This window comes from Phaseolus vulgaris, chromosome 2 (assembly GCF_051622355.1).
Source record: "Phaseolus vulgaris cultivar YP4 chromosome 2, ASM5162235v1, whole genome shotgun sequence".
Lineage (NCBI taxonomy): Eukaryota > Viridiplantae > Streptophyta > Magnoliopsida > Fabales > Fabaceae > Phaseolus > Phaseolus vulgaris.
In genome coordinates this window covers 27,852,935-27,924,672 of record NC_143499.1, presented here as the reverse complement: position 1 = coordinate 27,924,672, position 71,738 = coordinate 27,852,935, and the positions used below count along the sequence as shown (strand labels likewise).

At 35.5% G+C, this 71,738-nt stretch overlaps 5 protein-coding genes and 1 pseudogene across 10 annotated transcripts; 3 read left to right on the top strand and 3 right to left on the bottom strand.

Annotated features, from left to right (window-relative positions):
• Positions 1-12,615: 12,615 nt before the first annotated feature.
• Positions 12,616-13,560, bottom strand: LOC137809309 (uncharacterized; annotated as a pseudogene).
• A 7,166-nt stretch (positions 13,561-20,726) lies between these two features.
• On the bottom strand, positions 20,727-28,592 carry AE7 (MIP18 family protein (DUF59)). Its single transcript, XM_068612863.1, has 6 exons — positions 28,308-28,592; positions 26,015-26,285; positions 25,811-25,916; positions 25,545-25,644; positions 21,573-21,618; positions 20,727-21,101 (listed from the first exon to the last, which is right to left on the bottom strand). The coding sequence occupies exons 2-6, from the start codon at positions 26,139-26,141 to the stop codon at positions 21,001-21,003; spliced, it is 480 nt and encodes a 159-aa protein (XP_068468964.1). The 5' UTR covers positions 26,142-26,285; positions 28,308-28,592; the 3' UTR covers positions 20,727-21,000.
• An 851-nt stretch (positions 28,593-29,443) lies between these two features.
• On the top strand, positions 29,444-33,753 carry LOC137811214 (beta-casein (DUF760)). Of its 3 annotated transcripts, none has more exons than XM_068612862.1 (4): positions 29,444-29,621; positions 29,930-30,104; positions 31,221-31,495; positions 32,733-33,753. In XM_068612862.1, exons 2-4 carry the CDS (start codon positions 29,967-29,969, stop codon positions 33,544-33,546), a joined length of 1,227 nt encoding a protein of 408 aa, XP_068468963.1. In that variant the 5' UTR covers positions 29,444-29,621; positions 29,930-29,966; the 3' UTR covers positions 33,547-33,753. The 3 variants fall into 3 exon arrangements, with proteins under 3 accessions (XP_068468963.1, XP_090154614.1, XP_090154613.1); XM_090298488.1 differs by having other exon boundaries at positions 29,450-29,621; positions 29,930-30,346; XM_090298487.1 differs by lacking the exons at positions 29,444-29,621; positions 29,930-30,104 and adding an exon at positions 30,397-30,739.
• An 8,701-nt stretch (positions 33,754-42,454) lies between these two features.
• On the top strand, positions 42,455-45,868 carry LOC137811213 (protein IWS1 homolog 1). Its single transcript, XM_068612860.2, has 11 exons — positions 42,455-42,713; positions 42,808-43,294; positions 43,752-43,865; positions 44,080-44,300; positions 44,382-44,511; positions 44,597-44,659; positions 44,770-44,847; positions 44,982-45,073; positions 45,154-45,213; positions 45,301-45,451; positions 45,568-45,868. Exons 1-11 carry the CDS (start codon positions 42,694-42,696, stop codon positions 45,664-45,666), a joined length of 1,515 nt encoding a protein of 504 aa, XP_068468961.2. The 5' UTR covers positions 42,455-42,693; the 3' UTR covers positions 45,667-45,868.
• Positions 45,869-59,322: 13,454 nt separating this feature from the next.
• LOC137811211 (uncharacterized) lies at positions 59,323-71,343 on the top strand. Of its 4 annotated transcripts, XM_068612854.2 has the most exons (13): positions 59,323-59,559; positions 59,800-59,926; positions 60,025-60,108; positions 60,196-60,250; positions 60,316-60,388; positions 65,848-66,199; positions 67,543-68,037; positions 68,123-68,272; positions 68,731-68,901; positions 69,480-69,527; positions 69,610-69,672; positions 69,861-70,291; positions 70,437-71,343. In XM_068612854.2, exons 6-13 carry the CDS (start codon positions 65,869-65,871, stop codon positions 71,022-71,024), a joined length of 2,277 nt encoding a protein of 758 aa, XP_068468955.1. In that variant the 5' UTR covers positions 59,323-59,559; positions 59,800-59,926; positions 60,025-60,108; positions 60,196-60,250; positions 60,316-60,388; positions 65,848-65,868; the 3' UTR covers positions 71,025-71,343. The 4 variants fall into 4 exon arrangements, 3 of the variants coding, with proteins under 3 accessions (XP_068468955.1, XP_068468954.1, XP_068468959.1); XM_068612858.2 differs by lacking the exons at positions 59,323-59,559; positions 59,800-59,926; positions 60,025-60,108; positions 60,196-60,250; positions 60,316-60,388 and adding an exon at positions 65,605-65,765 and having other exon boundaries at positions 70,437-70,658; positions 70,782-71,343; XM_068612853.2 differs by lacking the exons at positions 59,323-59,559; positions 59,800-59,926; positions 60,025-60,108; positions 60,196-60,250; positions 60,316-60,388 and adding an exon at positions 65,604-65,765.
• Positions 61,060-65,034, bottom strand: LOC137811210 (putative disease resistance protein RGA4). Its single transcript, XM_090298485.1, has one exon. The coding sequence runs from the start codon at positions 64,747-64,749 to the stop codon at positions 61,444-61,446; it is 3,306 nt and encodes a 1,101-aa protein (XP_090154611.1). The 5' UTR covers positions 64,750-65,034; the 3' UTR covers positions 61,060-61,443.
• Positions 71,344-71,738: the final 395 nt, after the last annotated feature.

Sequence of the window (71,738 nt, the reverse complement as noted above, 5' to 3'; positions counted from 1 at the left end):
CGGCTATTTGTGAGCTTATTTGGCTTAAATAGTTACTTAAAGAATTGCAATTTGGAGAGGTTACTCAAATGACACTGATATGTGATAATCAGGCTGCTCTTCATATTAGCTCAAATCCAGTTTTTCATGAAAGGACAAAACATATTGAGATTGATTGTCATTTCATTCGAGAAAAGATTATATCAGGAGATATCAAGACTGAGTTTGTTAATTCAAATAATCAATTAGCAGATATTTTTACTAAACCCTTACGAGGACCTAGGATTGATTACATTTGTAACAAGCTGGGTACATATGATCTATATGCACCAGCTTGAGGGGGAGTGTTAGATATTATTAGATATAATTAGATATTATTTGATATTATGAGATATTATAGATATTGTTAGATATCTCATATTTATGTAATGGGCTTAGCCCATATGTTTCTTTTTCCTATATAAACATAACCCTATGTGTTCAATATACACAAGGGATTTATCGTATTCTTTCTTTTCCTTTAATAGATCATATATTACACCGGTTGGTTGGCTTAACCGATATAATATGGGTCATATATTAATTTCATGACAGAACTGGACATCCACCCTACCAAACTAGTTACCCAACCACAGGTTCCTCCACATGTTCTGGCACACACAAAACTGGTTACCCGTATGTCTGTAAGTAGTTACTTTCGTGGCATTTATGACTATCCACTCTTAATGATAAAAAAATCAAAAAGTTTTTGAATATGAACCTCTAAAGGGATAATATATCTCACTGCTTTTTAGTTTTTTCTGTTGTAACCACATATTGGTTATAACTCTTTTATATACACTTGTAATTATAATCTTTGATATGAATATTTGATATACATTTTCCTTTTCTCAAACTCTCACTCTGATTTTACTTTTTTACCCTTTACCTTCCTCTCTCTTCACATGGTATACAGAGCTATTTTTTTTTCATCATGTCTTCCCCTTCTTCTTCTTCTTCGGCTACCAATCTTGAAAATTTTTCTGGTGTTTCCTCCTTTACACCTCATACTTTCTCTACTCCAATTTCATTGAAATTGGATGATGATAACTTTCTTCTTTGGCAGCAACAAGTTACTGCCATTGTACATGATCTCAATCTTTCACGATTCTTGGAGGAGTCTTCATCACCTCCAGAATTTCTCACTGTTGAAAATTCAAAATCGCCCACTCTTAATTCTCTTTTTCTTCGGCATCAGCAACATGATCACCTTCTTGTTGCCTGGCTTCTCGCGTCCATGACAACACCAATCTTGACGAAAATGGTGGGTCTTCACACAGCGTATCAAATCTGGAATAAACTGCATACATATTATGCAACTCAGTCTCGAGCCAAAATTAAGAAACTCAAGGTACAATTACGCAATCCTAAGAAAGATTGCTCTATTTCCACCTATCTTCTTGATCAAAAGAAAATCGTGGATACCCTTGCCGCTGTCGGTGCCCCAATCTCGATCGATGATCAAATTGAAGCTATTCTGGACAGCTTACCTGACGAATATGACGGTTTCATTACTTTTGTCACCTCTCGCATCGATCCATACACAGTGGAAGACATTGAGGCTCTTCTGCTTGCTCAAGAGGAGCGTTTTGACAAACATCGATTGTTGGATTCTGGTATTGTTCAAGCACATATTTCAACAGCTTATTGGCAACCGTTAAACCCCACATACACCAAACCATGGATGAATCAAACTCACAGAGGTGGTCGTCGTGGTGGACGACCCCCAAATCACTTCTCTGGAGCGTCAAATCAAATTTCTGGAATGTCAAACAGAAACCCTAATTTCAAGATCCAGTGCCAAATATGTGGAAAGATGGGTCACACAGCTCTCCGTTGTTGGCAAAGGTATGACACCGATTCAAATACCTCTATCAATGCTAATGCTACTGAATTTTTTGCTTCAGCGAATGAATCTGCTGAACCATCTATTTTGGGAGCACCATCTACGGTCACCGATCCCCTCTGGTATCCTGACAGCGGTGCTACACATCATCTCACAAATGACTTCAATGCTTTTACCACTAAATCCAATTATAATGGCACTAAGGATGTAAAGTTAGGTAATGGTTCAGGTACTCCCATTACTCACATTGGTTCTGCCACTTATATTACTCCTTACCATAACATTGTCGTTCATCTTCATCAACTTCTTCATGTTCCAAACATCACCAAAAATCTTATAAGTGTTTCTAAGTTTGCTAAAGACAATAATGTCTTCTTTGAATTCTATTCAGATTACTGCCTTGTCAAACAACAGGATACAAAGTGGATCATTCTACAAGGAAAACTTAAAGATGGTCTTTATGTGTTTCCTCCGTTTACTCACAAACTCAAACCTTATGTATGCAATATTAGTGTTAATTCTGTGTGTTCTAAGTTTCAACTATGGCATAATCGCCTTGGTCATGCTTCCTATAACACTGTGACCAGAGTAATGAAATTGTGCAACATACCATGTATTAAACACTCTGTTTTTTGTGAAAATTGTACTATTGCTAAACATTACCAATTACCTTTTCATGATTCTGAAACTGTTTATACTTGTCCTCTTGAACTTGTTTTTGCTGATATATGGGGTCCTTCTCCATATTATTCTTCTAATGGATCTCGGTATTACTTAGCCTTTCATGATGCTTATTCGCGCTTTACATGGCTTTATCTCATATCCTCTAAATCTCAAGTTTTTTCAGTTTTCCAGCGTTTTAAAATTTCTGTTGAAAAACAAACTGGATGTATATTAAAAAGCTTACAAACGGATAATGCTAAGGAATTTCTTGCTCTTACACCTTACCTGCATAATAATGGGATACAACATAGGCTAACTTGTCCTCACACACATGAGCAAAATGGCTCAACTGAAAGAAAACATAGACATGTTGTTGAAACAGGTTTAGCCTTATTATCAACTGCCTCTTTACCTTATAAGTTTTAGGGAGAAGCTTTTCTTACTGCAACTATTATTATTAATCACTTACCATCTTCTGTGCTTAACAATCGTACACCTTATGAAGTTCTTTTTAACAAGAAACCCACTTACGAATTCTTTAAAGTCTTTGGTTGTGCTTGTTATCCTTTGCTTAGACCGTATAATCATTATAAGTTTGAATATCATGCTTCTATATGTCTGTTTTTGGGATATGATTCCAATCATAAAGGGTACCTTTGCTTGTTGCCTTCTGGTAAGACCATCATCTTTAATGAAATTTTTTTCCTTTTTCTCTTGCAAATAATCCTTTCTCTATTGATTCTGATTTGTCATCTTCTACTCATTCTAATGTGTCTCTCACTGTTATTCCTTCACCCACCTCTTTACCATCTGCTCCTAATAATAATAATTTTGTTGCTCTTGCTTGCACCTATATCTTATGAATCTATGGAGTCTTTTTCTTCTCCACCTGTTTCAGCTTCTATCGTCAACAATCATCCCATGGTGACTCGTTCCAAAGCTGGTGTGTTCAAACCCAAAATATATCAGGTTAGTACATCATTTGTTGAACCTCTTGGTTATAAACAGGCTTTATCTAATTCAAACTAGTTTAAAGCAATGCAATATGAATATAATGCACTTATAACTAATAACACTCGGACTCTAATGCCTCTTCCTCTTGGTGCGAGTGTCGTTGGGTGCAAGTGGATTTTCAAACGCAAGTTGCATGCTGACGGGACTTTTCATCGCAACAAAGCACGCCTTGTAGCAAAAGGCTTTACTCAGGTTCCTGGCCTGGATTATAGTGACACATTCAGCCCTGTTGTTCGACCTACAACAATTCGAATTGTTCTTGTTTTAGTTGTTTCCCACAATTAGCCACTACATCAAATAGACATTGACAATGCTTTTTTGCATGGAGACTTACAAAAACATGTATACATGGCTCAACACCTGGTTTTGTTTCATCTGCGCATCCTGAACATGTATGCAAACTGAACAAAGCTATATATGGTCTAAAACAAGCTCCTCGGTCCTGGTTTCAGAAGCTTCATCACACTCTTACACAAATGGGTTTTCAATCTTCTAAAAGTGATTATTCTCTGTTCATAAAGTTCTGGATGGTAATGTCTTACTCATTCTTGTCTATGTTGATGACATTCTTATTACTGGTAACTTATCTACTGCAATTCAAAAGTTTATTTCTGCCCTACAAACTATTTTTCCTTTAAAAGATCTTGGCATATTGCATTATTTTCTTTGTGTTCAGGTCTCATCACTACCAGATGGTAGTTTATTCTTGTCTTAGGAAAAATATGAAAATGATCTTCTGCTGCAAACTGATATGCTTCATGCCAAATCCCAGCCCACACCAATGATTTCTTCTTTGCGGTTAACTAAAGATGGTAGCACAACTGTTCCAGATCCCACTGTTTACAGATCTACTGTTGGAGCACTTCAATATCTCACTATCACACGTCCTGAACTTGTTTTTTCTGTGAACAAAGTTTGTCAGTTCATGCATGCTCCTCAAGAACACCACTGGAAAGCTGTGAAACGGATTCTAAGATATGTTGTTGGCACCACTGCGCACGGTCTCCATCTTCATCCCTGTTCTACATCATCCATAATGGGGTTCAGTGATGCTGATTGGGCAACTGATTTGGATGATAGACGCTCCACAACTGGCTAGAATGTCTACTTGGGAAAGAATCTTATCCCATGGTCTTCTCAAAAACAAAAGGTCGTCTCTCGAAGCACTACAGAAGCTGAGTATCGAAGTGTTGTTGTTGTTCTCGCCGAGCTGTTATGGATTCAATCCCTTCTAACATAACTCCAACAAGTTTTCTCTCCTCCTACAACATACTATGATAATCTAGGAGTTGTTCTTATGGCTGCCAATCCTGCATGCACTCTAGGACTAAGCATTTTGAATTAGATTTACACTTTGTCAGAGAGAAAGTTCAACAAAAACACATTCATCTGGTGCACATTCCTGGTCAATATCAAGTAGCTGACATTTTCACTAAACTTATTTCAGGGACATCCTTTTTTAATTTTAGGAGTAAACTTATGGTGGAACACATCCCCACCACAAGTTTAAGGAGGGATGTAAAGGGATAATATATCTCACTGCTTTTTAGTCTTGTCTGTTGTAACCACCTATTGGTTATAACTCTTTTATATACACTTGTGATTGTAATCTTTGATATGAATATTTGATATACATTTTCCTTTTCTCAAACTCTCACTTTGTTTTAACTCTTTTACCCTTTACCTTCCTCTCTCTTTACAGAACCATATATTATATTAGTTAAATGACTTAACCGGTGTAATATGGATCATTCTGAGTAAAAATACATATATATATATATATATTATTAAGAACCATTGTAATATATTTTTTAACCTTATTTTAAAGTTCACATCTCACTGCTCATTCGTGTTATTATCTTATTTTAAATTTGTCACATCAAAATACAATTTCACTGCTAAGTAGTTGTAAGTCCCATTAGAATCACTATCTCTTTCATACCCACATGTGATTCTCCTAGGATCCATATCTAAAGTTTTCCTTTACTTGCAATCACTATTACTAAATATCCTTGTATACCTTACCACCAATGTTTTCCTCGTTCCATTTATCTTCCCAAAACAGGAACCATGATCCATTGAAACAGGAATTTCTTTTCATTATCCTGTTTAGTCTTGCAATCGTCTCCATTTCTACTTTTCTTTGTCTACCGTATAGGATAACTTGTCTCACTACTGTTTAAATTTGTCGTATTAATTTTAAAAGGAACAAAAGTTAAAAAACATATGAATCAAACATGGTCGATAATCTTTGAATCTGAATTTTACTAATTTTGCTTGCCCTGTTTAGTTTATTATGTGTCAGGCCAAATTAATTTGGATCCTAATTTTATAGTCCAGATCTATTTTGAAACATGACATATTAAGGAGCTTTTGAATTTAATCGTTTTGCAATAAAGTTATTTTTATGTTAAGGATTATTTATTTACTTTTTAAAAAAACCTTTTCGTTTTTTTAATATGACGGATAATCTATATGTGATGCTAAATATTAGATAATTCAGATCACTTGTACGAATTGAATGAAGCCAAAAAAATTGCAATTTTTTAAATAACATAGTTTTGAGATTTTCATTAAATAGGAGACAGGCTGGAGGAACAACCTAGTACTTCTTTCATTAAATTATCAGAATTTAATTTTAATAAATATTTAAAAAAAGAACAAGTGTGGAGTTAAAGACAAACATGGTTTTACTATTGCAAGTGGTGCAACTGGCTCACACATGGTACGTATATATTATCAATCTCACTATTAATAATCTGATCAATTCAACTGTGCTATAAATTTTCTATCCACTCAGACATGGACCCAAAATATATAATTGAACTCTTCGAGTCAAGCTATGTATATTAAAATATAAATATGATTTCATATAATATTTTAGATTTTGAGTTGTAACATAATATTAGTTATCTTTAATTTTTATCTTTTATGTGCTATATAAATAAGACACTCAATAATAAAATGTAAGTGAGTACATTTTCTTTTTCTTTAATGAAATATACAAAACTAATAACACACAGTAAAGTTTTTCATTACAAAACCAATAAACCCAAAACTAGTGGATTATTTTGTAAGAGAAATTGGGCCTATAAAAAACAGGATTTATGTACTGAGTCTTGAGATAAAGCACTAATAATTGTTATTCTAATTTATAATTTATAATGACAAAGTAACATTCATTATTTTTAACTGTCCCGTGTTACTAACTTCTACTTTGTAAGTTATTATATAGTAAGCACTTTTTACTTTTGTCATCTAACTAAATATAAATAAACTACTTTTATTATAATTATTAAAAAGAACGTATTTAATATATATTTTTATGAATCTAACATTATAGAACTAATAAATATTATATAAATAAAACTCTACACTTTTAAATACTCAATAAGAAGTGTATGGGTATTAATCATCGTTAATTTATTAGTCACGCTTGTGTCGCACGCGTGGGTCAATGTTTAGGTAGAAATAAAGTTAAACCGAAGGTTTTTAAATTAACAACTTGTATAGCTCTTTTTTTTTTAATATACCTCTTAAACTGTGAAAGGATGAATTTTAAATTTTAAACTTAATGTTTATTAGGGAATCATAATAGTGTTTATCTACTAATCCTGCATCATTTCTCGAAATTTTCTCCTTTCATATGGTAACTTGTTTTCTATTCAATAAAACAATTAACATCGCGGACTTTTACCTGGGAAAAAACAAGTCTCGTGAACTGCAAATTAAATTATAATAATCCATTATTTTTAATTGAAATTACGAAGATTGTAATTATTTTATTATATTTTATTCTTACTCTGCTTTTGTCTTTTTGTTATTTATTAACTATAAAAAATGTAGTAAGTTTTTTAAATAAATATAATTATCCTTCTAATAAAATTCCTGTGTCATTTCACGTATTTTGTTTTCTATTTCAATAACATAAGTATTATCACCTGCCAGAAAAAACAAAGGTAAAGGCCTCCTAAACTTTTAAAATAAAATTTGTATTGGGAATGGAGTTTTATATTCAAAGAAAAAAGCACTAGTTATACCCTGTCACATATAATTTATGCATATTAATTACTCTCGAGATTCAATTTTGTCTTTAAAATAGAGCCTGGTTGGCCAAAAGAAAAATCTAACAGAAGTTAACTTACTCATTATTTAAATTTTTTGTTTAATTAAGGTTTAATTACTGAAGTTCCTGAATCGTTTTTTGTTCCTTAAGTTCTTGAATTATTCTCACACGTCCTGGAACTGTTTTTAATTGAAATCTTAGATAAAAATAATGAATCTTTGAAATTTATTTTAAAAATAATCACAATACAATTTGTGACGGCTCTAAATATTTTAATAAATCAATTAAAAAATTGCATAAATTTATATATGTATTATTTTCTTTTTGTTTGATTTCTTTTATGTAAGTAGTAAAATATGAAGTAAAAGAGTGGTGTGGTTAGATATGTAGCACAAACACTGACACGGACACTGATACGACACGAACACAAAGATACGTAAAATCTTTAAAATATAGGACACGAGGATATGAATCTATATGTTATATAAATTGACAATAAAGATTTATGTGCACAAGTATGTTCCAAATTATTTTTTAGAGTAGAAAGATGATTTTCATGACTAGTTAACAAGGATTTGTTTCTTATTTTTATAATCATAATAACAATTTATACAATAAAGTTTGAATTTTTAAAAAAATAATGTATTTTTCCTCTTTAAAATTGTGTTAAAACCGTATTAGAATTGTCAAAAATCTAACAAATACTTTTTGAATTGGACACTTCACGGATACATGTTCTACAGGTGTCATATAAGTGTCGGTGTCTGATACTCGTATCGAACACCGACACACCATTTCAGATAAATGTCCGATAGTTAGTAAAGCGGTTAGACGGTGAAAAGTAAAGTTTATTTGGATTATGATTGGTGGGTTGGAGTGAAAAAATAATAACAATAAATACACTAGAGCAGGAAAAATAAGGAAAACTAGAAAAAGTTATCAATTTCCTATTTTCTCTTTTTCTTCCTTCTTTCACTCCAAAAGTTTCTTTCTTTATTCATATATTTGTAGATTTAATAAGTTAAAAAAAATAATTTTTAGGATTTTTTTATTTGTAAATAAATAATAATATATTAATAGAGGAGTATGAGAAAGTATATGGGCTTAAAAATCGAATAAAAAATACACATTGATACTATACATAGCTGTATGGATGACAGAGATATTATTTTTGTATAATCTTTGCTGGAGGTCATGTCATATCAAAAAGAAAAGTAAATTATTTTGGAACCATGAATTTTTAAGTTTTTTTATTATATGGATAATGTAGATCTATAAGAGGAATTTTGTGCAGTGTTCAGATTTGTTTGGCTATTTATTATATGTAGCCTTTTCATAAAACTTATATATATATATATGCTAAAAAATACAAAACACCGAATATTCAGATACAAACATACTTTTGAAATGGATCTTTTCTGTCATTTTGTAAATTCACGTAACCTTCCCCATTTTTTTAATCAGAAAAAAAAAATATAAATGAATAGAAAACTATTTAAAGTACTTCTATTGATTTACAAATAGTTAACGGTAAGAAAATCAAAAAATTCTCATCCAAAATAATCATAAACCTCATATACTTTATTTAAAAAATGCTATTATATAATGGAATGTTATTGTTTCTGCCGGTTGACCAAATCGTTCTTTGTGTGTAGCTAAGACCTGGGTACCAAGGATTCATTCTTCTTCGTTCCAAACTTTCACCCTTCACCGTCGTGAATACCTGAAACAGAGAGAACAAAGGGCGCCCTCCCGGCCGTTTGCACTCCGACGCTTAAGTCAGTACTGGCAGAAAACACTGTGCACCTTCGTATCGGAACACCACAACTACAATGTTCAGGAGGTGCGTAACTGAATTCTAATTGATTTCTCTCTCGTTCTCAAGTCACTCGTGCGTACACTGTGTAAGCGTCAAATGATTAGAACGTACCTTAAACTCCTGACAATGAGAACTTTTATACCTTGTTAGTGCTTCTGCCACGTGTCTCCTAACTTAAGCGTAACTCTGTGCGGGAGGCCTTACAACGCTGTAACCTAACTTAGGGAAATCCCAGCGTGTAAGTCTCCCTTCACGAAGTACAACTGGCGCGCGATGATCCCTCAAGCGTCAACTCATACGCCCAATATCAGAGGGTTCATCCAGGCTGAGCGTATACTTCCCTCGCAAGTCCCATGCATGCCGATCGCCGCTAGAACGAGACTCTACCGAGTCATATTGGTTCCAGTTGTTCTCTAGCGGTGGGGCGTACTACCGCTTCCCTACACCTTTATGCATGGTCTTGGCGATATGGGCTTCTCTACACTGATAGCTGGGATATGGCTTTCAAGCCACCCTTCTGACTCATCTTCCTCTTCGGGTGTCGAGGAGTCCTCGACCCTTCTCCAAGCCGACACCTCCTCGGTCCTCTTCCACGTGAGCCCAACGAGACTCTTTCCTAACCAACTGAACCTCCAGCGTGGGCCCCTCCTTCGGGGGTCCCATGTCTTCTTTGGTCAGCGGTCAACCGACCCTCAGCCTATCTGCGATGTTGGACACTGCGATGAGGTCTTTTAGCTCCACCACAAAGTTGTGCCTAACCGGCCTGTACGCCCCCTCGCCTGGGGCTTCCACGCCTCGTAGGGGCGCTTCCTTTCCTGACCTCTCCTTCTTGTCGCGGCTTCATTCACCCTGGCGGGCTGTGCACGCGACTGTGCTCTAGGGCGTGCAGGTGCAACACTTGCACGTTTCTCGCACACCTCACCTTCCGTCGCAATGTGCTCCACTGCGCGACACCATATTTCCACGAAAGTTTTGGGGCGATTCCTGATGATCGACTCACAGAATGGCCCAGGACAGATCCCCTTCCTGAACGCGTCCACGATCATCGGCTCTTCCGTGGTGCCAACCTTCACCACTTGTGCCCCAAAACGATTGATGTACTCTTTCAACGTCTCCTTCTGATACTGCTTCACGTCGAAGAGGTCATACGGCACCGGCGGGGGAGCCTGGTTCGCGATATACTGCTCCCTAAACAGCTGTGAAAGTTGCGCAAAGGAGGTCACGTGACCATCTAGAAGGCTAATGAACCAGTCCATTGCCATACCTGTCAACGTGCTCATGAAGAGCTTGCACCTTACGGCGTCAGAACCGCCGACAAGCATCATATGCATATGGAACGCAGTGAGGTGCGCCTCTGGATCTTCCATTCCCGTGAACATCACCTTCGGACCTACGAACGTGTGAGGGATCACTACCTCCATGATAGACTGCGAGAATGGCATAGGAAACTCCCTAGGTTGTGTAAAACACTCGCGATCCTCTGTTTCACGATTCCTAGGGTGGTTGCGCAACCCGCGACGCAACTCTTCGTTCGCACGGCACAACTCTTCATTTCTCGTCTGCGACGCTGCAAGATCCACCTGAATGCGTTCTTGCTCCACTTTCAACGCCGTCATCGCCTCTTGAAGGCCTTGCATCATCTCCATGACCTGCTGCAAGGTCATGTCATCACTCTGCGCGCGTCGTTGAACTATGCCTCGTGGTCCTCATTCTTCACGGTTTCTTGGAAAATCTTAAACTGTTACTGTGAATCTTGGAACTTCCTTCGGTAGAACTGAACGAAACTTGAAGATTATCGGCGAATCTTGCAAGAATCTTGAAAAACCTCCACGAACCTCACTGTCGCTACCGAAACTCGAACTACTTGCTGTGGGATTGTTGTTTTAGATCAGCCCCACGGTGGGTTCCAAATGTTCCTGTCGGTTGACCAAATCGTTCTTCGTGCGTAGCTAAGACCTGCATATCAAGGACTCCTTCTTCTTCATTCCAAACCTTCACCCTTCACCGCCGTGAATACCTGAAACAGAAAGAACAAAGGACGCCCTCGCGACCGTTTGCACTCTGACGCTCAAGTCAATACTGGCAGAAAACACCGTGCACCTCTGTATCCGAACACCGCAACTACAATGTTCAGGAGGTGCGTAACTAAATTCTAACTGATTTCTCTCTCGTTCTCAAGTCACTCGTGCGTACACTGTGTAAGCGTCAAATGATTAGAACGTACCTTAAACTCCTGACAACGAGAGCTTTTATACCTTGTCAGTGCTTCTGCCACGTGACTCCTTCTAACTTAAGCGTAACTCTGTGCGGGAGGCCTTACAATGATGTAACCCAACTTAGGGAAATTCCAGCGTGTAAGTCTCCCTTCTAGAAGTGCAACTGGCGCGAGATGATCCCTCAGGCGTCAACTCATATGCCCAATATCAGAGGGTTCATCCAAGCTGAGCGTATACTGCCCTCGCAAGTCCCATGCATGCCGATCGCTGCTGGAACGAGACTTTACCGAGTCGTATCGGTTCTAGTGATTCTCTAGCGGTTGGGCGTACTGCCGCTTCCCTACACCTTTATGCATGGTCTTGGCGATCTGGGCTTCCTTACACTGATAGCTGGGATGTGGCGTTCAAGCCACCCTTCTGACTCATCTTCCTTTTCGAGTGCCGAGGGCCGAGGAGTCCTCGACCCTCCTCCAAGCCGACACCTCCTCGGTCCTCTTCCACGTGAGTCCAACGAGACTCTTTCCTAACCAACTGAACCTCCAGCGTGGACCCCTCCTTCGGGGTTCCCATGTCTTCTCTGGTCAACGGTAAACGATCAACCGAGACTCGGACGGTACAGTTATTAAAAGCAGTAAATGTTGTAGGTGGCATCCACTTACATAATAATCATTAATCTAATCAGTTTGCATATGTTCATCAGATGTTAACTCAAGACAAAGGTAAGAATGTTTGCGTTGAGATACTGGGAAAATGACAATGTTTTCTTATACAAAATAGGCAAGGTTTATATCTTAACTCATCAACACACTTACTACAAAAATAACTAATCATTCCACAACATCTTCCTAAACCTGGGTAACATCTCAAACAAAGCTATATGTCCACAAATCAAATACCAATCCTAATTGGATTATCAATTAGGTTATTCACGACTCTTCCGATTAAACCCTGGGGTGCTGAATTTTGGCGACTGTTAGATGGTAGAAATAAAATAAACGGAACACTTACCAATACAGCGACTGCTAAAATTGAAGCTCTGATACATTTTAGATTTTTGTAGAGTTATAGCAAGTGCAGCACAGAAAGCAACCATCATGGACACTAGGGACACAGAAAGGAACCCAAGACCTGACATTATCTTGGTGGGCAATCTTTCTAGGAAATCTATTTCAACGTAATGCCATATCTGAATGTCAACTTATATCAATACTGTAATAATAGCAGCAAACAGAGAGATTATATCAGCAACAATAAACACAATAAATGCTTTTTCATTTATGAAAATTGGTAACCTCCTGGGACAGTGAAGAGTGCAGTGACTAGAACACCTGCAAAGGTCTCAGCTGTTTCTTTTGCCCATTTCTTCCCATCTTTCATCAGCTCCTTGTGCATTTCAATAAATATCTCACTAGGCTTTTTACCCTCGTCATTTCTCGCCTCTCTACATTTGAGATGCACAACTTCCTGTACGCATTCATTTCATCAATGTTAATGAATGCATAGACTATTATTGTATTTCATACATTAATTGCACTAGTGAGAGAAAACTAATGAACATGAATGCACCTTAAACCATTGAATTTCTTTTTACATTTGCAGAGCAGCACCGGGTCTAAGATTCAGATCAGATAAAGGTCCTAATTGTGTTGCCAAGTGCAATAGGTTATTGCCAAACATGTCTGTGCTATAGTTAACTATATCTTTATTACCAGAGAGTGTATGCATGAATTGGAACACTCTGGGTTTGCGATGAAGAATTGCATACGAAAATATGTCTCTTCCATAATTGTCCATTGCCCTTAAGAGATCATGTTAACCTTCCTCATAGCATTTATAAAGTCAACATTTCCATGTTTTGTTGCATCCAACATGGCATCGTACACCGAAGCTTCCCGTAGCTGTGAATAGTTAAACTTCGCAACACCTATATTTATAGTACCTCAATATTTCTAGAATTTCATTCCCTTGATTATTATGACGTTTCAGTTCACATGTATTAATAATAGCCGATTCTGAAACAATGTGAGGAATTAAATTAAGTAAGTAGGAAAAAAAATTACACATAATTTGGTCGTACTTGGAGAAGATTTGAAAATTTGAACCAACACAACTTCATATCTATATCTATAGATAGGATTTACTGTCCCAATTTGGTTGAATTAATATATCCAAATAGTTACCATTATCTACTTTAAAATAAAGTTTAAGCAACTTCATATCTATATATCTATAGATAGGATTTACTGTCCCAATTTGGTTGAATTAATATATCCAAATAGTTACCATTATCTACTTTAAAATAAAGTTTAAGAAAAAATTATTATTAGTTCAAATTTTGGAAAAAATTTATAAATTCCAAATAAATGGGTGTTTTTCATCCTATAATTTTAGTCACTTAGTTAACTTTTCAAATGAATATATATGGATATTTAGGAGTTAAAATTGGTTAAAATCACTTATGGATATGTTTACATTTCGAAAATCCCTACTTGGAAATATGTCATAAACGCTAAAAGATGAATTGAAGAGACAAAGTAATACTTACCTTAAAGCTTTCCAACGAGATCGATTAAAGTACCTGGAAAAACCAGAAGTTTATGTCAGCCGCATATCTTTTGTACTTAATAGTGTTGTTATAAACTATTCTAAAAAATAATAATTGAGGGGCTAATTAATGTAAGTGAAGACATTAGGTAAAAAAAAAGAGTGATGTCTTGCCATTTGTGAAATTGTAAAATATTGTTTGTAAAGATTAAGAATCAGTGGCATTAAAATATGCAGAAGGCATTGTTGATTTTGACTTAATCCCAAGTCCCACATCGGTGGGTTCATTGTTTGGGAAGGAGGTTTGAGGGTTATAAATTAAACGTTCCTCCTTCACTGTTAGATATCCCAATTTGTAATATCTTCTCCCATAATAATAAAAGTGAGTTGTTTTTGTTGTGCTCAAAGATTAGGCTAAACATGTCGAACTCCGTTAACAATTTTCGGGTGTGTTTTTTTTCCTCTTTATCTCTTTTATTATTCCGCTTTATTTATTCAATATTATTTGTCGGGTAGCTCTGTTAGGGTTCTGTTTTAGTGGGAAAATCACCCGTTTTTCCCAACAAGTGGTATCAAGAGCTGAAGGTTCGCCCTTGGGTTGTTTGAAATTATTTGTAATATTGAATATTATATTTTGAGTTTGTAATGGCAAATCAAGAAGAAGAAGCGAAGGATGTATCCAGAGTGTTGGGCTCCTCTTCATCATGGTCGAGGTTCCCGGTGTCCACCTTGAAATTGGCGGTGGAAATATTTGATGGCACTGGACATTTTGGCATGTGGTAAGGAGAGGTCTTGGACTCTCTTTTTCAGCAGGGTCTTGATATTGCTATTGAAGGAGAGAAACCAAAAGAGTTAGAGGAGAAATATTGGAGCATCATTAACCGGTTGACATGCGGAACTATTTGATCCTGCCTGTCCAGAGAGCAGAAGTATGTTGTAAAAAACGAGACTTCTGCACACAAACTGTGGAAGGCATTTGAGGACAAGTTTCTGAAGAAGAGTGGTCAGAACAAGCTCCTGATGAAGAAAAGGTTGTTCCGATTTGACTACCAACAAGGTACTACTATGAATGCACCCATCACTATGTTTAATCAATTAGTAGCAGACCTGTTGAATTTAGATGTGAAGTTTGAGGATGAGGATTTGGCTTTGATGTTGTTATCATCTCTTCCTGATGAATTTGAACATTTGGAGACTACACTCCTTCACGGGAAGGAGAATGTGTCGTTAGATGTTGTTTGTTCTGCTTTATATAGTCATGAATTGAGAAAGCAGGATAAGATGAAAACCAAATCAACGACATCAGAAGAAGCATTGGTGGCAAGAGGTCGTCGGCAAAGCCAAACAAATGGGAGAAGAGGGAGGTATAAGTCTAAAAGTCGAGCCGTTGCCAAAGATGAGTGTGCTTTCTATCATGAGAAAGGACACTGGAAGAAAGACTGGCCAAAACTGCAGAAGAAAGGGAAGGCTCCACAAGATGCAAATGTTGCAGAATGCAAAAGTGATGTGGAATCAGATATCTCTTTAATTGTCTCGCTTTCAGCATCATCGTATCTAGATGAGTGGATATTGGATTCAGGTTGTACCTATCATATGTGTCCCATTCGGGATTGGTTCTTTGAATTTCAGGAACTCGGTGGCGGGGTTGTTTACATGGGTAATGATAATCCATGTAAGACAGCTGGAATAGGTTCAATCAAGTTGCGGAATCATGATGAATCCACCAGAATTTTGCGGGATGTACGGTACGTGCCAAAGTTGAAGAAGAATCTCATCTCATTGGGGGCTTTAGAATCTAAAGGTCTAGTTGTGACGAAGTGAGATGGAATTCTTAAAGCAACTTCTGGAGCACTGGTGATGTTGAAAGGCGTGAGGAAGAACAATTTGTATTACTATCAAGGTAGTACAGTGGTGGGGACAGTAGCGGTAGCAACTTCTAGCTCTAAGAAGGATGCTGAGGCAACGAAGTTGTGGCATATGAGGTTGGGACATGCTGGAGAGAAATCCTTGCAAATTCTTACCAAGCAGGGATTGTTGAAAGGTACGAAGGCTTGCAAACTTGAATTTTGTGAGCATTGTGTTCTGGGAAAACAACGAAGAGTGAAGTTTGGCACTGCAATTCACAATACCAAGGGTATTCTGGATTATGTGCATTCAGATGTGTGGGGACCTGCCAAGACTCCGTCAATCGGAGGTAGGCATTATTTTGTCACTTTTGTGGATGATTTTTCCAGGAGAGTTTGGGTGTTTACTATGAAGAACAAAAATGATGTGCTTGAAATTTTCCTTAAGTGGAAAGCTCAAATTGAAAACCAAACAGGAAGGAAGATTAAGGTTCTTCGAACAGACAATGGAGGAGAATACAAGAGTGATCTGTTCCTGAAGGTATGTCAAGATTGTGGCATAGTTCGGCACTTCACTGTTAGAAAAACACCACAACAGAATGGGGTGTCAGAGCGTATGAACAAGACACTTGTGGAGAAAGTTCGTTGTATGTTGTCCAATGCTGAGTTAGGCAGAGAGTTTTGGGTTGAGGCTGTGACATACGCTCAACATCTCGTCAATCGTTTGCCATCTTCTGCTATAGATGGCAAAACCCCGTTAGAGGTATGGTCTGGAAAACCTACAACTGATTATGATTCTTTGCATGTTTTTGGTTCTATTGCATATTATCATGTGATTGAATCAAAATTGGATCCACGGGCAAAGAAGGCTCTTTTCATGGGCTTTAGTCCTGGAGTGAAGGGATACCGTTTGTGGTGTCTAGAGGCAAAGAAGACGATTATCAGCAGGGATGTTACCTTTGATGAATCTGCCATGTTAAAGAAGGTAAATCCAGAAGGAGCTAATAGTACTCCACAACAGGTGGAGTGTGCCCGGAAGCAGGTGGAGTTTGAGCAGACAGTGGTAATCCCAACACGAAATACCACAAGTGACTCTCCTATGGTAGAAGAAGAGTCAGATGAGGAAGAGGTTCCTACCCAAGAATCTCAACAGCAATCAGCGCCAATTGCAGTTAGAAGACAGAGACGAGATATTCAGAAGCCTGCTCGTTTCATGGATATGGTTGCCTATGCACTTCCAGTTGTTGATGACATTCCATTCACTTACCCAGAAGCCATTCTGAGTTCAGAGAGTGGTAATTGGGCAGGTGTGATGGAAGAGGAGATGCAGTCTTTGAAGAAGAACAAGACGTGGAAGCTGGCACAATTACCAAAAGGTAAGAAGGCAATTGGGTGCAAATGGGTATTTGCAAAGAAAGAAGAATTTCCTAATAAAGAAGATGTTCGCTACAAGGCAAGGTTGGTTGCTAAAGGCTTTGCTCAGAGCGAGGGAATTGATTATAATGAGGTATTTTCTCCAGTTGTTAAACATTCCTCCATTCAAATTTTGTTGGCCTTGGTAGCACAGTTCAATTTGGAACTTGCTCAACTTGATGTAAAGACCGCGTTCCCACACGGTGATTTGAATGAGGAAATCTATATGACTCAACCAGAAGGATACAAGGTTGATGGTCAAGAAGATTGGGTTTGTAAACTTAGCAAATCGTTGTACGGACTGAAACAATCTCCAAGACAGTGGTACAAACGATTTGATAAGTTCATGAAGGATCAGAAGTACAAGAGAAGCAAATATGATCACTGTGTGTATTTGTGCAGACTTGAAGATGGTTCCTACATTTACTTACTCTTATATGTTGATGATATGCTGATTGCAGCAAAGAGCCAAGTTGAGATTGACAGGTTAAAGGCTCAGTTGAGTAAAGAGTTCGAGATGAAGGATTTGGGGGAAGCCAAGAAGATTCTCGGCATGGAGATAAACAGGGACAGGGAGAGGGGAAAACTTTGGCTGTCACAGAAGCAGTATTTGTAGAAGGTACTACAACGTTTTGGTATACACGAAGATACAAAACCTGTAAGTACCCCACTTGCTCCTCATTTGAAATTGAGTAGCCGTTTATCTCCAACGACTGATGAAGAACGAGAATACATGGTGAAAGTCCCATATGCAAATGCAGTTGGAAGCTTGATATATGCAATGGTGTGTACGAGACTAGATATTTCACAGGCTGTGAGTGTTGTTAGCAGGTACATGCATGATCCGGGCAAGGGTCATTGGCAAGCTGTGAGATGGATTCTACGGTACCTCCAAAATACCTTAGATGTTGGATTGACATTTGAGCAAGATGAATCACTTGGTCAATGCATAGTTGGATATTGTGATTCTGATTATGCAGGTGATTTGGATAAGCGACGGTCTACAACTGGCTATTTGTTCACTTTAGCAAAAGCGCCAGTTAGTTGGAAGTCTACCTTGCAGTCTACGGTGGCTTTGTCTACGACAGAGGCAGAGTATATGGCGATTACAGAGGCTGTGAAGGAAGCAATTTGGCTTCATGGGTTGCTTAAAGACTTGGGAGTTGGTCAGAAACAACTTGAGTTATATTCTGACAGTCAGAGTGCTATTCATTTAGCAAAGAATCAAGTCTTTCATGCACGGACGAAGCACATTGATGTTCGTTATCACTTTGTGCGTGAGATTCTCGAAGAAGAGGAGATTGTTCTCCAGAAGATTCACACTACGGAGAATCCTGCAGATATGCTCACCAAGGTGGTTACAAGGACCAAGTTTGAACATTGTTTAGACTTGGTTAATATCTTGCACATTTGAAGTTGGCGCCCGGAGGCGCAAATTTGAAGCACTGCAAAGTTTGTTTTTGTTATGTTTTGAGAAGATGATTTGTATTAGGTGAGACTTGAAATTAAGCCAAGGTGGAGATTTGTTGATTTTGGCTTAATCCCAAGTCCCACATCGGTGGGTTCATTTTTTGGGAAGGAGGTTTGAGGGTTATAAATTAAACGCTCCTCCTTCACTGTTAGATATCCCAATTTGTAATATCTTCTCCCATAATAATAAAAGTGAGTTGTTTTTGCTGTGCTCGGAGATTAGGCTAAACAGGCCGAACTCCGTTAACAATTTTCGGGTGTGTTTTTTTTCCTCTTTATCTCTTTTATTATTCCGCTTTATTTATTCAATATTATTTGTCGGGTAGCTCTGTTAGGGTTCTGTTTTAGTGAGAAAATTACCCATTTTTCCCAACAGGCATTCGAACTAATTTATGGAAGGCGTCAAAGTCATAAGGTAAAGATTCAACGGGTAGTTTTGGGTAAGAATTCAGCATTTTCAAAGCCACATCTGCATGTTCATTCCATCCAACCATTTCACAATTAACTTCTTTAACAATCTACCAAACTATTCCAATATATATGTTACATAAATCAAAATGTTAAGGGGAGAGCATTGAGGTGGGGAAGGAGGAAGATAGAGGTATGGATTAGATATAGTTTGGATACATTTTTGGATTATCCAAATTGCATTTTTGGTTGGATTTTGACTTAGCCCAATCCAGGTTGAGCCAAGACAATTCAGGTCTAGGTTGAGCAAAGTCGACCCAAGTCCACTTCAAGCTGAGTCGTCCGGGCCCAAGTCAAATTGAGTCGGTATGGGTCAAAGTCAAGCCAAGTCATTTCGGTCCAAAGTCGAGTCGAGTCAACCTTGGGCCAAGTCGAGCTGAGTGGTCGATATTGAGCCGAGCTGGCCCATGCCAATGTCTAGTCGAGTTGGTTCAGGCCCATGTCGGGCTTAGTCTTTCAGGTCTGATATTGAGTCGAGCGGACCCGTGCCGATATCCAGACGACCGGGCCAGGACTAATGTCGACCCGAGCAGGCCCAGCCCGATATCTGAGGCAGTAATGCTGCATCATTCACTTAGGAAAATATGCTTTTGACACTTCTTATTTCACCTACATTCAATTAATAATTACTTTTTATAATAAAATATTGTATTAAAATAAAAATAATAAATATGAATAAAATTTTATAATAAAATAATAATTTATTTAATTGTAATTTGAATGTAAAAGAAAAATGATTGGTGTTACATTATCATCCTTTCATGTACGAGAGACAACAAAGAGACTAAAAAACAAAGTCTCATCAACTTTAAAACTCCTGCATTATTTAATTGACAGAAATCACAAAATTAATTCTTCACTCCTCAAAATGTAAAATAAATGAAGTCAACTTTATCCTGTTGAATTTAAAATAATTAAATTTTAAAGAAATATGATCTTTATACAATATTTAATGGTAATAAGTTTTATTATAAGGAGATATAGTGTTTTCAAAACCATTCAACCATTATTTACACAATAAATATATATATATATATATATATATATATATATATATATATATATATATATTACGAATGTTAGGAATAGTGTCTTTTGCATGATTTTTTTTTTATTGACAAATATTCATATGCTGGATAGTGAGAAGAATAAGCTTTAGAAACAAATTATAATAATAGCCATTAATTAGGATGATTAAGTGAAAAATTTAACTAAATTTTTTATCGTTGTTATGTATTTTTTTTATTTTATCACAATTTTTAATCATTGACAGTGCCCTTATACACATCCTCAATTAAGAGGAACTAAATCCTCAGGTGTTAGATCTAAGAGATTCAACCCCTAATTTTAACGTAACAAGATAATGTATATTAAAAAAAATTGTTGTTAACCCCTTTTCAACCATATAAGATAAATGGCATATATCTAGTTAAATTTAATCTTACTATCAACTATCACATTTTGAACAACGTATTCCTATTCAAAGACAATTTCATGACCAATATGCCACCAACCAAAAATATCGTACATATAGATAAATCTAACCAACTTCTTACTATAGGTACAAAAGCACCTACAGTCTCGTTGGCTCGTTGCATTTGGAGGAGAAAAAAGCTGCTTCAATAGTATGATGGAGCAAGGCATTCATCAACCATATCCAGAAGGTTTGGGTTTTCCAGTGCAGCTGCTACGCGTTCTTTATCATTTAACTGTTTGTTAACTGCATATATATTCGTGACAAAAAAATTTAAAATGAAATAGTACATGTGTCCAGTCATGATCAATGATTTATAAAGAGAATTCTAAAAATATCAGGAAATTTCAACAAATTATTGACTTAAGCCTGTTCGTTCATTGGAAAGCCTGCAAACTGCCTTTGAAAAAGTGGGACGCGGAGCAGGATTGTTGTGTTTGAGTAAAACAGATAATCATCAAATAAAATGAAACAACACCTCAATTCTTTCACCCAAAAAAGTTTAAATACAAGTGCTGTAACAGGTCTGTCAATAGCATTCATTACTCCAAGAAAAAAATGGAATGGGCAATCATCTAAGTAGTAAGAAGTAGATCGATACTTGAAATACCGCAGAATGCTTCAGTAAACAGTTCAAGTAAAAAATATAGGTCCAGTACATAAAGTAACACATACTCACCCACAGGAAAAAAGAGGAAAAAAGGAAGTCAATTTTACCTGCAGCTTCAGTTGCATGAGATCCAGGTGCTACTCTGATATCCACCTGACCGGAATCAATAAGTCAAAATAAATAACATTGTCACAAAGGGTTCAAAGATCAGTAGAATCTTTGGTTTAATAAATAACTACTCTCAATTATATTCTCTCAACTGATACACACAGAGTACCATGGAAGCATAGATTATGCTTTAGAAACACCATCATACAACTAGGAAACAATATAAAAATGCTACAGACAGACAAGAAAAAAGAGTCTAGATTATGGTTAAGATGTCAAATAGCATTGCAGGTGCAAGATATAACGAAAGAAACAAATATACCAATGGCAGGAGCCAGCACGTGCTCCTTTTAAATTCTTGCGAAGTAGCACCAGTTAATCTTATTTAAGAGAGTATACCAAATCAAAAGGATGTTATGAATAGACATGGCATCAGTCAATGATAGAAGGTTTTACACTGCCCAACCCCACCAAGAATAGGTGTGGGTTTAGGGTAGAGTTTCAGGAAGCAGGCACAAAAAATTAAACCAAACCTCATTTCCATCAGATTTGAAGAAATACATGGAGAGCCCGTCCCATTATATTTTATTTCTTAATTAAATTCACTTATATATTTTTCAACTAAACCATATGAAGTACATTTTAATTCGAATAATACATCAAAAAGAGCCTTGGTGAATGGTTGGTCATGGACCCAAATCTGAAAACTGCCTCTTCGTATAGGCAAGGGGAAGGTAGCGTATAATGACCCTCTCCCGTACTTTCGTGAACCAAAGAACCTTTGACACTAGGTTACTCTAGTTTTTTTATTCAAATAATATACAAGAAAACATCAAGAATCTTGTAAAAGAAAAAAACTGGAAGTAAAAACTAAAACTTCTTTTTAGCAAAATGTGTGATTTCAACTTTATTATTTAAAAACTATTCTAATCATCTAAATTACTTACCTATTTTAATAGTTAGTTTCTATTTTCATTTATTATAAAAAATGTCAGAAGAGATAAAATCATAACCGATAACTCTATTTCTCTGGAGAACACAATCCCTGATGAGTATGCTACTATATCTGCTGCAGTATACAGAGAATTTTTAGGTACACATAATGTTGTCCTGCAGAGACAGGTGTTGTTGGCTGAGGGGAGTTTTGGAATAGAGGGGTGATATGTTGTCCAGTTTGAATTTTGCGGGGTGTTTTTTCTGTGCTTCAGTTGTGTATTTGATGGCAGCAGATGAAAGCAGTACAGTGGCAAAAAAAGGAAACCAAATGAAGAATGCTTCAATATGGTACAAGACTTTAAGGAGTATTATGTGAAGACCCAAGGAATGGACACATATATCAAATTAGGTACAAAATTCTGATTCTTGCAGTGCAGCTGGTAAATTTGGACTTGCTGTCATGGTGGGCTGATGATGGCTGAATGAGGTTGGGATGGATTGTGCTGAAGAACAAATTGTGAGAGGTGCCTGATGTTTGGAAGGTGCACAAATTGGGTCAAGCATTTTTGGTACAGTGCTATGTCCTTGGCTAGTGCTAGGCTTAGTCTGTAACCTCTTATGTATTTTGGCTCTAAACTTGGCATACTTATTTGTTTTTTTCTTGTATTAAGGTACTACTTGTACCTCTTTATTAATTTGATGGTCTTTTGCTAATTATAAAAAAAACTCCAAACTAGTCCCTGCCTTTACAAATTGAGAAGAACACACCCAATCAAAGCATTTTTTTCCATCAAAATTGTGTTGGAACCAGACAAGTACTCACGGACTCAAATTCAATTACCATTTCTTATGAATCAAGAAAAGATTGTGACAGACTAATCAAAGCCTAAACCTTAAATATTACATAAAGAACTAGCATAGATCAAGCTTAGGTTCCAGAATGTTTAGCAAGTGCTCTCTAATGGTTTATTAGATGTTTTGTGCCTTTCACTTTCAGCTCATGGGTTATGTTAAAGGGTCTACAACAAGTACATTATATCTGGTATGAAAAGGTGATCCTCTGACCAGAGTTATCTTGATTCTGCTCTAGGAGGATTTCTGATCCACCAGCTATTTATTATTTCCAAACAAAGGAAACTAAATTTTTAAACTGGATAAAAAAATGTGTGCTGCCACTATTGCAATGTGTCCCGCGTAATTAGTATTGATTATTTTGTAAGAAGCTAGAAATCATTCAAGAAAGAAGATGGGATCAAAGCAATTGCACATTGTGCAATATTGATAATTCACATTTACTTCACTAACAATTTTTTTGCATCATATCATAAATCATCATTGCAAATAAGTGATCCATTACTCCTTTTAATCTCTCTCTAGTTAGTAAAGTAAAAGAAGTATTTTCCTTAAAGTTGTTCTACTGAATGGTCCATGGGCACAGTACTAAATACACCATACGAATTATTTTAAATTACTTAAAAAATGATTAATAAAGGAGTTCCGCATTTTTCTCCTATACGTAATTTTACGGTGTGCTCATGAGCATGAGCGGTGTGCTCATGAGCATGAGCGGTGTGCTCATGAGCATGAGCGGTGTGCTCATGAGCATGAGCGGTGTGCTCATGAGCATGAGCGGTGTGCTCATGAGCATGAGCGGTGTGCTCATGAGCATGAGCGGTGTGCTCATGAGCATGAGCGGTGTGCTCATGAGCATGAGCGGTGTGCTCATGAGCATGAGCGGTGTGCTCATGAGCATGAGCGGTGTGCTCATGAGCATGAGCGGTGTGCTCATGAGCATGAGCGGTGTGCTCATGAGCATGAGCGGTGTGCTCATGACTCATGAGCGGTGTGCTCATGACTCATGAGCGGTGTGCTCATGACTCATGAGCGGTGTGCTCATGACTCATGAGCGGTGTGCTCATGACTCATGAGCGGTGTGCTCATGACTCATGAGCGGTGTGCTCATGACTCATGAGCGGTGTGCTCATGACTCATGAGCGGTGTGCTCATGACTCATGAGCGGTGTGCTCATGACTCATGAGCGGTGTGCTCATGACTCATGAGCGGTGTGCTCATGACTCATGAGCGGTGTGCTCATGACTCATGAGCGGTGTGCTCATGACTCATGAGCGGTGTGCTCATGACTCATGAGCGGTGTGCTCATGACTCATGAGCGGTGTGCTCATGACTCATGAGCGGTGTGCTCATGACTCATGAGCGGTGTGCTCATGACTCATGAGCGGTGTGCTCATGACTCATGAGCGGTGTGCTCATGACTCATGAGCGGTGTGCTCATGACTCATGAGCGGTGTGCTCATGACTCATGAGCGGTGTGCTCATGACTCATGAGCGGTGTGCTCATGACTCATGAGCGGTGTGCTCATGACTCATGAGCGGTGTGCTCATGAGCGGTGTGCTCATGAGCGGTGTGCTCATGAGCGGTGTGCTCATGAGCGGTGTGCTCATGAGCGGTGTGCTCATGAGCGGTGTGCTCATGAGCGGTGTGCTCATGAGCGGTGTGCTCATGAGCGGTGTGCTCATGAGCGGTGTGCTCATGAGCGGTGTGCTCATGAGCGGTGTGCTCATGAGCGGTGTGCTCATGAGCGGTGTGCTCATGAGCGGTGTGCTCATGAGCGGTGTGCTCATGAGCGGTGTGCTCATGAGCGGTGTGCTCATGAGCGGTGTGCTCATGAGCGGTGTGCTCATGAGCGGTGTGCTCATGAGCGGTGTGCTCATGAGCGGTGTGCTCATGAGCGGTGTGCTCATGAGCGGTGTGCTCATGAGCGGTGTGCTCATGAGCGGTGTGCTCATGAGCGGTGTGCTCATGAGCGGTGTGCTCATGAGCGGTGTGCTCATGAGCGGTGTGCTCATGAGCGGTGTGCTCATGAGCGGTGTGCTCATGAGCGGTGTGCTCATGAGCACACATGAGGACACAGTAGAAAGCTCTTCTATTAATTATAAAACAAAATAACCATCAATACATTTTTTCTCTCCAACTAATCACATCAAGTTATTGAACAATTAAAAGTGGAGAATACCTTGTACCGTGAAGGCAAGCTTCTCATGAGCTTGACACGTAAGCATAGACCTATAATTGTTGCCATACTGCAATGTTCCACTGTTGGAGTAAATGTAATCCTGATGAAAAACCCAGTCACCATCCAATAAAATAAGGAAATTAACATTGCATAATACAGATTAAGTGTGAATCGAAAAATCTAGAAACTCAATAAATGAATATAATAATAACAATAATAATAATATTAATAATGATAATAATAATAAAAATAATCATCATAAATACCTAACATAATTACGCTGGTCATCAACTTCAACTGCTTCCTCCGTGATCACCTTAAGCTCTTCCAAGGAGTACGGGTGTTCAGGGTCCTTTATATCTCTTATATGATGTGAGAATGTTAAGAAAATATTGCAGTTATAATTATCAAAATTTCTTTTATTTTCCAAGTAATTACTGAAAAAAAAATGAAATTAGAAAAAAGGATATCAAAAATCTCTTGTTGGTCAATTGGTTCAACAGCATACTCATCTTGGAGAGCAGTTGGAGCAGTTCGAGATCGACGCTCTTTCTTTTCATATATGATAGGATTGGCATTGATTAACCCAGATACCATTTTGGCTAAGAGTTGCCACTTGCTAGGTTAGGGCAACAATAAGAAGGATGAGGATTTAACAATTTATTATCACAAAACTGACAAATATGATAGCTGGGTCCTGGAAGGAAGGAATCTCAAGGTTCTGAATGAGAACTTATTATGCTGCATTAAGAAAAAAATAAATAACTATAAAATTGATCCTGAGATTTAAAAATAATAATATGACTATGTAGACACGCCATCACAGTTTAGTCTGGTATAAAAAATCAAACAGAACCAAACCACTAGTGTAAGTTGCCATTTCCATTACCACAAGCATCATCTCAGTAAAGCACACATGGACTGAATAAATCATGAAAGAAATCATAGTTTTCCTATTTCTAGGTACAAAGCTTTTCAAGTATAGTTCTCTCCCTGATTTGAAGAAGTTGTTGTTAAGGGTGGGCATGGTTTAGCTCAGGTTGAAAAACTGAACCGGAGCATTGGAGTAATTTGGTTATCAGAAGCCAAACTTCTTTTAATGGTTCATAAACTAGTATGGATTTCAATGAATTGGTTCAGAAGCATATTGGTTCCAAACCAGCTCTAAAACAGTTCAGACAACATTTTAACTAAATCAGTTTTTAAATTGTGAAACAAAACCAAAGGAGTGACCAGTATAAGCTATTGTCTATGGGGAAAGAGGACAACAAATGCCCAATAAACTACTCATATTGAAATAATTTACCTATCAATCATGCAGAAAGAGAGATAACATGTAATAACAGAGAGAGATAAATATCCAAAGCTAAACTTATTTGTTGATTGTATAGTATTATTGTACAAGAAAACAAGACATATAATTGGCTGGTTCAGGTGCAATGTTTAATCTGTTACAGGGGTGGGGTCAACAAGATTGTCTTCTTGATAACAGAGACAACTAGGTTCTCAATTTGATCACCCATCTCTCTCCCTCACTCTTATTTCCCATTAGGTACTTTATCCTCCTACTTCATATAGTTCTTGTTGATTAATAATTTGCTTGAGTTAATTTCTTATCTGAAATCAGCAAATGTTTGGTAAACACCAATTACAGTCGTACCCATGAATTATGTAAATAGGTTTAATTTTTCACTTTTCCTTAACAATCCTTGACAAAGAACTGAACTGCACTACTGCAGTCTAAATTGTCGGTAAAGACTTAAATGCTTTTGACGGGAGTCGGCTACACCTTTACTCATTCACACATCATGTTCATCTACAAATATTGAGTGAGAATCCTAAAGTAATCATTTACACATGCTAAGAAGCAAAGTATTAACCAATTAGAAGAAAATCTAATATTAATCAAACATACACTAACATCATATTGTAAAGAACTCCCAAATCAATTAATCTGCCCGCATAGTTTTCTGTCTTCGTGCAAAAATATATTTTGACCTTGAAACTGCTCAGGAAAGGAACATGACACCTTCCAACTGAATGTTGCTCCTAGATAATACAGAGCAGTCACCTCCTCACCCCAGCTTTGGGGGATTCTTTGACATTTAGTATTGTCCAAATAGTCTAATTATTCGCTAAGTGCCAAACAAACCTGTTAGTTGCCACTTGCCATTCAAATAAAAGCACTATTTCCTTGCCAAATTATCCCCCAATAAACTCTTTACCAGCACGCCTCTCAAGATTATATGGTGAGGCTTACCCTTACCATTATCACCTATTTGTCCCATCCTAGGCAAACTTAAATAGTTAAGTTACATTTATTCATCAGTGGAGAAAGAAAAAATAATGAAAAGCCAAATAGTATATGGATTGAACTGGGCATAAAAATTTAAAACATGGCATAAACAGGGATACAGTTTCTTTCTTTCTCAAATTTCAAATATTATCAGGCACGAGCAATGCTCGTGACCTTCTCTTATGTTTTCCAACCTAAGAGGGATAACAGAACGCAGGGTTTCATGAGACCATAACCCGTAACAACAATCTAACCCCGTATCCTTACTCCTCTCATTTTATACACAAACCACCACACAATGAATTTTTCATCCTCAAGCAACTTAACAACGTTTACCCGAAAATTAAGGAAATCCAGTTTACCGTATAATTGAAATTTGCATCTGTGACAACGCAATCGAATGTCTGAAGAACGAAATAGTGTGAAAAATCATAGCTGATGGTGTTATAGTTGAGCAAAGGTCTTACCTTTTCTCTTAAAAAAATGAGAAGCTAGGGTTCCCAAATTCGTGGCTTCGACCTTGGAAACGGTGATTGTTTGAGGAAGATAGCACACGAAGCCGCCGCAATGATGATGTTTGAAGGAAGCAAGATAATAAGGTTAAACTAAAATATGCATAACAGGAATTCAATTCAACGTGGATTAAAAACAATAATTCACTCCAATAACCTTTCAACAACTATGTCTCTATGAATCGTTAAGTAGTCAGAGAAAACGATTTTTTAATAAACAATGAATAAAAATATTTGTTCTTTCTCTATCTCTTAAACATGTGAATTTAAATCTGTAAAAACAATAACTTTGTTTTACTATTTTCTCTATAAATTTGAAAAAAAAAATTCGAAATATAAAAGAATCTAAAAATATCTTTAACCTATAAATAGATGTAAAAAATAACATCTATATATAAAGATTATCTATTATAACTGTTTTTATATATACAAATTTATTCTTATTTTATTTTTATTAATATTTTATTTTATATATTTTTGTTATTTTTATTCTTAAGTATTTATTAAATAATTAATTATTTTTATAATTAATTGAAAAAATAATTTTTTATTTTATTTTTAATACTTATATACTGTATTTTTTTAAAATAATTATCAAACACTTTCGAGGGTTCTCGCTAGTAATAAGAATTTTCTTATAATTATATATAATATGTCATTTTCAAAATTTCGTGAGTGTTTTGTAATAAGAATTTTCTTATAATTATATATAATATGTCTTTTTCAAAATATCTCGTTAACCAAATAAATATTTTAATTATTTCAAAAAATACCAAAATAATTTCCAACAAATTTTAATTGTCAGTGAGTGATGAATAATATATTTGTCTCTACTCTTTGTATTAAAATTTACGTTCCTTTGTATAAAACTTTATTCTATCTTTTACATTTTTTTGTTAAATTTACTAAATTATTTTTATATAATTTTTATCAATTAAGAGATGCAAGTACTTCATTTTTCATATTAAAAAATATGTGAATTCTCCTCTCTTAACCAATATACATATAATTTTAAAAACTAAAAAATAGTTCAACAAATTGATTTTAAAAAATGTATATATTTTGATAAATATACTTTCCGTGATAAAGAAAAGAAAAGGAAAGAGAGAATTGTTTTTTACTCACGCAGACACACAAACGTTCACAGCATCCATTTGTGGTAGCCGTGTTCTTCTCCCCCATCCAAAAATTTCGGCGGTGTTCCTCTTCTGTCTTCTCCAACCCAACAATTTTCACATTCAATTTCCCAATTTCATCACACCATCTAAGGTAATCACTCTCACATCATTCTTCATCCTCCCTCACCTTCATACGCCTTTTCCGCGTTCTATTTTCTGCAACAATTTCGGAACTCAATACTTGCCCCATATTTAGGGATTTTCTTTCCCTTTCTTCCTGCTTTTGCAATACTTCAAACTGACCAGATTCTTTTGTTCTTGTGTGAATCATGAAAAATCTCATGTATTTTGTATTTATTCAATCAATTGATGTTATCATGAGCAAACTGCTTTAACCACCAGCTAACAAAACCGTTGCTTGTTCCTCGGCCTTCGCTTCTTCTCTGCTATATATTACAGCCCTAGTCGTAGGGGCGCGAAAGCTACAATTCTGAAAATGCAGGTTTCGAGTGCTATCAGCGACGTTTTGGTGGTGCTTCCGCCTTCCGCATCTCTCAGACTACCGGAATTTCGCCACTTGCATGCTTTTGCTGTTTCTGATGCCAAGGGTTTTCTTTCTGGTGGATTTCTTAAAGTGAGCTTTTTATTATTTCACTTTTTCTTTCTTGTTATGTACATATTGTCTTGCTTTCTTTTGAATGAATTTTGTACGGAAACCTTGGCAGCGAGATTTATTTTATTTTGCTCTGAATTTATTATTACACGGTGTTATCAATCGGGGATTGCTCAAAATGGCAGAAAGCTAATAATTTGCTATATCATATACTAACTGATGGCACTGCAGACAAACAGTGGCACTGACTTAGTTATTTAAAGGTAAGCTCAAGTTAATTTATTAACAAGTTCATAAATACATATTTAGAAAAATTATATTAGAGTTTATATTAACTTATACATAAAATAATTTTAATTTATGAAGAAGTCCAATTTTTTTCCTTAAAGGTATTTATAGAGAAGTTTTGTCTAAACATGTCCGGTATATAAAATATATATGTATAAGAAATTAAGTTGTACGCAACTAAATATAAATGCATAAAAATTGACATAATATTAGCTCAAAAGTTCAATTTACCAGACTCACTAGAGATGACCGGAAGATGTAGGATGCATGCTGCAATCACACCCCCACAGCAGCCACAATTGAGGACATAAAATTCCACAATCATTACTGGGGCTATGTAACTAGATAGTTATGAAGTTTGAGGATAGGTATTGTCATCCTTGGAAGCTAACTGAAGTGACATTCTTGGGTGTTTCTCAAAATCTAGGAGATATGGAACTTGTAACAAATTATTCTTTAGTTAAAGGTATTGAACTATTGATGGCTTGTGTATTATGTAATATATCGGCTAGGTTGTGAAATAGAATGTATTAATCACTTTTGCTATATTTTCCTTTTCTTGCTGATTCAGTCAATGCAAATAAGTTACTAAGGCACTAGGTCAAGCTTCATCATTAACATGTTAACTATATTGACACAGCCACAGTTCTTATTCCTTTTGGCTTCAAGCATGATTTCTGCATTCAATTTATTCTTTGTCTTGACTTATCTTTTTATTCCAATTTTTTTCCTATCCATCTAGTTTGATACTTCTAATTCTTTTGGAAGGGCCCCATTTTGGTAGCAGATACACTAATTATCTTATTGTCAATGCTTATATAACCACTCAACATGTTATATTCTTTGCAGAGTTGTCCTTCATCTTACAATCCCAAGCTCTACAATGAATTCTACAATTTCCGAGCTAGAGGCTCAGTTGCAAGAGCATCAGCTAATTCAAGGGATAATCCGGTGCCTTTTGCTCCTCTCCAATTTGAGTCACCAGTTGGCCAGCTCTTGGAACAAATTTCAAATACCCATCCGCATCTACTGCCAGCAGCCATTGATCAGCAACTAGAGAATCTTCAGACTGCTAGAGATGCCCAGAAAGAATCTTCTACTTCACCTAATAATTCCCTTAACAAGTAAGTCTCACAAGTTTTGTTTTATTTTTTCCATTAACTAGAAGTACGTACCTACTTGATAGACAAAACTTGAGAATATTCAAATACTTTTAGGACTACTGTAACAATTTTAGGTTCATGGCAAATACAATATCTTGGAAGCTTTGGTTAAGAATTTCAATTTTTCAATTGCACTATCTGGATAATGATGTACTATCCTATGTGTAGAACAACCTTTCCTGCAACAAATGTTTTGTGAGAATTAATGAATCAATATTTGCCTGCATAGTTTTAGCTTCCCTTTATAATGTTTGTCCTTTTCGGTCTTTTTGGTGTATCACTTTTTATGTCGATGAGATGTGACAACTACTTATATCATTTTTTTATAATAACAATTACACTAATAAATGGTAAGATATAATATTGAAACAAAACTTGGATATATTCTTTTTAGTCCATATTTTCATTAGATACGCTCCTTAGTTACTGTATCACTCTTTATGACGATGAGATATTTTTTTGTCAGCTTTATGTTACAGATAAATTTATCAATTTTTTTATAAAAAACACCTGCATCCATATGCACGCACACACAGATAAATGATAGCATGCATACATACACACACACTGTCTGTCAGCTTTATGGTGCTAGCTTCTTATTTTATTTATAAACTGATAGAATAAAGAATACTCTTCGTTTATAAACTTGTTATTCCGAAATTATAATTTTGTTGAGGAAAGTAGCACAAGGCATGTAGTTAGTGCCGGTGATAGATGCTATGAGAAGGTTTGCTACAGTTGTAAAGTTTTGCAGCCTATTTATTCACCGGTGTGAAGGTTGGTTCTAGCTCGAAGATGATTATTTTTTCGTGTTTGACTATGCTAAATGACAATATTCTAGGGAAAAATCTAGCTAACTTCTTAATTTTTAGTGCAATCTATTATACTAACTCTAGAGTCATCAAGATGTTACAATATCGACTGGGTACATATAATTACTTATATAGAAGGAAAATCTTCTAGAAATTTCAATCAAATTTTAACATGAACAAATGTTTAACTTACTTGTAAAGATACTCTGTATCTCATGCTAATGTATACAGATTGGAAATTTGATGCTCTTAATTTTTCATAGTCGCAATGTCAAATCTTTGGAAGATTGAAACAATTTATAGCAAACATATATTTGCAGCAAATGTTTGCTTATTTAGTTACTGCTAGGGCAGAAGTGATCAAAGTTGTCAATTCTGAATTTTAGGAGGATAGCTGAAGTCAAAGAGAAAGAGAAGCGTATGATATTGGAAGAGATAATGTACTGCTCAATTGTGCATAAATTTTTAGAGAACAACATTTTAATGATTCCAAAACTATCAGCAACATCAGATCCAACTGGTCGAGTAGATTTATGGCCAAATCAAGAGCTGAAACTAGAAGCTGTTCATTCTCCAGAGGCATTCGAGATGATTCAGAGTCACTTATCTTTGGTACTAGGAGATAGGCTTGTGGGTCCCCTCCAGGCAATTGTTCAGATTAGTAAAATTAAACTGGGAAAGCTGTATGCTGCTTCCATAATGTACGGATACTTTCTCAAACGAGTTGATGAACGGTTTCAACTAGAGAGGTCAGTGGGAACCCTCCCCAAGGACTTGGGGAAGACTAAAAGTTTTGAGGAACCATCACCAGGTATCAAGCTTTGGGATCCTGATTCCTTGATCATAGTTCAGGATTATGACGACGACAGTTATAGCGATAGTGATTACATGGATACCGAAGGCAAATCTTTCAGACTAAGAGCTTATGTGATGCAGCTGGATCCAGACTCACTTCAGAGACTTGCTACGGTACGATCAAAGGAAGCTATATCATTGATTGAAAAACAAACTCAGGCCCTGTTTGGAAGGCCTGATATCCGTGTGTCTAATGATGGTTCAATTGAAACCTCCAATGATGAATTGCTTTCACTCACTTTCTCGGGCATGACCATGCTAATTTTGGAAGCTGTTGCTTTTGGATCATTCCTTTGGGACAAGGAAAAGTATGTTGAATCCAAGTACCCTTTTCTTAATAAATAGACTAGATGACTGTACTTAATATATTGTTTTTACTGTATCTTTTAGAATGTAAATGAATGCATGGAACTTCCTTTCTATTCTTAACTTAACAGGAATGGTCTCGATGTTATAGAGCCTGAGAAAAACCACATGTGTGTGGAAGTATATAGGGAAATGTACATTGAATATATAGGCAGGATAATAGTATATGCAATGGACTTTTGTAAATGTCTCAAACAACTGAAATATTCGTTTTCGGCTTATAATTGTTCAAAAAACCTGGCTGCATGAGGGGCTAAACTCAATTCCGATGCTAATTTTGTTTGACTGACATTTGCTTAATAGAAATAATTACATTAATGGAATAATATATTCAGTATTTTGGATTTTTTTTCCTATCTAACTTCTTAAAAATAAGAACTGCCATCCTCTTTTTTCTTAATCTTAAAATCAAAATCTTAATTTGTGTTTTTTTTTTCTGTAAATGTTTTGTTATGATTTCAAAATTGTAAATTAATTGGATGTGAAATTTTTATCATTTCAAATTTTTAATGGAAAAAAGGTCGTTTGGGTATATGAAATGGTCAATTTTATCCAAGAATTAAAATTATTTTTAGTTCTGTTTACAAATAATTATGTTTAGTTGTCAAGTTTTGTGGAAGTATTTTGTCTGTAAGTTATAACGGGGAAGTACTAATTTGACACTAAATCATATTAAAGATCAATTTAACATAAAGTTGTAAGTTCATATTAAAATTTTATTTTTCTTAACATTTCAAATTAAACTGGATTTTCTTTATGTCAACAACTAAATTATCACACGTTTTCACTAAATCACCATTTATCTAATATTATTGTGCTTACCGAAAATGTTGTGAACATGAATCAGAGAATGAGAGCGAGAATTTAAATATGTTATGCTATAGATTCTATAATATATGAGTGCCATTGTCTTTCATGGTATAAGAATGTTTAATAATTTAGGCCAACTCATAATCAATTAAAGTAGTTTAATTTTTCAATGTAATCAAATTCAAACCGATTAAAATGATTGTATTGGTTTAAATATGGTGTTGTGCAAACCGTTTAGCTTAAACCAAACTAAATATGTGATATTTTTCTACTTTTATTATGGAATGAGTTTTATGACATAATTATGTTTTTTACTACTAACGGTAACACAAACATTCTCGCTTAGCATCCATATCTGCATTTTTTATTTTTTTATTTATATATATTTATATTTGATATTAAAATTCAAATAAATAATGTTATTTTTTACATATTTATATTAACGATATAAATTTATAGTACATTTTGAATAAAAAAATCATTATCATCAATTATAGTATATTTAAAATCATTATACTTTGGTTTGAATTGGCTTAACTAATGTGAGTGATTATCATCATTCTAACTGTTTCATTTTTTACAAATTTTGTTTCCTAAGAAAGAATGTCACACACGCGCGCACATATATATATATATATATATATATATATATATATATATATATATATATATATATATTGAAAATTACCTGTTTGTGTAGATAAATGTGTGAATGCTTTGTGTTGATATCTTCATTTAAGTTTAAGGACTCCTTGTATATTATCTTACCTTTAATATATAATAACAAATAGTGTAAGTAGAATATTCACATATATTTATTTTTATAAATATAAATAAAATTATCAATACCTGATTTTTGAGATAACAAAATATCTTTATAAACAATATTTTTTGTAAAAATTTCATCTTCTCTTGCAAAGTGTCATTCTTTAATAAAAAAAAATTGTTGAAGCTTGAGAAACACCTCTTGATAATGTAAAATATAATTAACCATGACTAAAAACGTGTTGTGAAAGGTGAATTCTAACAGTAGGTATAGTTTTCCCCTGTGATTTTTTTATAATAATGACAAAACTTAGTTTCATAGGAAATTGTTTCCTAATAAACACAAATGAGAGACTTGTACTTTCGGTTGTTTTATGTTTAATTCTTGAATATGTTTAATTCATTATATTTTATTATGTTATGAATATTAATAAAATATTTAAAACCATAATTAATTATGTAATTAATATTAACATATTTTTTATTATAATAAAATTAATAATTAAAGTAATTCCATGAAAATAAAAATAAATGAAAATATTCATTACAAATAAATATTTTTTTATTTTTACTTTTTTATTCTAAACTTAAACAATTTCACTTACTATTTTTTTACATGTTTCTTTTATTCTTTTTTCTTTTTCGAATCCATCAATTAATTTTATAGATTTTTAACAAACGAATATTTAAAAGAAAATACAAAAACTAAAAAAATCATCCATTTTAAAAGAATAATTAATAATTTTAAATTTTAAAAAGTGAAAATCTTATTTAGAAATAGAAAGTATTCCTTTATTTTATAAATTTATTTGATTAATTTTTTTTCTTTTTATCCTATCATATTATTTATTACTTTTTATCTTTTTAATCTACCATGTTTCCTTTGATCTTATTGTTTGGTTGCTTGATAAATTAAGAAATATTTAATTATAAAAATTAAGTTAATTTATTATTTTATAAATTTATGTTAATAATATTTTATCAATTCTTTTATGAGATGGTGTGCTTTTTCAAAGTTCCTCCAACAGTATTTTATAAAAATAGCTATTGATACCTCACTAAAAATAATATTACTTACTCATGTATAATTGGAAAATAAAAATACATTTATGTATATATTAAAATTACTCTTATAAATAAATTTGTTTACACTTTGTTGAGTGATGAGAGACTTTACCACTTTCATCATCATAAAAAGCACGCAATCTTGATACGGAGAAAAAGAAAGAGCAATTTTCTCTTCTCTATTTTGGTTAGAGTCATCCTTTACCATTCTCCATGACTCATCAATGTAGGAACTAATGGAAGGAAATAAGAGAAGACAAAAGGTTGTAACAAGTGATTGAACGTAATTGCACAAAATTGTAATATTGATCTTATTCATTTTGATTTACTTCAATAGTATATATAATAAAATTACAATTACTGGAAGCTATAAAATAGGAATACTAACAGGCTTGTAAAGTACTGACCATCGGTAAATTCTGATTTAGAACAACCTTCCCAATTTGAGTCATGATATTGTTTTTCTCAATCGCCATCAATTCTTCATTCATAGTCTTTTGCCATTTGGGGTGTTGAATGGCATAAGCAAGTCTCACAGGTTCTGATTCTGCAAAAAAAGCAAAGTGAACCAAATCTCCATTGTCATCAACTTCATCATTAAGATTTACTTCGCAATCTTGAAGATGTACAGGTTGTCGTTGCTGCCTTCTTGGTCGCTCCATCATAGTTGCAATTGGAGTTGCAACTTCAGGTTGAATTACAACTTCAGGTTGAACTGCAGGTTGAACTAGCTTCACGTTGAACTGCAGGTGCTTCAAAAGTGACTCCATCTTCCATATCATCGTTCAAAACATAAATATATCATTTTTTCGAATCTATTTCAGCTGTTGCATTCCATTGCCATTCCTCATCTTCGACAAATGTAACATCACGACTAACAATCACCTTCTTCTTTGTCATTGGATTGTACAATTTGTATCCCCCATGCTTATATCTAATGAAAATGATCTTCACTGCCTTATCATCCAACTTCGATCTGCTGCCTTGGGGACATGAGCATAAGTAATTGACCCAAATACCTTCAAGTGTTGCACATTGGGTTTGAATCCACTCCATGCCCCAATCGGAGTTGTGTTAGGAACACTCCGAGTGGGTGATCTGTTTATCAAATATACCGCACATGTTACGGCCTCAGGTAAAATATAATTTGGCATACCTTTCGCTTTAAGCATGCTCCTCGACATGTCCATGATTGTTCTATTCTTTCTCTCAGCAACTCCGTTGTGTTGAGGTGTGTAGGGGCAAGTTATGTTATGTTGCAACCCAAGTTCTTCACAGTGCCTCTTGAATTCATTAGACTTGTACTCACCTCCTCCATCACTACGCACCATCTTAATTTGTCTGCCACTCTCTCTTTCAACAAATGCTTTAAATATTTTAAAGTAGTGGAATACCTCATCCTTGCTTTTCAATACATAAATCCAGGTTTTCCTTGAAAAATCATCAATAAAGGTTAAAAAATACTTATTACCTCCAACTGATGATATATTCATCGGGCCACAAACATCTGTATGAACAAGCTCCAAAGGAAATTTTGCACGCCAAGGCTCCCTTAACAAATGGTATCCTATGATTCTTTACAAAAATGCAAGCCTCACACAATTGATCAGGGTGATGAATATGAGGTAAACCATTCACTAAATTTCTTTTGGAAAGATTTTCCAAACTCTGAAAATTTAAGTGCCCAAAGCGTAAATGCCATAACCACGATTCATTATTCACTATTGCATTTCAAGCACTTGAAATCACCCATATGAATATCTACTGGAAACATGCGGTTTTTTGATAAAAAGGATTTAAGAATCAAACTACCTTTTTTTTATCAAAAATTGATAATTTATTTTCAACTATGTTCATCACATAACCCTTCTCGGCCAGCTGCCCCATACTCAACAAATTACTTTTCATATCATGTACATAGAAAACATCATAGATGTACATGTGATCACCATTCTTCAATGTGATAAGAATTCGCCCTTTTCCAGTCACCGAACGAACCTGCCATCACCGAATTTCACTTTTGTGCGAAATGAGACATCCGAATCTGCAAACAACTCCTTCTTACCAAACATGTGATTTGTGCAACCTATATCCAAATACCAAGTCTGATTGTTTGGTGTTTCATTTGATGTGGCTGCCATTAGTACTGCATGATCCTCTTCATCTTGTTCATGATTACTGTCTTCTTGAGCACAATTGGCAGCATGATTATCACCTTTTGATATGCACTCATTTGCATAATGGCCACGTTTATGGCAATTATAACACTCAACATTTGATTTATTATAACCTCCTCGTCCTCCGCGACCATGTTCCCCGTGCCAAGCGCCTCCATGATTCTGGGCACCACGACCTTTGCTGAAATAACTACCATGTTTATGATAGGAGCTACCAATTGAGACTTGTGCTTGTAAAGCCTGTTCAATTGGTTTTTCAATCTTATTGTCATTCATGCGCTCGTAGAGAACCAGACAATAACCTTACTGTCATTTTTGAAATGCCATTGGCCTCTTCAATTGCGACAACAACATGTTCAAATCTGGGAGTTAAAGATCTCAAAATCTTCTCCACCTTTGCCTGCTCCGAATGTGTTTCACCATTGGTCTTCATCTGATTTGTCAAGGCAATAACTTTATTTATATAAACATCAATAGTCTCTGTGGTTTCCATCTGCAGCAATTCATATTGACGTCTTAGGGTTTGAAGACGCACCCTCTTGATCTTGTCATCACCTTTATAATTGTTTGACAAAATGATCCAAGCCTCACTGGCAGTTGTTGTTCCTTCTATCTTCTCAAACGTCTCGTCAATTATCCCTTGATGCATGAGATACAAAGCCTTATTTTCCTTCTTCTTCTAATCACGATGCGCTACTCGTTGCGCCTTAGTTGCATTATCACCTAATGCAGACACTCCACTCTCAACAACGTCCCATAACTCATGATAATCAAACAAAACTCTCATTTGCACACACCACCGATTGTAATTTTTTCCATTAAGGATAGAGACTGATAATTGGGTAGAGTTCATAATAACAGACTAGCTCTTGATACAAGTTGTAGGAATTAATGGAAGGAAATAAGAGAAGACAAAAAGTTGTAGCAACTGATTGAACGTAATTGCACAAAATTGTAATACTGATCTTATTCATTTTGATTTACTTCAATAGTATATATAATAAAATTACAATTACTGGAAGCTATAAAATAGGAATACTAACAAGCCTGTAAATTGACCATCAATGCAATATAACGGTAAAATAGTTTAAGGGTAATAAATAATAAAATCAGAATTAATAACCAACAATCACATGCATAGTGGAGACTCTCCACAAATTAAATAAATAAATAAAACACACACAATTATAAGATTCACGGCATAATTGTTAAGAAGTGGACTTTAAGCCTAACTCAACCCCATAAAACCGACTCATAGGGTTGAGGTTTGCACTCACTTCGAAAATGGCTCTGATACCATATTACAAAGTGGACTTTAAGCCTAACTCAACCCCATAAAACCGGCTCATAAGGTTGAGGATTGCACCCACTTATATACAATGAAATATCCTTATCTCTAGTCGATGTGGGATCTCTATCTCATCCATAAATCCCAACGCACAAAGACCATTTCTGTTGTAGGTGTACACCTTATACTCTGAGAAAAAAAAAATACATTTTCAATCATTCACAATTCGACAAAAAATAAAAATCAAACCCTCCAGAAAATAAAATAAATTACCGCAGATCAAAGAACACGTTTATATCATATACAAAAAATAACGATTTCTATTGTTATCAAAGGGAACAAAGAGGGTAAAAGAAAGAAACCCTAAGAAACAAAATTTAAGGGAAAAGAACCTTGTGTTGTACATATTAATGTTGACCTTGAGGGTTGTCGACAAAGATGATGAACTCCTTGACAATGTGGTGTCGGAAGCGTTCGCGAGAATTATGAGAACATAACCTTCACATGTTCATCTAAGCACCAACAACGTTGTGTGATCTTCATTATTTTTTCTCTCGCTCTAGATTTTCTCTCTGTATAAAAAACTCAGTAAAAGTTCAAAGAGAATGAAAGAAAATCGATAAAAAACAAAAAATATTCTGATGTATACTTGCATAATATTAACATGAAAACATAATAAAAAAGAGAGGTAAAAAAAGTGAACAAAGATACGAAAGAACAAATTTGCAAAAAAAAGAACAAATTTGCAGACAAAAGAGAGGAGAAATGAGAGACGAATAAATATAATGATAAATAATATACAATCATAAAAAGTGTAACAAAGAAGTTAGGTAAAGTGGAGAAGAAAATATGCACACTTAAGAAGAATGAAAGAGTTCTTTCTGTTAAAAGCATGAAATTTTATTTTTTTTCTTCTTCTTTCTTGCATCATTACACACCCTTACACTTTTGGAGAAAATGGTTCACTTCTTAGATCCAACGCGAATTGAGAAAGTTACATGTTTAATGACGTTGCGGGAAGAGGTTCTTGGATAAAGTAAGTGGTTTTTCTGAACCATTAAAAAAGAAATGGAGAAAAATGAGGTTTGAAACAAAATGTCTGGTTGAATAACTCAAAAGAAAGGTGACTCTTGCTTAATTTTTGAAGTTGAGAGAGATGATAAAAGATGACTCTTTCAAAACTACTTTGTGAATCAATAATCAAATAACGACAATTTTGAATTATGTTTATTACTCCATAATTCATAATTTAAAATTTAAAATTCAAGATTTAAAATTTAAAATTTAAGATTTAAAATTTAAAATTTAAGATTTAAAATATAAAATCTAAGATTTAAAATTTAAGATTTAAAATAAAAAATAAACAATAAAAAATAAAAAATAAAAAATTTAAATTTTAAGATTTAAAATTTAAAGTTTAAAATTAAAAAATAAAAATAAAAATAAAAAATAAAAAATTAAAATAAAAAATAAAAAATTTAAAATTTAAATTTCAAAATTTAAAATTTAAAATTTAAAATTTAAATTTAAAAATTTAAATTTAAAAATTTAAATTTAAAAATTTAAAATTTAAATTTAAAAATTTAAAATGTAAAATTTAAATTTAAAAATTTAAAATTTAAAATTTAAATTTAAAAATTTAAATTTAAAAATTTAAAATTTAAAATTTAAAATTTAAATTTAAAAATTTAAAATTTAAAATTTAAAATTTAAAATTTAAATTTATTAATTTAAAATTTAAAATTTAAAATCCAAAATTCAAAATTTAAAATATAAATTTAAAATCCAAAATTTAAAATTTAAAATCTAAAATTTAAAATTTAAAATTAACAAATAAAAATTTAGTTTTTAAAAATATAGAAATTACAAAATACAAATATCTCTTATCATATATTTTTAAAATAATAAAATAAAATATAAATATAAAATTAAAATTTAAATAAAATAAAATGGTAATTTAGGGAGAAATTCCTTTTATATATAATAATAGTTATAAATATTTAGACGGATTAAGTTCGTTACAATAAAGTATATTGTTTCTATTTTTTAATAAAAAAAAATATGCATATTTTTTACACAAGTAATGTCTTTTTATGGTCTCCACACATATTTTGCACACTTATATAACCAAATATTCAATTCATGTGAATTTAAGTAGTTGTTGTAAAAATTGTGCAAGAAATCCAAACCACGCATTTAAAAAACGTTTTTCGTATTTTACCAAAAATTATATATATTCTAGAGTATTTACGTATTCTTTTTAACGGTGTATTTATTGAGATTTTAACAACTTTTTTCAAACTTTCTTTAAGAATATTATGACTTTTAAAAGATTTTAAAAAGTTTTATAATTAATATTTTGTAGATTGAATTTTAGTCTATATAATATAAAAAGCAGTTAAAATTAAAAGAATAAATAAACATTATTATTTGAATTTAAATATCTAAACATTGTTCATGGTAGATTTAAAATATCTCTAATGACATTTCCAATCAAGCTTTTTTAAACCATTTCATATGATTTTTACGTTACTTCTTTCATTTCTTTCATATCATTTTTATAATGGTTTGTTCAGATTTATTCCAACAAAAAAGATTTTTAAGAATCTTAAGAGTAAGATTATTCAAAATTTGATTTATTATCTACTTGTTAAACAAACCACTATAAATATTCAGCTGTAATAATCACAATAAACTGAGGTAATATAAAATATTATTCAGACAGATAATGTTTATTTCCATTAAAATTATAATAAAATAATAATAATAATAATATTTTACGGTAAAAGTAGTTATTATTTTCGAAATCACAAGATCCAATAACACACTATAAGAGGGTAGAACCCTCCCTTCATTTCAAACAACTCTGTTCTTTTTGCATTTCATACATCGATTATTTTCTTTCTTATCATTTTTCTTTGTGTCTTCACTATCGCTCGCGCACAATACAAACCCTAACCCTCTCACCTCCAACTTTTTTCTAATAATCTTTTCCAATTTCCATCACCCACCGCATCAGCTATGGGTTACGAAGACAATCCGTGCGTTTCTGTTTCCTTTTTTCTTGAATTGGATTTGCGTTAGGATTTTTCTTTCTTTGATTCACTCGTTTTCTTTTTTTCAATTTTCTTTCAGGTATCGCGACGAGGACGGTGAACCCTTGATGGACTTCGACGACGTTCAATCCGACCGCGAGCCCTCCCCGCAGCCGCGTCACCAGCTCGATGATTACGAGGACGATGTCAACGACGAGTGGTGCGGCCGGGATCGGTCGCAGACGCCGGTGTACGATAACGATGCGGCGCGCTCGAAGCCGCGGAAGAGGCTGATCAAGAAGAGCGACGCTGGGAAGCAGTCGGTGGCGCCGGAGCTCGAGGATGAGGAGGAGGAGGGGTATGTTCCTGAGGCGAGGTTTGATGAGGAAGATGGAAGGAAGAGGAAGAAGGGAAAGGAGGTTGGGAGTGGAAAGAAGGAGAAAAGGCTGAAGGGGGAACCGAGGTTCGGTAGTGGCGGTGGATCCAAATTTGGGGGTTCGAAAAAAGGTTTTGGTGGTAAGGCAGGGAAGGATCATGATGGTGAAGTTAAGGAGATGTGGGATACAATTGCTGGGGGAGATTCTGAGGTATATGCGGCATTTTTTATACCGCCTTTGCGATTTTTCTTGATTGATTTGGTGGAAATGATTTAAATTGATATTGGTTTTGATTAATCTTGAATGAAGCTGGTTCTCACAATTTATTGAACGAAACTGCTTTTTTCCAATTGATTTTGAATGATGATATTGGTTTTGCAAAGCTGTTTTCAATTTCATTATAATTGATTTGAAGTAAACCGAATCATTTTTGGATGTTTTTTTTAGGGCAAGTTATCAGGAAAATTCTGAATAAAAAAGTTCTCCATTTCTTGTTTGTGGGATTGGGGATAATAAATGTGTGAAACTGTGAATAAAGGATTTTTTTTATCCATTTTGAACTTTTGTGGATTGATCATAAATTCCTAATTATTTGTTTTGCTCTCTTTTTTATAATGGCGAGTATTCGTTATTGTATCTGATCGCTGCTTTTTATTTACATTAATAGGATGATCACGAAGGTGTCAGAAATCTGGATGATGACAACTTTATAGATGACACTGGAGTGGAACCTGCTTATTATGGTAGTGATGAACCACGTTCACCTGGTGATGCTCCTCAGGTGGGTGATTTATTCACTTTTTAATATCTTGCCATGAGATTTTGGATACTTTAGAGTGTTGGTTAATTAGAAATATATAATAATGTTCTTTGAGAGTAAGATTTGAGCTTGTTGATTTTGACTTAGTTTGACACAATTTTCTGAGAAGTTAATTTTAGGACCTTCTTCAAATGGCATTTGTGATACATTTTGGTCTGTTACATGGGCTTTGTAGGCAGAAGAAGGTGAAGAGGATGCAGAAATGAAGGATCTTTTCAAGATAGGAAAGAAAAGGAAGAAGAATGAGAGAAGTCCTGCTGAAATAGCATTACTAGTGGAGAATGTCATGGCTGAGCTTGAGGTTACAGCTGAAGAGGATGCTGACCTTAATAGACAGGGGAAACCTGCTATTAATAAACTAAAGAAGTTGACTCTTCTCACAGAAGTCCTCTCGAAGTATGTGTGGTTAATTTTTCTTTAATATTGTATGATTACTCTATCCTTATTTTAATAATTTTTGCACAAACTATTTGGCAGGAAACAACTCCAACTAGAGTTTTTAGATCATGGAGTCTTAACTTTATTGAAGAATTGGCTTGAGCCACTCCCTGATGGAAGCTTGCCAAATATAAATATACGCACGGAAATTTTGAGGATTTTGAACGATGTAATATACACTACTAGCATTTTAAGTTTTAGGTTATTATTTTTAACAAGATTTAGAATGACGTTTATTTGTCTTTGTTATGCAGTTTCCTATAGACCTAGAGCAGTATGACAGAAGAGAACAACTGAAAAAGAGTGGGCTTGGAAAGGTAGGGTTTCCTTTGATCATGCGAGTAATTTTCTTTCCTAATAGGGCCTAAAGTACCCGTCAAATATGTGTAACCTATTGGTAATTTGGACTTTTTTATTGTCTTGACAGGTGATTATGTTTTTATCAAAATCCGATGAAGAAATCAGTGTAAATAGGAAACTAGCCAAGGAGCTGGTTGACAAGTGGGTAAGTATTATTTCTCTAGACTTCTATATTGTGTGATACTATTTACTAAAAATGACCAATTCTAGAACTTGTGAGTAGTTTCCTTCTTTACGAGAAAAATCGTGTTTATGTCAACTTATGTTTTGTAATTGCAGAGCCGACCTATATTTAATAAGAGTACCCGATTTGAAGATATGAGAAATGTTGAAGATGATAGGGTTCCTTTTAGGAGACCATCGGTTAAAAAGTACTAAACTTATCTCTCTTGGTCAATACTTCTTCCATCCTGGGCAGTTTATATAATTTTATTGACATCTTACATTACAGGCCAACTAATAAAGCTGCAGGAATATCCAGAGATAGTGATCTTGATTTGGAAATTTCACAGTAAGGCCCGTAGAACACTCTTATTTAGTACTGAATTGAGTAGTTTCTAAAATCTATTGGATTATAATTTTTTTGACGGTAATGCAGGCCTAGGTCTGGAGAATCCTCTTCTAGGCAGCATGCTTCAAGACCCGAAGCAACCCCTCTGGATTTTGTTATTCGACCTCAGTCTAAAATTGATCCAGATGAGATTAGAGCACGGGCAAAGCAAGCTGCCCAAGATCAGCAACGAATGAAGGTTGGTGTTTTTTTTAGATTTTACTTTTATAATGACAAAAGTGTGAAAATTATGGCTCTGATGATGATATCTTTGTTGAGATGTGAACTAATTTGGGGGTAAACTGTTGACTGCAGATGAATAAAAAATTGCAGCAATTGAGGGCACCGAAGAAGAGGCAGCTTCAGGCTACAAAATTGAGTGTGGAAGGCCGTGGTATGGTCAAATATCTATAAATGTTGACCAGACTAAATATTTGGAAAGCATTTCAGATTTGTTCTGCTGCAAGCTTTCATATCATTCTGCTTTTACACTTAATGGATGACCAAACTAAATTCATCCATTTCTTTTCGCTTAATTTTACCTGTGCCCAACCCTTTGTATGATGAAACGTTTTTAGTTGTTATATGAAATAAATCTGTTTAATTTTCATTTCAATAGTTTATTTTTTATCTTAATATATAAAATTTTATTAAAGTCTCCGTAAAATAAACGAAATTCGATTTTTTTTTCAAACATTATTTCTTTTTAATTGTTTTAAAATCTGAAATTACAACTTTTGGTGTTAGACACTTATTTTAAAGTATATAAAATAATATTTACTTTAGAAATTTTGAATTGTCATTTTAGGCATTAGATTTTTATATTGTATCGAAAGAAAATAAAAGTTATATTTTGTAGTAATTTACAACTTTTTTTTAACTAAAATATTGACATTTGTTTTTTTATCTTTTTTCCGTTGACAAACTTATTGATGCATTTTTTTCTAAAAACTTATTTAACTTCCCAAAAAATGAGAAAGTATTTTTCATTGACATTCACTACGAATTTCACTGCAACTTAAAAAATAATATTATTAGGAAATTTAATATTTTCAGATGTAGGAGAGTAATAAGACATTAGTAATTAAACACTAATTGTACATAAAAATAAAAATAAAATAAAAAATAATTATATGAGTTGTATGTATTCAACAATGAAATCGATTTTGAATACTTTATGAGCTGTATTCAACAATTACAGAAATCTTTAGATTGATTCTAAAATAAATTATGTAAAGGATTATGGAAATTTTAATGTTTTTATAGGATATTTTTTAGATCGCATAACAAAATGCTGAAATGAAATAAATTTGTTTTTCTATACTTTTTTATCTTTTTTATTTTTTTAATTCTTAAATTGAAATAATATATTTTGACATTTTTGTTGAAAGATAAATTTTTTAGTAACTTAGTACAAAGAAGTATTAATTTGTCAGATATTTTGGGAAGGGTTATGACTAAAATACTACTTTTCTATTAAAATATATTTGGTACAGTAAAACAAAATTAGATTCATGTGAAATTGGTATTTTATAGAATTAAATGAGTTTTCAATTTTAGGAGGTTTATTCTATTGCATGAACGGTAATTACCATCACAAAATTAAATAAGGTCATTATTTTTTTCATAATATTTCAAGATTTTAGGTAAAAAAAATAGAATGAGGAGGAATTAAAAGAATTGAAATACATTTTTTCATAGAGTTAAAAGGAGTATGATAAAATAAAATTCTATTTTTTATTATTATTTAGACTTGTATTTTGTAGACTTATTTATTTTAGTTGTAAATGTAGATGCAAATATAAGTGTAGTTTATGGTTTATTTGGCCTAATTGGAACTTAATTAAGTTTATTTTTTTTTATCATTTTCAACCAAAGAATGTAAGGAAGCAAGAAACATGCAACAAATCCTTTCTCCACCTTTTGCATTTTCATTTTAATTCTAAAAATTCCATTTTAATTTTTTATAACTAAGGGAAGCATAATCTCATTTTTATAAATATTTTCATATGCACTTGCATTTTATACTTCTTGTACCGGCACGGAAGATCGAAAATCGAACCAAATAATATTTACAATATAATAAATACACAACAAAGAGGCAGTTATAACTGGAGTTGAATGAGTCAAAGGCATACTCCGAGATATTCGGGTAAATATCTAAACGTAATCGAAAGATACACTCTCATGATTTCAGGGAGCCACTACACTCGTTCTGGTGAATTGGTTACCTAGCCCACACAAGTGGGGGTCCAAGTTAACCTATAAATAGGACTCCTAAATGGAGAAAATGGGGAAAATGTACGTTTTTGATATCCTAGGAGAACACATAAAATATACTAGCACTGACTTGAGCGTTGGAGTGCAATTGCAGGTACCCCGACCGGCGGAACACACAACGAGAGAAAGAGCTTTGAGGAACTAGAAGACTACCGGCACGTCAACGAATTGTGTACCCAGTGAACATGTATTACCTGGGCCTCATCATCCACACAGGTACAATTGGCGTCCACCATGGAGTTCGAGGTAATTTTCAGCTTTTCAGAACATAAGGATCTCAACAAGCAACAATGGTATCTACAAGGAACAACACGAACAACAATAGTATGGCAAAAGAACAAATCGTGATGATCTAAGCCCTCCAAGCCCAGATGGAGGAACTACGCCAGAAGGGAATCGAAGATCAACTATGTCATGAAGAGGATCACCGTAAACAAGAAGAAGAATGGCGTCGGCAGGCAAACGAGGTGACTCATTTGAAAGAACAAAACAAAAGGTTGTTGCAGCGACTTGTTGAGTCCGAATGGGAAGAATACTCCCAGACACCAATACCAACACCACAAACTCATCAATCTAGAACGGTACCACTGACTCTTCAAACCCACGAGACACACTATGCCTCCTTTACACATCCAACCAACCGGAGTTTCAGACACATGGCTACCAACAACGAGGAAAATCCAAAAGGCCACCCTTTCACAGATGACATTATTGTTGCACTCCTTCCTGATAATGGAAAGGTTTAACTATGAACCTCTATGATGGTTCTACTGATCCGAACGAACACTTTAATATTTTCAGAACTCAAATGAATTAGTATACAATAGACCAAACGGTATGGTGCAAAGTTTTCCCCACCTCTCTTAGGGAAGGGCCATTAGGATGGTTTACCGAGCTCCCCCTAAACTTTGTGGCAAGCTTCAAAGTCCTCGAAACGAAATTCATCACCTAGTATGCCACGAGTAGACCCCCATCGTACTTCGTCCATGTCTCTCCTTAACGTGAAACAGGAAAAAGGAGAGTCCTTGAGAACCTTTATGAGCAGGTACAGTAAAGTCTGTATGGGGATCATGAACCTGAATCCAGAAATAGCAATGCACCATCTGATCTCGGCCATACTCCCGGGCCGATTCACTGAAAGTCTTATAAAACAACCACCGAACGATATGGATGAATTGAGGACGAGAGCTACCAAATTCATGCGGATAGAAGAACACATTGATTATCACAAGAAGATGCAGGGCGAAACCTATGAAAAGGAAAAGGAGAAAAATAAAGGCATTTGTCCCTCCGTGGCAGGAACCGACCGATATCGGTCGAACCGCGACCCTCTACACCCCTCTGACAGTACCTAGAGGAAAAGTTCTAGACGAAGCTTTGCAAGCTGAGCTTATCCCGACACCCAAGCAGGCACAAACACCCCGAAATGCTGACACAACTAAGCACTGTCAATACCACCGCAACTATGGTCACACGACCGGAGGCTGTCAAGCATTGAAAGATAAAATCGAAGAACTCATCCAAGCGGGCCAACTCCGCAAATTTGTTAAAACACGATCACCCCAGTGTGACACTGATTATTTTCCTAGAGACATGGAACACTCCGGAAAAAGGGACGCTCGAAGCCGTAATGATTACCGTCGTACGACACAGCGAAAATGAAGCGAAAGTTCAGTTAGAAGAACCCGTCCCCGAAGTGAGAGCCCTGAACGAGGAAACCGAACCAAACAAAAAGTTCGGGAAGTTATTAACAATATTGTTGGCCTAGTTTCGCTCGGTGCACCAGATCAAGAAATTGATTATATTGCAGCGGTTTTGCAGGTGGCGGATGCTCCAACTCTGCAAGAAAGAAAAATTTAAGGGCAATTCAATCTATTCATTCTACTTTGACACATAAGCGTCCACACATACCTCCAATCACATTTACTGATGATGATTTCACTACAATTGATCCGACCTAAGATTACCCTATGGTCAGTGATAAGTGCCTAATTTCAGTAATATTTCATATTAAAATATAGACACTTATGAGGATTTATTGCTAATTTACATATAAAATAATCCTTAATTTATGAATTTATATCTTTTTATATTTTTTATGATCTTTATTTGAATAAGAGCATTTTATTCCCAAATTTGGTGTTAATTGCTAATTTTTAGGGAGGATTGAAGATTTGGAGTAAAGGAGAATAATTTGAGCTAAAAAGAGAAAGTTGGAAGGTCCCAAAATGGAAAAAGATGCAAAGAAAAATTGGACCTTTTTTATGTTTTATCTCTTAGCTCATTCACGCAACACAAGAAGCAACCTAACCCTAGAAAACTAGGATAAATAGGGGGCTAGAGGCTCAACCCTAGGGTTCCAGATTGAGAGGAAAACAACATAGAGTGAATTATAACCCAATTGAGAGAATGAAGGGTGCTAGAAGTATGCATGGCTAATTCTACCCTTTGGGATTGAGAGTAATATGCTCAAACTCTTATGTATTGAGGTGATATCTTATATATTAATATTCAGTTCTTGATTGATTATTGGTATTGTTGTTTTACTTTTAATTTTTCGTGACAAATTGAGAATCTTAAATCTGACCGGGAGGTATTTTTAGGGTTTAGACCTAAACAAAAAAACTTAACATATTTGAGTGCTAGAAATAGACTTGAAATGTTAATTGCTATTAAACGTCTGAGCTTCGTTCTAAGTTGTTCTTATAACTATGCGAGAGATCGATAGTTAGGGGATATTCTTAAGGATTCTATATGCGAGAAATCGATATAAATTATTTTTATACGGACATCAATTTCAATCAAAGAACTTAATATTGACATGCTAATCAAAATACATGAGAGTGAGAGAGATGAAACCTAATCTCTATTTTTCCAATTGAAACAACTAACTCTTTGTCTGTTTTCTTATTGATCATCGCCAACACAACCACTTTCAATACACTTTTAATTGTTTTGTTCTATATTTAGCGATTATTGTACTTGATAATTCACTGTTCCTTGTGGGATCGATATCCGTCCTTAGGAACAATTATTACTTCTGACAAAGCGATGCACTTGCCGTAAAAAGTCATCAGTCATCACAGTGGATATAGATAAATTTGCAATTGCTAAAGTTTTGGTGGACCAGGGCATTTCGGTTGACATTCTGTATTGGGAAACTTTTAAAAAAATGCGAATTCCTGTAACAGAAGTACAACCTTATGATGAACAAATAGTTGGATTCTCAAGAGAATGAGTGGACACCAAGGGTTACATCAATCTATTCACCATTTTCGGTGATGACTCTCTCAGTAAGACAATCAACGTCCGATACTTGCTGGTTAATGCCAACACCTCTTACAGCATACTCGGACGTCCTTCTATTAACTGGTTAAAGGTTATTATTTCTACCCCTCACTTGGCCATGAAATTTCCTTCCGTCACTGGGGATATTGCATCAGTACATGTTGATAAAAAAAGTGCACGGGAGTGTTATGTAGCTAGCTTAAAGGTTGAACCTACTAGACGGTTGTACACTACGACATCAATCGACCGATCTCCTAGTAGGAGAGGGCGATCGCCAGAAAGACGTTCTAGGGGTCGAAACTCCAGAAGGAACATGGTTGCCCTCGTAGACTTAGATCCCCGACTAGATGACCCTTGGATGCAGGCCCGTGAAGACCTTCAACCCATACTTCTTCGTGATGACGACCGTAAGACATACATGGGAACATCACTAAAGTTAGACGATCGAAAGGAGATAAGCACGACGTTAATCAAGAATGCAGACCTTTTCATTTGGATCACCACAGACATGCTCGGGGTAAACCCTAACGTTATTACAAATCGTTTGTCTGTATATAAAGAAGCTAAACCAGTAGCCCATAAGAAAAGAAAACTGGGCGAAGAAAGACGCAAGGCCGCCCGAGAAGAAACTGACAAGTTGGTGCAAGCTGGCTTCTTCCAAAAAGCTCATTATACCACGTGGTTGGCTAACGTGGTGATGGTTAAGAAGTTCAACGGTAAATGGCGGATGTGCATGGACTACACGAACCTCAACAAAGCGTGCCCAAAGGACTCTTACCCTCTGCTGACCATTGATCGGTTGGTTGATGGAGCAACCAGACATCATATTCTCAACTTTCTTGATGAGTATTCAGGGTACAATCAAATCCAGATGCACCCACGTGATAAAGAGAAAACAACTTTCATGACAGATTCCAACAACTTTTATTATGAAGTTATGTCGTTCGACCTCAAGAACTCCGGGGCCACTTATCAGCGCTTGATGGACTGTGTTTTCCATGACATGACTGGAAGAAACGTTGAAGTCTATGTCGACGACATTGTTGTTAAGTTTGACTCATGCACACATGTCTCAGATCTGAAAGAAGTTTTTCAAGCCTTACGCAAGCACCGTATGCGTCTAAATCCAGACAAATGCGCGTTCGACGTAGAAGGAGGAAAATTCCTAGGGTTTATGCTCGCTCACCCATCGAGGTATAGAAGCCAATCCTGAGAAATGCAAAGCCATCGCAGAAATGCGAAGTCCCAACAACATTAAAGAAATCCAGCGATTGATCGGGTGACTCGCTACCCTGTCTCGATTCACGTCGAAACTTGTAGAACGAACGAGACCCATCATCCACTTGTTAAAAAAGGCGTCCAGGTTCGAGTGGACTGCCGAGAACAAATTTTTCTCTACTTGAAAGAATTTTTAGCATCCCCACCAGTTATCCAATAACCGAACACACGCGAGCCTATCATTGTTTATTTTGCTGTTTCAAACGAAGCAGTGAGCTTAGTCCTAGTGCAAGAGATCGAAGCAGAAGAAAGGCCAGTATATTTTGTTAGCCGAGTACTCCACGGTGCGGAAGTGAGATATCAAATGATTGTGAAAGTTGCATTGGCCTTGATCATCACCGCACGACGGATGCAGATGTATTTCCAAAATCACCAAGTCATAATTAAGACTAACTATCCCATTATGAAGATTTTAACTAAACCAAATTTGGTCAGACGAATGATAGGATGGACAATTGAGTTATCAGAATTTCATATTCAATAATAACCCAGGGGTGCAATCAAGTCCCAAGCCCTTCCCGATTTTGCAGTTGAACTCCCTCCACGCCGGCTGAAGAAGAACATTCTCGGTGGATATTTTATGTTGATGGTTCTTCAAACAGTCAATCGTGTGGAGCGGGAGTGGTATTGGAAGGACCAGGCGAAATCATTGTCGAGCAAGCCCTGAAATTTGAGTTCAAGACTTCGAATAATCAGGCTGAGTACGAGGCCATCATAGCCAGTCTTTACCTAGCTACTGAACTAGAAGTAACTAAATTAACTTGTAAAAGCGATTCACGGTTAATGGTCAGGCAACTCACATAGGAGTATGAAGTTTGAGAAACTTTACTTAAGCAATATTTCCACTTCGTAGGGAATTTGTTAGCTAAAGTTGAAGAGGTATCATTCCAACACGTCCAACAAGAAAATAACACTCGTGCGAACACACTCTCCCGGTTGGCAACCACTAAACAAAAAGGGGTTCACCGGTCGGTCATACATGTAACCTTGGCTACACCCAGTGTTAGCATAGAGGAATGCATGGCAACTGATACTGAACTCAATTGGATGACCCCCATCAAACAATATTTGACTGATGGAATATGTGACCCACACTTGGAGAAAACAATGAAGCAGGAGGTCGTCCGGTTCATACTCATTGACCAAGACCTTTACAAACGAGGATACACTCGTCCACTCTTAAAGTGCCTTACTCCAGACCAGGTCACCTACGTCACAAGGGAACTACATGAGGGAGTATGCAGAACTCATTCTGGAGCACCAACCATGGCTGCCAAGGTATTACGAGCCAGGTATTATTGGCCGAACGTACAGGGAGATTGCACTGAGTTCGTTCGCAAATGCATAAAATATCAGGAGTATGGTACCTTGTCACTCCAGAAACCTGAGAACCTGCACTACATTTTATCTCCATGCCCATTCGTGAAATGGGGGATGAATGTAATTGGACCCTTTTCCCTCGTCAAAGGGAAATGTAAAATTTTGCTAGTTGGCATCGGCTATTTTACTAAATGGATTGAGGCTGAACCCTTGACAGCAGTAACTGCACGTAACGTCCAAAATTTCGTGTGGAAGAATATCGTATGTAGATTCGGTCCACCTAAAATTATCTTTACTGATAACGGTTGACAATTCACCGACCGAGGGTTAGCATAATTTTATGAGAAACTAAATATTAAGCACATTGCAAGTTTGGTCGAACACCCACAAACCAATGGTGAAGCGGAGATCGCCAATAAGGCCATCCTCAATGAGCTTAAAAAGAGACTTGCTCCAGCCAAAGGAAATTGGACTGAAGAACTTTTTGAGGTTTTATGGGCCTACCGATGCATCCCGCAGTCTACAACTCAAGAGACGCCCTACAGTATGACGTATGGCACTGAAGCTATGATTTCTGTTGAAATAGGTGAACCCTCACTACGATGGCAAACACTGGATTTAGACTTAAATAAGGAAAGCCTACTGGTCGGTCTTGACCTTATCAATGAGCTAAGAGACAAATGCAGAATATGGGAGGAAGCGTGTAAGATACAGGCGACAAGAAGATATAACTCGAAGGTAAAGCCACGAAGCTTCCAAAAAGGAGATCTAGTCTGGCGCATGCGCAGTGACGCACGGAAGGAGAGCGGAAAATTTTCAAGTAATTGGGAAGGCCCATTCCAAATAACCAACACAGCGACCGGAGGGGCGTATAGTTTAGAATATTTGTCAGGAAAAACTGTACCGAGAACGTGGAATGTCACGCATCTCAAATTTAATTCCAGCTGATAAATAAAATTAGTGTACTCTTTCCTCGCTCAGTTGTTTTATCCCTAAGGAGGGTTTTCTGTTGAACAAGATGCTTTAATGGCTCCAAATCCAAAGGAAAGCTTGAAGACCTTGCTGCTGAGTGTGTGTGTGTGTTGTCTAGTTGTTTGGAACTTGTTAATTCACTCCTTAAGATGATCCAAGTTCATTTGAATCTTTAACCTTTTGAAAAAAATGAGTTTTCTAAAATGGTGTTAAAATTTCAACAGGTTGTTTTTTTGAAACAACAGGTTGTTTTACCTTAACAATTTTTGAAAAGCTTGACTTTGCTGTCAAGTCAATTCAACCGATTGTTTCGAAAAAACAATCGATTATTTTCCTGAAAACCTTAACAGAATTTTGTTAAGTGGTTTTAATATATTTTAAATGATCATAACTAACTTGCTTCCTTTATTAAATGCTTTTGACCACTTGGTAGGTCTATATAAAGGTGGTTTTACGCTCCTAATTTTGGACTAAGAGAAAGAGTTTATCAAAACAGTTTTTCCAAGATTTGAAAGAGCTTTGGATCATTCTTAAGTGTGTGGAATAGGATTGAGTTGTAATTTTGAACTTTAAGCTTTGTAATACCCAGGTGTATTCTATTCCCTTCTTCCTTGATTACTGTATTTCTGTAGTTGTGTTGCCAAGGAGTGTTGTGTGTTCTTGAGGTGTTCAAGATCAACATTCTTGGTGTGGTTTGCCAAAGGTAATGTGTTTCTTGAGGGGTTCAAGGTCACTACTTTAGTGTGTGATGTTTGTAATTTGGTTTTGATTGCATAGTGGATTACCCAATGTTTTCTGGGGACTGAATGTAGCTTTTGGTGTAGGAGTGAACCAGTGTAAATTTGTTTGTGTGTTTCTCTCTTTCCCTGATCTCACATATATCTGTTTTAAGTTGTTTTTATTAACTGCTGATAAAAACAACCGATTGTTTTTCTGATAACATCTTAAAACAGTTTTGGGTATTTGTTTCCTTGATTCTTTTCTCTGTAATTCGGATTGAATTTCATTATACCTTCAAAGTTTGCGAAAACTCCTCTTAAACAATTCACCCCCTCTCGTTTAAGACCATATATTCTAACATTTTCGACCGAGAAGGTTTTAACGAGACACTTTAAAAATTATTTCTCAAAAATGTGTGCCATCAGCATAAATTACCGAGCATTCGATAAGGAAATTAATAACTTAAACGTTATTTATCGAACATTCGGTCTGAAATTAATAACTTAATTGTTATCCACCAAAGCGTTTTGTCAGAAATTCATAACTTAATTGTTATTTACCAAAACCTTTGGTCAAAAATTAATAACTTAATTGTTATCCACCGAAGCGTTCGATCAGAAACTCATAACTTAATGGTTATTTACCAAAACCTTTGGTCAGAAATTAATAACGTAATTGTTGTTCACCGAAGCGTTCGGTCAGCAATTCATAACTTAATTGCAATTTACCAAATTCCTGGTTTGAAACCCATCACTAGATTAATTATTAATCACCGAGCTTTCTTGGTAGGAAATTTACTTTAGTATTGTTTATCGAACTCTCGGTCAACAATCTATCAGCAGAATAATGATTGTTCATTATCTTACCATCTTATCGATCCGAAACTTAGCTACCTTCATCACGACCTCGGTCTACCACTCATTTGGTCAGATATTCTTCATAAATTTAGTACAACTCGGCAATATCAAATATATAAAGTTAAATTCACATAAGTATATTGTTCAAAACAGTTAAATTTAAAGGCAAGGAAAGGTAACAAATTGTTCAAAGCCCACAACTCGGGTCCAGATATTTTTTCCAGTTAAACAATTTCCTCAACCGACTGCTTTGGTTGGGTCGCTTCAATCTGTTGAGGATCTTCCATCGTATGGTCGGCAACCCCCCCAAGCGGCACTAGCTGGCCGTTAACCACGTCTTTTTCCAGGTCGTACCGTGAGTCCTCACTCGGTACGCCATGGAAAACGGCGACCAGTTGAACACCTTGATAAAATCTTTCTTCATTGATGCGCAACATAAATTCTTGGCATTTCTCCACTTCAGTAGCCAAAGATTTTTCTTTAGCTTCAGCATGAACTTTCTCTTTCACCAGTTGATCTCGCTCGGCCATTACCTTGGTGAATGTTGCCTTCAGTGTTTCTTGATCTTCTTTGGCCAGTCGGTCGTTCTTTTGCATTTCTTTCCTGCAGGTATCCGCAGCCTCCAAGGCCGTTTTTAGAGAGCTGACCGACACCTCCAACTCTACTTTTAATTTCAGCACTACCATCGTCTGGGCCCTACTTAATTCATCACCTAGAGCCCTACCGATGACAGTAGCCCTACTCTGCAACTCCACCAACTCTTATACTAAATCTTTGGTGGGGATGGCTGCCAGGATACCCTCATCTTCCAGGTGAAGGTCAATTTGCATGGCTTGCGCCACCCGCAGTGAAGAACTCAACATTGTTAGTGCCCTGCTGGACGGCTGCCCCACATCAGAACCTGCTTGGGCCTTGGGTGGATGCCCCCTCTTTCAGTTGGCTACGGAAGGGACCACCGCCACCGTCGGCGCAACTTCCTCCACAAGAACTGGTTCTTTTCCAATCCTCGCAAGGCTGCTAAGCTTCCGCGTGACCGCCTGACGCTTGAGGCTGCTCAAGGCAGATCCATTTTTGACAATATCTGCAAAGCAAAAATATAATTAAACCACATTAAAAAATAGTGCATACTCAACCGGACGCAAGGAAACTATGGACCATTGAAGTCTGCCCACTTCTTAGATGATCCATACAAAGCTATCAGCTCTCGAGATGGCAGCTTATAAGGCAACTGGTCAATGACCACTAAGATCTCCTTGTCAAATGGTGACATTGACGACCACATTCACCAGTTATCAAGTTGGGTAGGTTTCTCCGTCCAATGGAATGGAAATTTGGTCGTCCCATTCACATTATAAAAAAGGTCTCGGCCATCCGGCTCCACAAAAGTCTTAAAATATTTTTCTTTAAAATTCTTGTATGAAGTGGTAAAGGCAGCAAACCGAATATTCCCCGTCGACTAGACAAGGACAACCAACTCACAGGGGTACTCGGACGTGTGTTATAGTAATATAAAAAAGATTTAGGGGTAGGTTCAAGTTTGAAGATTTGACATAACTATCGAAACGCCTGAAGAGTTGCCCATGAGTTAGGATGTAACTGCGTGGGCGCGACGTTGAGAATCCGAAGGACCCCCATTGTAAAGTTATCAAAAGGTAGGGTTATATGCAAGTCAGCAAAAAAGGTATTATATACAAAAAAAGAAGTCGTGCGGTGCATTTTCCCGACCGTGGCATACATGATCGGTTATACCACAAATGTCTGCCGTTATCGCTATCAACGCTCATTATCCTAGTGGGAATTTTGAGGACCGACGGATCAACCCAATCATAGCTTGGACCGTCTGACTCGCATTGCCAGATGCGGTGCGGGTCACAAACTACTCACTGTTTTCAACACTATTAGAAGAATCTACAGAAAAAAATATTACTAACCTTAACTGGACAACTCAATGCAATAGACTCGGCACTCGGAGCAGATGGCACAAGACTTGAGCAAAGGGGAAAAGTGTAAACCTTTCCACACAGCAACGAGGCGCTATTTATAGCCAACAAAGTATGAGAGAGAACCCTCTGCCATTCTTCCAACACCGTTAGATCTATTGCAATCCAAGGGTCAAGGTCATTCGACATACCAAACGACACGAAATCTCCACCGTTGAATACATCTGATGACATGAAATGGCATCTCTGCCAAACGTCACATCTCTACCAAACATCACACCTCTGCCATGCATTCAATGCCCCCAACAATCAAGTACAACCTTGAGAATCCCAGCCATCCTACACGCCTCTTCAAAGATGAACCTCTTCGAGCCTGGGGGGCAAGTGTACTGGTCGGACACCGGACGACCGAAGACCAGACCAAATAATATTTACAATACAATAAATACGCAATAAAGAGACAGTTACAACTGGAGTTGAATGAGCCAAAGACATACTCTGAGATAGTGACTTGAGCGTCGGAGTGCAATCGCAGGTACCCCCGACCGGCGGAGCACACATAGCGAGAGAAAGAGCTTTGAGGAACTAGAGGACTACCGACACGTCAGCGAATTGTGTACCCAGTGGACAGGTATTACCTGGGTCCCATCATCCACACAGGTACATTTCTCTTTCCGTCCCCACTTCATATTTTCCTTCCAATCACATACGTACTTTCAAGTCGCAACACTTTCAATTTCGTTATTTGAACATGTGTAAGAGGGTTGTCCGAGAAGATTTGTTGTATTCAACATTTTCTATAAAAAGATAATTTTTTTTCATTTTTGTATTTTTGTACCTTGTTATTTTTTTTCTAGGTTTTGCGATTTTAAAAAAATAAAAAAATTAAGGGAACAAAACATAATCACTACCCATTGAAATATATTGTTAAAATTAAAAAAAAATATAAAAGTATTGGAAGAATAAATATGAATGTGCAAAGAGAATTTATGGAAACATGTTTGTAACAATTCAAACCTAATTCGAGTCCAATCATAACTTAAACTTTCTTTTAAGAAGACCAATTAAAATTATATATGACACAATGATGGAAAGTATGATAAAAAACGAAGAACATAAGTTTAACCTTATAGATATAGATTTATTTATTTATTTTTATTTCTCGTAGAAAATATAAGATGGCCGAAAGAAAGAAAATGTCAAAAGCTTCATTTTTTTTTAATATAAGTGTCCAAAAAAATCATCACTTAAGTCATACAAAATCAAGATAATACATCGCAGAAAGACACCTTCACAACTGTCCAAAATTTTCTCAAATTCTTATATATCATAAAAGTTTATTTGTATATCGTTCAAGTCAAACTTTGACCAAAATTTTTACAAGAATAGGTGGGAACTAATTATTGGTTTCGTTTATAAAGATTTTGAATTTGTTAAAAATGGTGAAATTAAATCCGGAAATCATTGTTAAATATTAATTAAAATCGTTATAAATAATAAATATGTTAAACTTAATACAAGATTATTATATGTGAATATAGGGTTTGTTTTGTGTTTTAATGACGATGGTGTGAGGAGTGTGGATGAAAACAACTTTATCTATGACAAACCTGCTTAGTGATGAACCACGTTCCCCTGTTGATGATCCTCAGGTTGGTGATTTATTCCTTTTTTAATTTTTTTTTATGAATTTATCATGCCAATCAGGTTTGCATAACAGTAGTAAAGTGTCAGTATACTAGGCGTGAAAATTATTCAGGTATTGTGCTGTGTTGATTATGCCTGAGTTAGACACGATGTGTCGAGAAGAAGTTAATTTTAGGATTTGTTGCGTTGTTTCTTCAAACAAAAGGCATTTCTGATGCATTTCTGTCCGTTAAATGGATTCCTAGGAGGACGAAGGTGAAGAGGATGAAGAGGGACGAGAGAAGGATAATGTCATGGCTGAGGTTGAGGTTACAGCTGAGGAGATGCTGATCTTAATAGACAGGGGAAAACTGCCATTAAGAAACTCAAGAAGTTGCCTCTTCTTACTGATGCCATCTCAAACTATGTGTTAATTTACTAACTTGATATTTATCCTTATTTCAATTACTTTTTCGCCAACTATTTTGCAGGAAAGAGTTTCAACTAGAGTTTTAGATCATGGACTGCTAACTTTATTGATGGATACTCACGGATTTTTGAAGATTTTGAATGATGTAATTTGAGTTTACACCACTATAATATTTTAGGTGATTCTTTTTTCAAGATTATTCAGAATCTCATTTATTTGTCTCGTTATGCAGTTTCCTATAGACCTAGCAGTATGATAGAAGAGAAAAGAAGAGTGTCCTTGGAAAGGTAGGTTTCTTTGATTAATTTTCTTTCCAAATAGGACCTAAAATACCCCCTCAAATGTTTGAGAGGTAATTATGTTTTTACCAAAATCTGATATATCAGTCTAAGCAGGAAACTACCCAAAGAACTGGTTGACAAGTGGTAAGTAAAGCACGATTCAATTTGGCTCCATCATTTACTTTACAAATCAAGTCGTGTAGTGTTTTAAATGCCCAAGTAAAAAACAGGTAATTCTGTGTATTGTGTCTGGGACTATGTTGTGATACTGTTACTAAATATGACAAATTTTGAAAGGCATTACTTTTTTGTTCATACTTTTTTGGTCACATGACTATTTAACCTACTTTAAATATGTTGAGTTTTATGTTGTTCCATCTTTACAAATAACAACTTTCGACCAACAAACTTTTGTTCCGTCTTGTTTCTCCAAGCATATTGAACAGAGTAATATGGCCTTCTGCTGCAAATAAGTGGCTGGAAAGAAAACTTTAGTCATTTCATAGCAAACTATCAGGAAATTTGAGAGACAAAGGGGAGATGTGAATGCTATTATAAAATATGTCTGTCTTTAATTTTGATTTCTATGATTTAATTTAATTCATCACTTTAAAATAAATCTTATTTGTTAATTGTTTTATAATCTGAAAATACAATTTTTGGTTCTAATTTTATTTTAAAAAGAGATAAAATAATATGTATTTTAGAAATTTAGAATGGCTATTTTAATTTCTTCTAAATAAAGCCGAACAAATGTATAAAGATCGGTTTATGAAGTTATCCACCCCTCATTATTCGGTTTATATACTACTAAATTTGTGAAATAACAAATGTAAAATAATTGCAATCAATGAATACATTGTTTTTTCGATAATATAAAAAAATCCATACTCAATAAAATGGATAAATCATTTTACATAGTGCTACAGTTTTATAACCACATGGGAACTGGGTACTTGTTTCTCCTCATATGACTCTGTCGTAGCTTTCTTCAAATTTAAACTCTAAAAATGAAAACATTCGAATATCAGTACAGTGTGTACATTTTTACACAAAGGGAGAGAGAATTGGAAAGATGAAAAAATGAGTAATATGGATTCAATTGAGGCAACACTGTAATCACTTACCAAAGTTAAATCAGAAGGATTGAGTTGTTAAGCATGGATCTGTTGTTGTTAAGCAGTCTTTGCATTTGAAGATTAGAAATATGTTCCCAAACCAATCCTCCCATGACTCCATAAATCCCTCAAGTCTTGAGAACTTTGCTTTAGAATGATATTTCTGATATGACCAATTTGTGGCCAATCATCCCCCGTTTCAGGTTGACACCTTGGCGTTAACAGGGGGCAGTCTGTAATGGTCAACGAATCTAAAGACTTGAGCTTTTCTATTCCTTTTGGCAGCGAATCCAAGTTTTCACATTTACAAATAACTAGTTTAGTAAGGGAAGTGAGGTTGCCTATGGTTTCGGGTAGATTAGTCAAGGCAGGGCATTCATGAAGCTGGAGCTCTTTCAGAGAGGTAACATCCTCAACACCCCAGGGAAGGGATTTGAGCTTCGGAATTTCCTTTATGGTCAGAACACGTAGGTGTTTCAGACCCTCCCATTCACTCTTGGATCTGTCAAGATCAAGTTCTGAACATCTCTCAATGGTAAGACTCTGGAGTGAGCTCAAAGACTTGAAACCTTGGGGTAGAGACACTAATTTAGAGCAATCACGAATTTGAAGGGTCTCAAGGGAAATGAAATTTTTAAGCCATTTCTCAGGTGGAGATTGAGTGATACGTGCAATTAGCATGGTCTTCAATTTGGATAAAGGAAGGAAGTCCTCTGAAGTTCTTGCATGCACTGTATCCCTCATTGACTTTACGCTTGAATCCACAAGGACCAACTCTTCACCCAGATAAGGGTACAAAGGCATGCAATGCAACTCAGGGCAGCATTGAACGTCAAGTTTAGAAATGCGAGTAAAGAACGGTCTGTTGTCTTCCCACTTGGCAGTTTCCCACCAGCTTTTGAGTTTAGGGCAGTCAGAGATTGTGAGTTCCTTTAACGATGGAAAAAATGGTGTACTAGAGGAAGAGGAGGCTTCGGTGTCAGCACTAGTTTGGTCACTGTTTTTTGAAACGAATTCAAGGGACTCCAATCTCCTTAGTTCAAGAACCCTGAGGTGTGGGAGGTGATCCAGTGGTGGGAGATATTGACAATTGTAACAATCATTTAAGCTAAACTTAACAAGACATTTCATTGAAGAAAGCCAGTCAGAAAACGTTTTACCATAGTACCCCACAACGGATAACACTGCCAGATTTGGATTTGAAGTTGGATCAAGACATTCCAGTGTTTCCTTGTCTTTTTGAGCAATACCATTCCTTTTCTTTTCGTCTTCCTCCTCTTCCTCCTCATGATCCCATCTTAAAGTCAAACAATGAAGGTGCTTTTTATTACTCAAATAGTTATCTTTGGCTTCCAATGGTGCACAAAAATTCAATTGCTCCAGATGCAAAATTTCCAAGTGCCCTCTGAGGTCATCGAGATCTGTGAGTTCCCCAAGACCTCCCTTATGGTAGTTCTTGCTGGCCACAAAAAGTGACAATGTCTGCAGAGAACCCAGCTTACCTATCCCGCGAGGCATGTGAGTGAGATCAAGGCACCCCTCTAAGTAAAGATGCATGAGGCAACTTAGATTCTCCAAGTCTTTTGGCAATTCCTTGAGAACATGACATTGGGAAAGTTTCAATGTCTGCAAGTGGAAGAGCTTGGTGATTGAACTAGGAAGCTTCTCTATGTTATTATGGGAAAGATCGAGAAGCCTCAAGTGCTTCACGTCCCCAATAGAGCTCGGAACCATCTTGATCCCCAGGTCATGGAGATCCAGCACTCGCAAACACTTGAAAGTTTCCAATATTTTTTCACAAGTTGATAAGGTCATCTTCACCTCGTGTGGAAGCCGCGATTTGTAAGTCTTTCCCACCAAGAGAATGCTCCTCAGTTTCTTCGCTTTCTCGAACAAAGCCTTTGGGATTCCACACTGAACATCCAACGCAAAATCAAACGAGGATCGCACCACTCTCTCGTGAACTCTAGCCCCTTCGGAGTCCACTATGATATTCTCATCCCAGGCCACAGTCCTTGCTAGTTCATGCATTAAACGGTTCATCTTATACTTCTTCACAACACCAAACTCGTCACTCCCCATTTCCTGGAAAACAAAAGGAACAAAGTCGTTGAAACACGCTAAGCCAAATTCTTCTGGATCGGAATATAGGTTCCTAGAGAGAAACCCTTCTGCCATCCAGAGATGAATCAATCTCCCAGCGTCTATCTCGTGTTCTTGAGGAAACAAAGAACAATAAGCAAAACATAGCTTTTGTTGCGTGGAAAGTTCGTCGTAATAGTTAAACTTTATCTTTCGTAGAAACTTCTCCTTCAACTCTATTTCTGAAACCGGTGAATCAAAATCTTCTAACAACCTTGCTATGGCTGTTATCTTCCTAGGGACTCCTCCACAATATTCTCTCACTACTCTCCGTTCCACATCTTCATCGATTTTTCTCAAACCTTGTCCTTGAATTTTCTGAAACAGATACCATGATTCCTCTTCGTTAAGCCCTTGCAAAACACGGGGCTTAAGTTTAATCGTGCCACTTTCAGAAATCTTGTGTGCAACAATATTGCTACGTGTAGTTACAACCACTGCCCCACCAGCTTCAGCTTTCGTTAACTTGTCCTGCAACTTCTGACATCCCTCACCGTTCTCAACTCTCAAATCATCAAGTACAAGAAGAAAGCGTTTACCATTGTTAGCTGTTTCAGTAACATGTGTAGCAATGGACTCCACGTTGAATGTTTCACGGTTTACCCAAATCCGTGACGCAAAAAGAGCTTTGACTTCGTCATCCCCATAAACGAGACGAGCAAGTTTAGTCTTCCCTATTCCCGCAACACCAACAATGGTAATCACAGGAACAGATACAGCACTGCTGTTCACAAACAACTTGAGTTGATCTATAATATCCTTCTTCACATTTTCTCTACCAACCACTTCAACATTCTCAAATTCCTCACTTATACGAGTCAACTTCTTCTCATTCTCCCTAGCTTCTTCAAAGATGACAAAATTTTCTGCCTCGTTTAAGAGGCTTATGAGCTTCTCACTGGCTTCCTTGATTTGGTGCTTGAATTTGTGGCGACGCGCCATGTTTTGGCTGGCTTTGATGAGAGATAATGCGGCGGTATTTGTCTCCTTGTTGTGACGAAGATCCTCCATGAAATCGTTCAAATCGTTGATGACGTCTTTGACCTTTTTCAACCAGAGTGAAAGAACCGAGGGGTCTTGGATGTTGCTGTGCATGGCCTTCTTAACAATGTGGAGTATTCTTTTGAGACTGTCTTCAAAGTATCGAATGTCATCTGAGGAGAGACGAGTCGCTGGGGGTGGTAGGAAGGTGGTGGCGCATTGAAGGATATGGGATATGGCTTCCCAAAGAATAGCTACGTCCATTGATTCCACTATGGTGTTTGGAACAAGGCAGAAGAACTCAAAGTATTGTGTTGATGAGAAGAAGAGAACTCAAAGTATTAAGTTTTATAAAAATATTCATAATTACTTACTTTTAAAATTGAATTATTAAGACATTTATTATATTATTAAGATAGGGTGATTTGAATCAATACATAGTAGGAAACATGACTTTGGGATTCCTATATATTTTAATTTAATTTATGTTAACATGTATAAATGTGCGTGTTCAGTGTTCACACTTGCAAGGCACGCAGAAGAACAATTTAATTTATTGTATATTACAGCAAGCATGAATGTGTGTGTTCAGACACATGTGGTCTAGTATTCAAACTAATCTAGTACAGAACAAAAATATTACAGTAATAAATTGTTAATGTATTTCGTTTCCCTGTGTTAATTAAAGATTCATTTTAATTGAAATTTGACATAGACATCACATCTGCCACTTGTTCTCAGACTATAGAAATTATTAGTCAATAGAAGATAAGTCTGTGCTAATTTCATACATATTTTTGTTTGAGTTGACCCGTCAAATAGGGACCATCATTCATTTTTATTAGTGATGAAAATTTCCAGCAAAACAAAGGGTAATGTCATTGGGGAAGATGAAAATGTTTTGTTTATCTTGATGGAGAAGAATTTGAATAAAGATAAAATTAAAAAAAAAATGTTTGAGTCTGTATAAAAAGAAGATATTCTATATAAATTATCGTCACAGAGTAGATTTGAATTCTCACTATAACCCATGCAAAGAGTTTTAATATAGTTTGAAAAACAAATTAAAAATAATTATTCATTTTTATATAAACTGATATAACATTCTCGTGATTCTTAATCCTAATCTCGAGGCATCCAATGATCTAAGTCTCGCCATATAGGTCTCAACGTGCAAGCTTTTCGTATTTTAGTTAGATAATTCCCAAGTACCAAACTTCCCCAGTAAAGTTTTTTTTTTCTATTCGTTTTCATTTTCTGGTGCCACAGTTCCCTGCAAGGTAAATGCTTACCTTCTTCCCCGTGTACCATATACACTTCTTTCCCATTTTCATTTCTCAATTAATTAGTTTTTATGTGCAGGTCGTGGAAGGTGAAGTTTGAATGGCAGTAATAGGTGGTGCAGCGAGTGGAATAGTTCTGGAACCACTCACAAGAGACAATTACGAGAACTGGAGTGCTCTGGTGAGAAATTATCTGATAGGTCAAGGTTTGTGGGGTGTTGTGACTTTTGTTTCGGAGATTGGTGTGAAACCTAAAACCGTTTCTGACTCATGGAAGAAGAAGAATGCCAAGGCTTTGCATATCATCCAGTTAGCATGTGGAACGGAGATTCTAAGTCAGATTAGAGATGTTGAAACGGCCAAAGAAGCTTGGAACAGATTGGGTGCCTTGTACAGTTCACAGTTAAAAGCTGATTCAGATATTGAACAAGGTAACCACTTCCATTTGTGCTTAGTTAAGAAACTTCACTTCTATGTTTCAAGAAGAAAACTCTTTTCTTTTAAACGAACTAGAATTTTATGAGATAAAATCAATTTAGTTTTTCTTTTTTTCTTCTTTTCTCTCTCTCTCTCCAGAATTTGCAAAGCATTATTTGGGATTTCTTCTTTTAGATTTTTTTTCCCGCATTGATTGCACAAACTGTTTCATTGCTCATAAAAGCTGTTTGTATTAATAAGTGAACTTTGAATTTGAATGAATATTCTATGAGATGAAATTTGTATCTACAAAAATTTCTTGATCTCTAGTAACAGACATTGTCAACTCATACATTGAGTGACAATAATAATGATTTAATAAATTCAATAAATTTTAAATAAATCTCATTATATTAAAAGTAAATTCTAAATTTAATTTAATTTTGTAAAATTAACTTATAAAATGGAATTTACATTTAATTATATATTAATTAAATATATTATGAAATGTGTTAATATATAATATATGAGTGTGATTTCTAAGACTTTGTATAATTAATATGTTTGTCCAATGAATAGAAGGATATTTTTGCACATTTCTCACAAATGATTTTTTTACTCCTTTGAAAACTTAGTATACTGCAAAGAATTCTAAGTTAGTTGTACCAAACACGGTTTAAAAAAATTGTAGTTATACATATAACCATTAATGCTTTGTATAATTAAACAATACATCGTGTTTTATTCTTTGCTCATAACTTTATTATTAATGAAAATAGAAGTAGCATAATGCTGAACAAGTTTCCAACCTTAAATACGTGTTTGCCAACTCATACACTATTTTATTTAACAAATAATTGTTTCTCCACAAATAAACGTGTACTCATAATCTTATAGTTCTTCGTCTTTAATATATATAATAATATAATAATCAAAATAGGTCATGCAATATTACTGTGAATCAAAATAAAGTAAAATCAATACAATATGTATAAGTTCAAAATAGATTTTAATACACAAGCTAGGCTAATAAACTCGTATATGGAATACTTAAGCTAATTAAGTTCACAAGCTGGTCAAATAAATTATGATATGCCAAAATTGAGATATCAAATACTGTAAAAAGTAGTTTTAATAAGTTAATCTGTTAAACTATGATAAAGAAAAGATTAAAGTTGATAAACCAGCTTATTTAATTAATATGAACAGTTTGATAAAATCCCCTATTAAACTAGTTAAAAAGGCACCTAAAAATTTTGGAGTGACAGGAAGATTCTCCCTCTCATGTGTTGGGATCTTTGTAGGAAGAAACATTGCAAAGATTTCACCGGAATGAGTACGATGGTTTGTGTGGCAGGTGTACTGGTGGAGGATAGTCTCCTTCAAAATAAACCGTTGTACAGATATGTGGAGAGCGATGAGTGGAATGATGCAAAAGCAATAATCAACAATGACGACACCGCCATATTTTCCACTTCCTCCACAGGAAGAACCGTTCTTCATGTTGCAGTAATGGCTGGCCACCTACACATTGTGAAGAATTTGGTCAAGTTAGGGAAAGATAAGTTAGTTAAAATGCAAGACAACTTCGATTACACTGCTCTTTCTTTCGCTGCGGAACTAACCGGAAACGTAGAGATTGCAAAGTGCATGGTAGAGAAGAAGGGAGGGAAGAAGCTTTTAACTATGAAGACCAAAGTTGGTGAAATTCCTGTTCTTCTTTCTGCTGCTAAGGGCTACAAAGAGATGACTCGCTATCTCTACTCTCAAACTCCGTTGGAAGCGTTTGTGGACAAAAATTCCCACACTGGAGTTTTGCTTCTTGCACGATGCATCACTGCTGAAATATTTGGTAAGCAATAACACTTAGTTAACTATATATAATTGAGTTTCTCACACTTATTGAACGTGTGGTTGGTGTTGGTTTGATGAGATAGATGTGGCTTTGAGTTTAATCCATCGCATTCCACACCTCCCTCTAACCCATGAATCCGATGGACTAAGGCCCTTATATGCATTGGCACACATGCCTTCTGCATTCCCTAGTGGCACTGGATTTGGACGTCTACAACAACTCATTTATGACAGTAAGTTCTAACATTTTATTCCTTTCTTCTCTGTTCTTATCTTTGAAGTTTCTCGCAATTGTGAGAACTTGATGAAGTAATATGGGAGAGGTAGTCTTGATTTTGGCTTAATCCCAAGTCCCTCGGTAGGTTTATTGTTTGGGAAGAAAGTTTGATGGTTATAAATTAAACTCTCCTCTTTCACTCTTATATATTCCAATTTGTAATATTTTCTCCCATAATAATAAAAGCAGGCTATTTCAGCTGTGCTCGAAGATTAAGCTAAATAGGCCGAACTCCGTTAACAATTTTCGGATGTATTTTTTTCTCTTTATCTCTTTTATTATTCCGCTTTATTTATTCAATATTATTTGTTGGGTAACTCTGTTAGGGTTTTGTTTTAGTGGAAAAATTACCCGTTTTTCCCCACAAATAGCAGAAGTAATTAATGCTAATTATCCACTTCAATCTGTTTTCAGCTTTAAGATTAGAAAGATTAGAGGTGCAAAACTTTTGTAGAGTAAGAGTTAAGTTGTTCGGAATAAGCATTGACTATTGCGGAAAAATCATTGGGATAGTGGCAGATGTTACTGAAGTAGAAGGCCTTCGTGTTGCTCAAGAGGAACACCAATATAATACTTCCTTTACAGGTCTGTATGAATCTATAATTCCACTCTTTCTCTCTTAACAGTAATAAACAACAAGAGAGGAATTTCTATATTTGAAATATTTATTTTATTTAAATTTACTAAAATTATTTACCTGAGTTATTTTTAATTTATTTTGACAAACTTTCTCTTTAAAAGTTTATTCAAAATAAACTGTTTTCATTCTTCACCGAATTAGTATAAATGCTTTACCTAAAGAGGAGACCCATTTTTCCAATTCATGTTTTGTTTTACTATTGTTGAAATCGATTGAAAACCACAAAAGAAACTCTTCTCATATCTCCATTTCTTACAATTTTACATTAATTTTTTATTATTACTGAACATACATTTATTATAATTTAAAGCTAATTATTATTACATATTTGGTTTGAACTTGTGTATTTTATATTTATTTAAAATTATTTTATGTATTTACTTATTATTATTATTGTTGTTTTACTTATACTGATTCTACTATGATTCAATTACGAGTATTAAAATTTCAACTAGTGTTTAATTAACTAATTTTTAAAAATTGACATGTATCATTCTCCCCCTCTCCTCAATTGTTTCTTTAGGAAGGCTCTGTGAACTGGCGTTGAATTTTCCTCCCATAAGGCTTTTAGGTACGTGTGTCCCATTTCTTTCAGGGATCCTGTGCTCTAGCATCAAATATATAAGTGTTTTAATTCTTTCTTTGTTTTGCAGGTCGACTACTTATATTTGTTTATCTGTTATTTCAAAATCACATACTGTTAAAGTTCTCAGCTGGTACGTCAGCATACATTGAATTTATTTTGTTTCTCATGTTTTCTCATCATTTTATTAAATTGTCAAGGCAACAATGTTCTTTCATCATGTATTATATTATTTTGCCGACCAAAAAAAATGTATTATTTATTTAAAAAGATTCCTTTTAATTAATATCTTATTCTTATATAATGGCTTGATTATCCCAGGAATCAGCGAAATATACCAACAAAAAAAGACCCACCTTGTAGTTCTTGAAATTCTGAACTGCATGTGCGATAGAGTTTCAGAGTACGAGGAATCGCAGCTGCGAGAGGCTTCAGCGTACGATGCAATGTTGCAGGCAGCGAAGCTTGGAATTATTGAGTTCATAGATAAGATGAGGAAGACGAACCCTGACCTCTTGTGGGCCATTGATAGAAACAAGAGAGGCATATTTTCGCATGCAATTCTGAACCGTAGAAAAGACGTGTTCCGACTCATAAACAGTGTCAATGGACGGAAGGAGATAATCAGATGCAGTGCAGACGTGTTTGGCAACACCCTCTTGCACTTGGCAGCATATTTAGGGCCTTCTTCTGATCTTGATAGAAGATCCGGTGCTGCTCTCCAAATGCAAAGAGAACTTCAATGGTTCAAGGTTATTGTTATTCACTTTCTCTATCTCATAAGATGATGGAAGGAAGCAAGATAGAAAGAAAACTAATAAATACAATAAATAATGTGAAAAATTAGTGAAATATATTTGATTATTATAATATGATGATAATAATTTATCAGCGCAGGTTGTTGAGGAGATTGTGCACCCCAAGTGCAAAGAAGAGAAAAATGGAGACGGTAAGAAGCCCCGTGAGATATTCAGCGAAAGCCACGTGGAGATGTTGAAAGCTGGTGAAAAATGGGCCAAAGACACAGCTAGTTCTTTCACACTCGTGGGTACTCTGATAATCACTATCATGTTCGCTGCGGCTTTCACTGTCCCCGGCGGAAACAACCAAGACACTGGGGTACCTATCTTCTTTCGCGAACAGATATTCACTTTGTTTATCATAGCAGATGCAGTATCACTCTTTACTTCTTCTACCTCGGTCCTCCTTTTCATTGGGATCCTGACCTCGCGTTATGCTCAGAAGGATTTCCTGAAGACGTTGCCTTTGAAGTTACTTTGCGGTCTCGTGGCCCTTTTCTTGTCTGTGGTGTCAATGATGGTAGCATTTTGTGCTTCGCTTGCTATGATGTTGAAGGGTAATCAGCGGTTGGTAATAGCAGCTATGTCGCTTGGGACTATTCCTGTTATTGTCCTAGTACCCTCACAGCTTCGCCTCTTCCTTGAGATTTTCAATTCTACAATGCATGCAAGATATATCAAGTGAAGGAAACCTCCATTGTAAGTGCCAAATTAACTGATCTAGGTCGTTGGAGTTGAGTGCTTTTCTGTCTTCACAGATATCATGAAGGGAACCTCCGTTGAGTACTAAATTTTTTGGTTTCATAATCATGCAAATTGGACCAGCTCAGGTACTTGTTGGCAGTGAAGTTGAGAGTGATTGAATTAAGTGGATTCCGAAGTAAATGTATTGCCATACACTTCCAATTTCCAATATAAATCATGTTAATTAAAATATGTAATATATAGTATTAACTACAGAAATAAAAATACATTCTTAATAAAGAATATCTAGGTTATATATATATATATAATGTATTTTTTTAAAGAATATTCCTGTTATAAAATATTCTTGATAATAGTATAATTTATATTTGTATTTTTTTATAAAAAAATAGAATAAATAAAATGAATTTTAGATACGTTACAATCCTTATACAACAGACAAAATTCCTATAATACCAAGAACAAATTCCAATGCTTTGAAAAATAGTTAACAGATTGTTCCAAAGCTCAACAAAAACCAGAAAACCAGAAACATACATATACTAAAAGGATGCATTTAATGTTTTTTTTTTAAATTTGAATTAATTATATTATTTTAATATATAATATCCATAATTATTTGTATTTTTTAATAAAAGATTAAAAAAATATAATAAAAGATATTTTTGTGTTAAATTAAAATAAATTTATTAAA

Excerpts from the sequence above, each read along its gene's own strand:
- AE7 (XM_068612863.1), bottom strand. The coding sequence starts at position 26,141 with ATGGTATCTGGGTTAATCAATGCCAATCCTATCATATATGAAAAGAAA. Across the intron at positions 21,619-25,544 it reads GCTTGCCTTCACGGTACAAG|GTGGATATCAGAGTAGCACC; the intron begins GTATTCTCCACT and ends GATTCCGGTCAG. Across the intron at positions 21,102-21,572 it reads TCATGCAACTGAAGCTGCAG|TTAACAAACAGTTAAATGAT; the intron begins GTAAAATTGACT and ends ATATATATGCAG.
- LOC137811214 (XM_068612862.1), top strand. The coding sequence starts at position 29,967 with ATGCAGGTTTCGAGTGCTATCAGCGACGTTTTGGTGGTGCTTCCGCCT. Across the intron at positions 30,105-31,220 it reads TTTCTGGTGGATTTCTTAAA|AGTTGTCCTTCATCTTACAA; the intron begins GTGAGCTTTTTA and ends TATTCTTTGCAG. Across the intron at positions 31,496-32,732 it reads CCTAATAATTCCCTTAACAA|GAGGATAGCTGAAGTCAAAG; the intron begins GTAAGTCTCACA and ends TCTGAATTTTAG.
- LOC137811213 (XM_068612860.2), top strand. The coding sequence starts at position 42,694 with ATGGGTTACGAAGACAATCC. Across the intron at positions 44,848-44,981 it reads AGGAGCTGGTTGACAAGTGG|AGCCGACCTATATTTAATAA; the intron begins GTAAGTATTATT and ends TTGTAATTGCAG. Across the intron at positions 45,214-45,300 it reads CTTGATTTGGAAATTTCACA|GCCTAGGTCTGGAGAATCCT; the intron begins GTAAGGCCCGTA and ends ACGGTAATGCAG.
- LOC137811210 (XM_090298485.1), bottom strand. The coding sequence starts at position 64,749 with ATGGACGTAGCTATTCTTTGGGAAGCCATATCCCATATCCTTCAATGC.
- LOC137811211 (XM_068612854.2), top strand. The coding sequence starts at position 65,869 with ATGGCAGTAATAGGTGGTGCAGCGAGTGGAATAGTTCTGGAACCACTC. Across the intron at positions 66,200-67,542 it reads TGATTCAGATATTGAACAAG|GTGTACTGGTGGAGGATAGT; the intron begins GTAACCACTTCC and ends TTTGTGTGGCAG. Across the intron at positions 68,038-68,122 it reads CATCACTGCTGAAATATTTG|ATGTGGCTTTGAGTTTAATC; the intron begins GTAAGCAATAAC and ends TTGATGAGATAG.